At 34.5% G+C, this 72089-nt stretch overlaps 3 protein-coding genes and 1 non-coding gene across 5 annotated transcripts; 1 reads left to right on the forward strand and 3 right to left on the reverse strand.

The window, feature by feature from the left end:
* Positions 1-5060: 5060 nt before the first annotated feature.
* Smp_136170 (hypothetical protein) lies at positions 5061-22589 on the reverse strand (the record flags this gene model as incomplete). Its single annotated transcript, XM_018793937.1, has 6 exons — positions 5061-5965; positions 6749-7139; positions 8773-9054; positions 11440-11781; positions 15536-15784; positions 22569-22589. 6 exons carry the CDS (start codon positions 22587-22589, stop codon positions 5139-5141), a joined length of 2112 nt encoding a protein of 703 aa, XP_018648399.1. The 3' UTR covers positions 5061-5138.
* A 16081-nt stretch (positions 22590-38670) lies between these two features.
* Smp_025890 (putative tbc1 domain family member) lies at positions 38671-40983 on the forward strand (the record flags this gene model as incomplete). Its single annotated transcript, XM_018793938.1, has 1 exon — positions 38671-40983. One exon carries the CDS (start codon positions 38671-38673, stop codon positions 40981-40983), a length of 2313 nt encoding a protein of 770 aa, XP_018648400.1.
* A 5107-nt stretch (positions 40984-46090) lies between these two features.
* On the reverse strand, positions 46091-63949 carry Smp_136160.1 (hypothetical protein; the record flags this gene model as incomplete). 2 transcript variants are annotated; one of them, XM_018793939.1, is made up of 11 exons in its annotated part: positions 63874-63947; positions 63059-63162; positions 62964-63016; positions 62853-62934; positions 62664-62821; positions 62403-62628; positions 60488-60718; positions 58591-58713; positions 56189-56340; positions 52808-52901; positions 46091-46114 (listed from the first exon to the last, which is right to left on the reverse strand). In XM_018793939.1, the coding sequence occupies exons 2-11, from the start codon at positions 63146-63148 to the stop codon at positions 46091-46093; spliced, it is 1233 nt and encodes a 410-aa protein (XP_018648402.1). In that variant the 5' UTR covers positions 63149-63162; positions 63874-63947. The 2 variants fall into 2 exon arrangements, with proteins under 2 accessions (XP_018648402.1, XP_018648401.1); XM_018793940.1 differs by having other exon boundaries at positions 62853-63016; positions 63874-63949.
* On the reverse strand, positions 56997-57063 carry Smp_tRNA_02374_Gln_TTG.1.1. Its single transcript has one exon. It is a non-coding gene (tRNA).
* Positions 63950-72089: the final 8140 nt, after the last annotated feature.

Raw genomic sequence — 72089 nt, forward strand, 5'->3', positions numbered from 1 at the left:
GAAGAACAGGACCACTCTGGAAAAACTTTAGTAGACTTCGTAGGCACTACTCTTGTTCCTCACCCCAATAAAATGAGTCGGATGTCAATTGTTGAAATATACATCTTAATAAACGTCAACACTTTTAGATCACTGCATAATTATTCACCTCCTGAAATATGGCTGGTGAACTACTTAAACCAACTAAAAGGTAGTGGTATTTGAACAGGCCAAAAGGAGTATAAACCGTTGCCGAAGCAGATAAAGACTGACCCAAGGGAATTTGAAAATAAAAATCTTTTAAGTCAGACACCTAGATTACTAAAGAACCCTGAAACCAATTAAGTATATATTTGACTTCCACCATCGTGCATGTTTGCTTCGACGAAAGGGAGTTTGGTGTTAAACTGTGATCACCACATATCCTAGGGGTCTCTAGTGAGGGGCTCTATGTCAAGCCCACATAGGTTACTCTAGCTTCTGGAAAAATCAATTTAGCAACTCTTTGCAAACCGAATTTTGACCTTGTTGCTTATTCGCTTATCAAGCTTCACTGTTTTTATGTAACGTATGTGTGTGCATTTCCTATCTTACTCATCACATGCCTGTACTTTATTTTTGTCTGACTATAAATATCGATTCACGCTTGGTTAAATCAAGATGGCTCATTTGCCTTCCCCATTGAGCATCATTTTGTTTTGCTCCACCTTCCGACCAACGATTGTACGAAATATACGTATTCAAAAATTCATTCTTGTATTTTAAAAATTTAATGCCGTTGTTCACTAAAGCAATTTAAGTCGATAATTTTATACGAGGATTGGCGGCATGCACATTTCGATAACGAACACTAGTACGATCCAAATGAAGTCAGATTTAGGGTCATCAAAGGCCTTATCATTAGACTTGAAGGGCATAAAGATTAGAGTACCCACTTTGAAAACTGGATCAATTTAATGATTATTTTGAGCACAAATCATTAAATGTATTATTTTCTGCTTCCCGAAAACCATAAGGAATTATACGTCTTTTGAGAAGGACCAGATTACCCTGTACTTGAGGTCTTATAGGCTGAATTCGTATCCATCCACTGTACTTAAAACACAGAGCTATCAAACTTTATCTCAGTGTATCATAACCTCTTTTAAAAGCTTATAAAGCCAACTCCACTTTAAGCATTTTCGAAATCTCCGAACCCAGTATTGAAGGTCCAGTTTCGTTAATTAAAAGCTCACATGGCATGTATGAAGAACTATAATCTTTTATTAACAATTAATAGCATCCTCGTGTAGGCAGTTTGTATCCAGTAATCTCCAATACTAAGACTTCAGTGGGTCGAACTACAAAGTTAGAACCTACAGATTTTAAGTTTTTGGGCGAAATAATGGGCTCAATACTTCCTATGTCAACGGCAAAATCATGAAATGAACCGCGACAGGTATATAATCGCTTTCGAATATGGAAAATACTTTTCCAAATCGCGGATAGACATATATGATCATTGGAAACACCTAACTTAATAAAATAAGAACTAGAGAGTTTGTTGTCACAAGTGGAGAAGCGAACAGCATTCTTAAAAACAGGCTTCATGTATCCCATTTTACTACACTCGAAGCATTTAAAACGAAGAAATGCGCGTGATTTGCATGAATAAAGTTTACCACATGACAAACAATTACCGAATATGTGATCACATTTGTATACTGCCTTGCAATTCTTTGATGAATGTTATTACAAGAAGTAGAATTACACCAATTTAACGCCTACTTGCATGAGCTTAAGTGCGAGTCATTTTAAGACAAATAATTAATGGGGTTGAATCGTTTGTATCCTGGATGTCAGTTTCACACACTGTCTCATTAATAATACACGTAGTTCTAGCGTCTTGGGAGAAACACTTCAGCATTTGTATATGCTTTCTCTTCAGATTTAGTATGTTAATTTCTTCAATCAATCGGTCAAGCAACTGCACATGAAGTTGATAGCGAAAACTATACAAAGCAGCTTAATCTTGCAGTTTGAGGATATACTTATTAACCTTCTGGTTATTCCGACGAATCGTTTTATGAAATTATGCCCTTTCACTGGGTTCGAAGTTTATACACTTCACATGATTTAGTAGTATTTCTTTAAGAGCTTCATATGGAGATGAAATAGGTTTATCTGGAAATGCTGATTCTTTTAGTAAGCTGTAGACATCATTTTCAATGAATGAAAGGAAATGAACCACAGTTTCATTATCTTTAACATTTTTCCTGGCCATACTCCAGTTTTCAAGCCGTCCCATGTAATCCCTGAAAGCTTCAGAATTTGAATGTATATCCAACTGTCTGATAAAAGGTTACATCACAACGTTAATATGATAATTAAAAGCATACGAATTGGTTTGCTAAACAAGAATTCTTGGAACAGTGTAATTTAAGGCAAGTAAAACTAGATATGCACAACTGGACGTATAAAATGTGGAAGTCGTAATGAGCACGAAATCAGGTAGAAAGTAATCATCAGTTAGTACAAACAATACAGAATCTCTATAGATGCATTGAATAAAATTTGAGAATGGATTGACAAAGTAAAGTCAGCATTCTTACAGTTGAAGAACATTTGGAACTCAAAATAGCTGTTGGCCAACACGAAAGTTTCAATACAAACGTCAAGCTTGATTAAAACATGGTAGAACTACTACAACTATTATCAAACAGGTACAATTATTCATTAACAACTGTCTAAGCAGGATACTCCAAATCCGTTGACCAGATACCATCAATAACCTACTGTGCTCGGGGGAAAACCGGGTTCCAATTGAAAAAACTAGAAGAATGTGGAGGCGGATAGGACACACTTTACAGAAATCGTCGAACCGGATCACAAGACAAGCTGTAACTTGGGATTTCCAGAACACAAAGAAAAGGGACAAACTAACGAAAATATGGTGCCAGGAATTGGAGACAGACGTCAAGAGAATGAACATCACTTGACAAGAGCTTAAAAGGAAAGCCCAGGACATATTTGGTTAGGTATTCCTGGTCAGCAGTCAATGACACACAAGAAGTAACAGGCATAAGTGACCTATAAAACACACCCGTAAAAGTACTTATTTTTAAATTTCATATACTCCCCATCTCATTTGTTTGAAGGATATTATACCTATATTTCATATCAACAAATGCATTATGCGCTTACTTTTAGAGCATAAACGAATTTAAAAGAGAATTCAGCGAGGAAAATTTTCTTTTCGACGAAATCATTTACTTAAGCTGTACATTCGTATATATAGTGATATGGAATGTGTATTTATCGATGTGTATTTATAAATTTACTTGCTCATGTGGAGCACGTTATATAGGCCGCACAAAGCGATCGCTTTCCAAACGTATCTCTGAACACTATCCAGCTTGGCTCCTAAAAGGTGAATGTAAAAAGATAACCAGTTCGATACAAGAGCATTTGATCAATTGTGGACACATTGCTCCAAAAGACACGTCTTTTAAGATAATCTATAGAGTTAAAGGAACCGGATCAAAGGGAGGTCGAATCAATATTTTATGCACTGCTGAGGCATTGGCAATCCATGAATTCAAGCCTGAACTTTGCGTGCAGAAACGATTTGTCCAACCTCTTACCCTTCCTTGGCCCTAATTCCCTCATTGGGTACGTTTTTTTTGGTTGTTTTTTTTCTGTACTTTTATCTGATTATTATCGGTTTTTTGTTTTTTAAATTACTATTTTACATTTAAACTCTAATCAGTTATTATTATTATTATGACCTTTGTGTTTGTCGCTTTTCTTCATATCTGTCAATTGAACTATTATCTGACCCATAAATTATTTTCTTCCTTACCCCTTGATTAGTACGTCACCTCATTTGTTATTTATTGTGGAATCCATTTATAATGCAATCTTTTCTAGCCTCCTATAGACATATATTTTCCATATCACTATATATACGAATGTACAGCTTAAGTAAATGATTTCGTCGAAAAGAAAATTTTCTTCGCTGAATTCTCTTTTTCTTATTCAATAAACGAATTTGTTTAAGATCGGGAATCTGTCTAGACATTTCAGCTATAAATGATATTATTAGCCATTTAATTCGTATAGTACGTATTTTTCTTTGAAAACTAGACAACCAGTTTAATCATATACTTTCTATGAGCTACTCAACAACTTCATTAATTATATGAGTGATTTCATTTCTATATGCTTGCAGAGCTATATTCATGTACATAACGGTGGATTAGTTACCATCTAGTTTACCATTGATTCATTTCTTACTTACAACAGTTCATTTGTTTTGGTCGATTAATATTTCAAACAATGTGTGTTAAATATTTTGACTAAAATTATTGTAAATAGATTGTCTGATATTCATCCATAACAAGTTAGACTTTCAGTAGTTACAGAAATACAAGTTTTTAGTACGACTTCCTAACCAATGCTTTTGTGTAAACTAATTTCCATTCTTCGAATCACTAAAAGATGTTCACTTCATCAGAAGTCTATAAGAATAATTGTAGAAAATAACATAATTATACTAGTCCGATACTTGTTGGTGTTATTGTAATCTCTTTGAAGTTATTAAAGTACTCTTTTATTTACATTTCATATCATTTATCAAGCTGACTACTGGTTATTAGGACTTAGAATCATCACTGTCCTTTATAAGGATGAAACAGTTTTCAAAAATGAATTAATTTTGAAATTTTTAGTTTCACATAAGCTTTGCGAACTCAAGATCTGATTACACAAAGCATCTCTCCAACAAACTGACATCAGACACTTGAAAATACCTACCAGTAATAGATCAACCCGCACAAAAGATTTGAACATCAGATCTACAAAGTTAAGGATGATATTTCATTATCATAATTAGCCAAGAGATTACTTCATTACATACGAAGATTTTGATAAATAAGTTTCATGTCTAATTGCTTCCGAGTTCAATGAAGTAAAATATACCTATCATGATATATGGTACACACCGAATGTCCTGAATATAATAAACTCCAGAAAACTCTATTTGAAGCAAAATGTATTTATTTAGAAGAAATATTATAGATACATATATATGAACGTCCTGAAGAATATAAAACTGTACATTAATAAAATTTATAACAAATCGTAAGGGTATTAGAAAACGACAAATATTATAAGGAATATTACAAATACACTCGGTTGGATTTAAAGTATCCGAAAACCTGATCAGCAAAAGCAAGGATACCAGTTAGAACAATATAACAAAAGAACCATGAACAAAACATTAATGTCAACAGAAATGCACCAATTTGATGAAAACAAAGTAGATTAGAAAATAACATAGGAAGACCAGTTATTGCACTAGTCCATGCTGATCCACTAATAGCTGGACCTAAGGAATTAAGTACAATCAGCAAATTATTACGAGAACAAACAGATTGTTGACATCGCCAACCACCTGTATTGCATTTATCAGATACAGCATAAGCTAAATGTATACAAGGATCTATAGCAAGACCGGCGGCTAAACTAATCACTAATCCTTCAATTATACCTAATTTCCAATTATCTATACATGTTAATAGAGTGATAGATGATAACAGACAACAAGTTAAGCATATAAGTGATAATAAAGAAAGTAATATATTTTTACTAATCAAAAATATTAATAAACTAGCAATAATTACAGCAATCATTACACTTGGATATATATATTGTGTAATGTTTAAAGTAATTTCAAATTTTTCTAATTCATTTACAACAAGAAAACCATGATTTAATAAATTCGGTGCAGTTAATAATAAATTATTAAACCATATAGTTATTTTATTCATAAATTTTTCTATATCATAATGTGATGATGAAATTAATGAGATATTAGTTAATGCATTAATAATCAATCCTACAGGTTCATTAATATCAGATTTATGTATAAATCGAAATCCTGTCATATATCCATATTGATTTTCATATGATATATATTCATTTAAACAAGATATAAATGATAGAACTGAAGAATTATAAATTTGTAAAGGTTTCCCATGGTAACAACAAGTACTATTATCCATTGAACAATTTAATGAAAAGATATAATTATCTATAGAATTTATATAACGACCAAATGGACACCATACAGGTATATTTATCAATGGATTTAATAACGATAATTCTAATGAATTTAACGTTTGTTGATATTTTATAGGAAAAGATTGAAATAAAAATGGCATACGTTTTAATTCATTACAAAATTTTAATAACCATAAACGTGAATGAATTGAAGTGAAATTAATCATATTCGATGAATATAATAATAATTTTGAATGAATATATATATCATCATTATAATTGAATATATTACGTTCATCATATGGTTTAGGACCCCATATAAAATTAATTTTTAATAAATTTTGATAATAATGTAAATTAGATTCAGTCCAAAATGAATGATTGATATATTTATGAGTAAATTGTTCTAATGGATGATTTATAGGTAAAAATGTAGAACTATGATAATGATTAGATGGTATATTAAATTTACGTAACCATAATAATTGATAACAAGTAAATAATAATGTAATAATAATAATAAATGGAAAAATTAAATTAAATTTAATAATTAATTTATTAAATAATAAAATTAATTGATTAATTAATTTAATAAAAGATTGATAATATTTATAAAATAATAAATTCATAAAATTCTTATATAATGAGAAATAATTTAATTCAAATATAATTATCATTGGTATAATCATTAAAATTATAAATATATAATTAAATATAATAACAAAACTAGCAAATATAGTAAAACGTTTAATTGCAATAATTGAAGAAAATAAATTCACTAATAAACCACATATTGTTGAAATGGTAGTTAATGTCATTGATGGTATAGCATGTAATAATGTATAATATAAACATTCAGTAAGTTGTTGTTCATTGGTGAGTTGATCATTTTGTAAATGATTCATTGAAATTGAATGAATTTCATCTGTATTAAAACATTTATTTGATATAATATTTGTTCTATTATTTAATGAAGATGAAATGCTTAATAGATTATTCTGATCAGTTGATATTAGTTCTTGTGTTTTAAAATTAGGCGTTGTATTCAAATTATTATCATGATCAACATGTTCAATGACAGTTGTTTGGGCCAACATAAAACGTTTCTGTTTCCAAATCTTCACAAGAAAAATAACAGAAACCAATCATCAAATTATATTGAAAATTTTGACAAAATAATGAATGATTCAACGGTACATTGTTTAATTAATTTAATAAAAGAAAACAATGTACAGTTACTCAGAATTATATCACTTGTAAAATAAATTTATTACAGTAAACATTGACAACAATACTGTCAATGTTATATCCGAACGAAGAATAAACGAACGGTAGCTTCCAGGAACTATTTATAGACTGTTATATATATAGTATAACTGTTAAGTAACTAGATCATATATATTTATATTCTTTTTATCATAAGCTTTTATTTGACCTATGGACTACAATTATACGATTTACTATTCTTAAGTTATTTAAAATTTATTGGTTACAGTTTCTCACAATTACAGCCATCTTTATGACTTGATCTTGTTTAATAGTTACTTTTTATTTTATGATATGATGTGGTCTGGTTTGCTTGTAAATAAACCAAATATGCTTGAAATATATGATTCATACAGTGGAAGCGGATATTGGTTTTCTGGACTCAACAGGCGGGGCTAGACGAGAAGAGCCAATAAGGACCGTAGACTGCTCGCACTGGTTTGTACGTCATTGGTTTAGTAATATAAGTCGGTGTTTTGATTGATGATAATAACACGTGTTAATTAATGGGGCGAAAGTCATAACAATCAATCAAAACATACTTCCAATAAGTCACAAAATAATTATTTTAAAGAAGGAATCCTTTTCAGCAAGTTTATTTCGAAAAAAATAAAATCGGGTGTAATTATGTATATGTACCAAATAATAACGTCTATAAGCAAATTGCATATTTAATTGAAGTATTTTTATCAACATTAGTTTGATTTCCAGGTGTCATTGAAAACCAGGAGGTATTGGACGGTTGTTTCATCCTAGCACGGGACACCTTAGCAATGTGCATCCAGTAGTTCTAATGGTTAAATGTTCACTGAGACACCTCAAGTTCCTAGTTCCAACTTCTGGAGGAGTGAGTTATGGACGATCAATTTACAGGATTTCCACACTAGGACGGATTAGCCACTGAGTTCCCTCACGTATTTATTGATACCCTCAAATGAGATCTATCTATGATGAACAGAACCTACGAATTGCATACTTATCAAAATATTAATGTAGTGATGTATGATCACAAATAGACTACATAGTTCTAAGTAAATAGTTATAGGGAAGAAAATTTATGAAAAATAAGAAATATATGATCATCAAGACAGAGTAAACACATCATTAACCGAAAAGAATTCCCGGTAGAAATCTTTCGTAATAAAAATAAAGAAAACCATAATTTACTTAAATATTCCAAGAAAAACCCAGAAAGATACAAATAAACAAACGTTTTACTATATATAAAAATAAGTACCTTGTCGAAGATATGCATTAATCAAGCATCTCAATTCCTAAATTAATACATTAAAAGTTGGTTTGCTATTACAGAAAATTATAAAGCACTGCATATATATATTGAACCCATTTTCAATAGTTCTACAGTTGATCCCAACCAGTAATGAATAGTCTCAACAAATTGCCTACATTTTATTGACTGAACGCTGAAAAATAATCAAACTGACTGACTAGAAAATGAGTCTAAATGACAGGAAGATCGCTTACCTGATAAAATACTAATAGATCATCCGCACCAAGTCCAGTTACCAAAACAATAGCTAACAAATTAATAACTGGGAAATGTGGAATTTTTAATACTATTGTATATACCGTATAGGCAGTTAATAAAGACCAGATAATAGCCAATACAGTCAGAATTGGTATGAAGATCGTTCGAGTCCATATAGTTAATAAGATTAGTAAACATATTAAACTAATAAATAGCCAAGAAGTATCACGATAAAGCAACTGAGTAACAATTTCATCATATTCCTGTATATATATTCCCTGCAAAATATGAATTAAAAAGAACAAATATTCACATTAAAATATTCTGGATTCAACTTAGTAGCTTTGATTAATAAACAGAGATCATAATGAAAAACACTAATACAAATGTATTCATCATTGTCATGAGAAAACCATTATGAAATATGGAAAAGTTGAAATATATGCCTATAATATACATAGAACCAATATTTATGGAAACATATCAAGTTATTCTTATTGTGACTTTCATACATGTCACATCTAAGAATCTTAATATCATAGACACATAGGTAAACAGTTAAAATTAATAACATAATCATTTATATTACAGGTAACAAGCTTCTGATAATATCGCAGGACACAGTTCGATTATTTTTTTGTTTACTATTAACCCACTTTAGTTTGATCAAAATGTTAAAAATTGTAAACAAAAATACGCAAGAAAATAGACAGACATTATTAATTAGTTATAATCGCCTATCTTTCAACAAAGAGAATGAATGTATTACAGAGGCGAAAGATTTATTAAGTGAACAAACATATTTTAATGACTATTTAACAAGTTAAAATGTTTTAACAGGAAATTATGAAAATCCGTATTATAATACAGCAATTTAATAGCTCATCAACTAAATAATCACCTTACATGATTCTGATTGATTCAAATTGAGACAATAAGACTCAGAACCAAGCGCATATACTGCGAGTTTTATAAAGCTACACAGCAATCAAATACATTACTCTGTGACCGAATTTTTATTGGTTGTGTTATATCCTAGTAAAGATTAAATTACGGGTAACTTCTGAGAACTATTACTGCACTAATATTATATATATATTGTATAACTGTTCAGTAACTAGATTATATATATCTATATTCCTCATATTATAAGCTTCATTTTGACCTATAGATTATTATTATACGATTTACTGTTCTTAAGTTATGTTCAGTTTACTGATTACAGTCTCCCAAGTTCACATTCACTTCTTGGCTTGATCTTGTGTAAATGTGTTATATCCCCTGGTGAATCATGAATGGTAAATCTGAGGTATATTTATGGACAAAGGTAATATGCCTAATTCCTATTGTATAGTTGTTAAATAACTGACCTAATTGTATTCGTGTTCCTCTTACCATAACCTTTGTTTTGACCTTTGAACTATTGTTATTGATTACTTTCCCCCTATCCATAGCCACATTGGCCAATTATTGTACAAATGTTATTTATCTATTTTTTGGTACATGTGGTCTGTTTGGTTAGTATATAAACCCAGTATGCTTGTGAATAATGATTCATATTACCGAGGCTGTTATTTGTGTTCTGGACTCAACTGGCTGGGTTAGGCAGATCGCAGGATCGGTTAGCACTTTAGTCTGCTCGTACGGTTTCGAGTCACTGCTCCAGTCGATAATTCGCTGCTCTCTAATTGACGGTCTCATCACCTCACCCATCAACTAATAATCCACTCGGCCACAGATATAACAAAATGTTGTTTCCTATTTTATGGTGTGATGTGGTCTGTTTGGCTGGTATATAAACCAAGTATGTTTGAAATAAATGATTCGCATAGTGGGAGCTGCTATTAGCGTTCTCGATTCAACTGGACGGGCCAGGAGAACAAAGGACCAATAAGGACGCTAGGTTGCTCATACCAGTAGAAAGTCATTGATTTAGCACAGCATTAAGATTGAATAAGTCGTATTTCGATCGGCGAATGAATCACGTGATAACTAGCCGGGCTTAAAGTAACAACAGGTTGACCAGTAGAAGAATATATGTAATAGTAGACTACTGACAACTGAAATCTGAAGATTAACGGTTTAAATCCCCTCTCAACATAAATTATCTTTCAGTTCCACATATCATTTCCAATTACCGAAATGTTGTTTATTATTTACAGAGTAAATCTCACAAGAATGTGAAACCATTTATTAATAGATGCAAAAACCTAGCACAAACCAATCATTTAGTTCATAATATCATCATAACTGTTGGAAAAAATTTTAAAATTTCAAATGTTTAGTAGAATTTACATTCAATAAATTTATGAAAGTTGAATAGCCTTACAAAACACCAAGTATGGAAAAACCTATCTGTGAAATTTCATATCGAGTGATAAATAAACATTACGCTCTCAAAAAGATATCTTCAAATTCATCACTTCGTAATAAAGTTAGATAAACAGAATTCTCTGACTAAACTTTTTGTCATATTTCTTCATGATAAATAGACAGATAAACAGACTAATTACACATTAAAAACCACGGATTTAAATAGTTTCATCATAATAAGTGAAAGTAAGTAGTAAAATAAAGAATGGTTAAAATTTACTTGACATATAGCCTAAACATCATTATCAGAAACTTTAGTCATATTTTCCTATACTATAAATATAACTTACATCAAAATGAAATGGGATATGTAATCCTTCTGTAAGTCTACCTGATTTATATTCATTTTCTATTTCATTAAAGAACAAATGCGAACCAGTAGCGTGTATAGGCAAGACCATTAAGCTTTTTCCCCAATTATTAAAATTATTACTATCATTTGGCAAAAGAGCAGCCAAAATTATCGGCAATAAAGGTGAATATAAACATTGTGATGGATATACTAAAGGACATAATAAACCAGGATCTGTACCATAATTATCCCAACATGAACGACGTAGGTGACCAGAAAGAAAAGCTGGATAACATGTAGAAATTAACTCAGAAGCTTGTTTGGCATCAATATATTCCAGCTAAAAAATGAGTAGAACAAAAGAAAAATTGGAAATTAATGTAAGCATATGAGGCTAAAATTCAGTAGTATAAATTACTTCTTCAACCTGGAAAATTAAGCTACATGATGTAAAGTTAAACAATTTGCATAAGGAACACTTACTGAATTATAACTTAGTAAAATAACACATTAATTTCAGTCACTACACTTACAAGTGACACAGTAAAAATCAACAAAAAATATGAAATGTTAAAATGAACTAGTAGGTTATAGAAATAAGGAGAATTCAGCAAAAAAAATCATTCGTATTTATAGTTATTTGACAAATATATGTATCTGCAGAATAATAGAAAGAGATTATATTACAAAGTGATTAGAGATTTCAAATATTAAAACAAGGTTGAGTACCAACCAAGAATTTAGAGAAGAATGAAAGGGATTAAAATAATTTGTGGATAAGAAATACGACAGAGCAAATATAAAACAGAGATTAAAAACGTGAAGATCATAAGAACGGTTAAATAATAATTAAAGAAAATTGTTACAGGATAATAACTGATTACAGTCTAAAAATACTTCAAAATAATGATAAAGACAGAAATAAGACCAAAATATGAACAAATCTACAGCTTCAGTAAATGAATTTGTCGTAAAAAAAATTGTCTTTGCCTCATTTTCTTTATTTTTATTCGATGACATGACAGGTTACTTTAATAACAGAAAGTTACATTCAAATAAACTAATTAAATGTACCTCTAAGGTTAGGTACAAAGTTTCCGCATATCCTCCATCACTATAATCCCTAGATAATGTTACTTACAGTTATCAGAAAACAGTATCTCAGAAATACTAATTGAAAAATCAAAATGATTAAAAGCAGACAAAAGAAGTTGTTCTAGTCGCATTATAACTATTTATACACTACCGTAACTCTAAAAATCATGTCGAAGTTTCGACTTGATAGTTTAAAAAAATTAAGCATTGGGTGGAAAGTTAGCAATAAATATACTATTCGTGATATCTCAATGGGTAGAAAGTGTATTTTTGACGTTTTGTGACTTAATGTAAGCCACTTCTTCAGAGTAAATAAATCGAAGTTTGTGCGTGGTAACGAAATTTCAGTATGCAAAAATAAGAAACTAATATGGAATTTGTCGAATGCATATAGACATGCGAATCTCTCACCATTCTCGTTCCTTTCTCCCAGTCAGTCCATGTCGTCCCATGATATCTTCACATCCTGTGTTGTTCGCTCCGATCTTAGCATTTAGATCTCCCATCAGGATGGTGACGGCCTTTTTTGAGCACTTAGCTATGATTGATTGAAGTATCGAGTAGGACCGATCTGTGTCGTTGTTGTTGCTATCATTGGTGGGTGCATAACATTGGATAACATTCATTGTGATCCCCTCCTTCTTTGATTTGAATGATGCTTTGATTATTCTGGATCCATGAGATTCCCATGCTACAAGTGCATTTCGTGCTTCTTTGGACAGAATTAGAGCAACTCCATGAGTGTGTGGAGCATTTTATTCTTCGTGACCGGAGTATAGCAGCATCTCTACTGTATCTAGCCTTTGCTATCCAGCTTGTGTCCAATAGGTTTCGGTGATACCGAGTCCTACTAAGTTGTTTCTCCTAATTTCCGTTGCTTTTAGACTGGTCTTCCCGGTCTCTCACATTGTCCGGACGTTCCATGTACCTATTAAAATTGTTGCTCTGGTTGTTAGAACGGGCATCGGGCTCGTGACTTCCGAAGGAACTCGGCTTTCTTCATGAGGCATCATAATTCTTCCTTCAACTGCCAGGGCAGAGTTAAAATGGTTTGAATTATTTTTTCTAGCTAGCGTTTTTTTAGCGAGGTAGTTTTCTACGGAATGGGGTCGCTAACCGCATGCTCAACCCTCCTCCTTTACCCGGGCTTGGGACCGGCAGTAACTCTGGCAGAGCTACATGCAGAGTTGTACAAGCAGTACTCAGTCGAAAATAATTTTAAGTATAAAAAATCTCATTCAATATACGCGACTGATCGCAACTATTCAACCGTGTTCACTTTAAGCACATAAATTTAGTCAGAATGTTTCTTATTTACATACTGACTATTTTCCATATAACGTTTATCTATATATTGAAAGAAAATCTCTCAGTAAGATTTCATACTGAGCTTACCAATAGAAGTATCAATGTTGTATTGAAAAAAACTTGCAAACAAATTTTTCCACTAAAGAACTGATTTATGTTAAACATTCGACCTTTATTCAATGCGATGTCAGTTCAAACTTCACTCATAAGAAAACAGTTGTTAAGAGTAACCCACATATTTTAAGCATTACGATTATGTAAATAACTGAGAAAAGATTATTTGAACTACATTGAAAACTTACCTGTTCACAAGACTGTTTATTAAAAATTGACGCAATCATGCTTGGCAAACACCAAATTGAACAACAGCTATTGTGCTTAGTCCTGTCAATAATAATTTTATTATCCACAGTTAATAAGTGTGTATTATTGTATAACTTAGATGATTTCCTATAACATAATTCCTGATATGTAGATAAGTGAGTAATTCTCAACTTTAATTTACACAGATCAAATAAAATAATATACAATAATGATGGTTCACTGAAATATGTCAAATTCTTCTTTGAATTAGTTAAGTTTTTCATGAATAAAGATTTGTGAGGTATTTCGATAATTTGATTGTAATTTATAGAAAAAACTACCCGACTATATTTAGCATATATACTCCATAAACTGTTGACTGGTTTGGTCATTTCATTAGCTATAAAAAATAAAACCGAATGAAGTTATGAAGCAAGCAGTCAAATCAAAATATTCGTATTAATAGTTGATTATTTAACTAATACAGTAGAATGACCTGGTATTTCGCATGACAAAAATTCTTCAAAAAAAGCAAATCTAACTAACTGACAGACACTTAAAACCTAATAATCTCATAATTTAAAGGTAAAATTAAAATGAAAAACTAGATTTCGGTACCCAGAGCATGTGAAGAAAAACAATATGATATCGAGCTTGGCAGAAAATCCAAATATAAATCACAGGATAATAAAAGTGATGTTTTTTTAACATTATAAATTAATACTGAAAGTAACATGCTTTGAAATGAGGCTCCAATTTATTAACGTCGAGCTAAACATTACTGGTGATATTGGAATGTAGAAGGATCACATTAAGTCTCAGATGTGTGATAATAAACACTGGTATCCTGAAATAATTGCGAGACATATCTGCATCTCTGGGCTTTCAGACAAATAATTGACTTAAACAAAACGCATTAATAATAAACGACCAACTAATTGCTAAACGCTATATGATCACTAAGAATTTTTTCATAGTCTAGAATAGAGAATCGATATAAATAAGAAATTGTTCAGCATTCATATAAGTCTAATTTAAAACTTATCGCATTGTGAAAGACTAACTCTTTCCTAAACTTAAATCAAGACATATAAAGGTGACCATATAGTATTGACTGGTGGAGCAGTGGCTAAATGACCCAACTATTCAGTCTTAGACTAACAAGTCGAAGGTTTAAACCCCACCTTGCATAGATTGATGTAGACTGCCAAGTAGTAATAATTTGCTTCCATACCTGAATTGCAGCCTAAACTTCGGTATCAATTCACTTAATAGAAATTCGATGCCGAAATTTTTTTTAAATCTGACCAATTTTCAGTGTAATCAGTCCTGATTTATATAAAAAACTACCCTGAAACAATTAGCTTCTGAAAAGCACATATGCAAACATTACCGGTTTCCTGAAGGCAATATTCCCTTTCAAAATAGTCAACATTCTTGTTACGTCGAAATCGATCAATAGCCGTCTTATGAAAATTAAATGCATGATTCTCAACTTCAGCTGAATTTGAACCAAATTCTTTGTTCCATGTTAGATTGCTTTTGGTAAAATATTCAGGACTACTTGATGTTTCAGTTAGTAATGCCTGAAACTGCTGAGTACGAGCAGATAGACTAGTTCCAATCGCCACGAAATCCTAAGTACGAATTAATAGAAGAAAAAAATGTTCTATTATAAATCATAGCTTATATGATTAAGTAATCAGAAGTGCAGTCACAAGCGCAAACCTCAACCGGTATGATTATTGCTGTTTAAAAGCACCGAGATAGAACAGACTTCACAGTGTAGTCCATATAACATTTAAACACTAAATATCTTATATTAGTACCGAGGACTTCCTATAGTAATCATAAAACCCATATTAATAAATCATCAAAGATGAACAAAATGGAATCACCCGATCATAACAAAAGCTAGTCAAGAAGTTTCTATGAGCCAAGAAACGGAGCTCGCAACATTACACAGAACATACTGTCACACCACTCACTGATGCTTGAAAGTTAATAGTGACTGTGAGTCAGGGCAATTTCATTTCGAAACAAACGTATGTCTTATTACAAATTCCCGCTTTCTAATGAACTCCCGCAAAATTTCACAACGAAAACTGAATTCAAAACTTCCATCAACCTTTACCAGTGTCGGTAGTGATGTGTTTTCATAATGTTAAATTTGCGACTTATCGTATTTACATGAATAAAGTAGTAACAACTGTATCAAATATAAAATTATATAAGTCATGCATTGACGATTTGTATTTGTTACTTATGATGAAGATATACAAAAAACGGAAACTTACTTCCACATAGTTGTTATTATCCAAACAAACTAAAATACTTATATATCGCCTCGCTCAATACAAGACAATAATGTAACCTAACAGTCATATACTCGGTATCATACTGTAGTGTGGTTTACTTATATCCATATAAGTAGTATATGACGATGGTCAGACATAGAATGTATTTTGGCAGAAGACCGATAAGGAAAAGACTGAAATGAAGCGCAATTGGTAGGAAAATGCATGAACAATGGAATTAGAGAAGATGAACTGATATTTACAGAGGGAACAGTGAGGATTGAGACAATTGGTTGTTATTTTGCAAATTAACTGTTTGCTGTATGGTTATCAGAATTTAGTGAGATAGTCTGTAATATGTGCTTAAATACATTCGATTGTCCCCAGTCGTGTTTTGTTCACTACAATACTACAAATCACACCGTTAACTACTACTAATACGTACACTAACTCAAAGTGACTTTGACTCCATGACCAAAAATGTCTCTAATATGTGATATGCACCAAAGAAAACCCCATCTGTTGATATTTCTTAACCAAAATGTTACCTTATATTGACAGGAACCCTGGCAACCCACAACAAGACATCTATTAAAGAAAAAGAGTGGATCTAAAAACTCTTTTCAACGATTTATTTAATGTAAAGACATCCTCAAAACTGACAACTATACAGTTGGAAATGAAAAACACAATAAGTAGTGAAGTATATGGTTATCTACAATGCACGTTGAATAAAGAAATCTTACACACTGCATTCAAATGCGGATTGTTAAAGCTGTTCATACTACGTTTAACAATTTAATTTTTAAACAATTAAATATCACTCCTTGATCAAGAAAACTTTTCACTAGCCTTTCTTATGAAATGTTTTACACTTAAATGACGTGCTTACTTACTTACTTACTTACGCCTGTTACTCCCAATGGAGCATAGGCCGCCGACCAGCTTTCTCCAACCCACTCTGTCCTGGGCCTCCTTTTCTAGTTCCATCCAGTTCTTGTTCATTCTTCTCATGTCTGTCTCTATTTCTCGGCGTAATGTGTTCTTTGGTCTTCCTCTTCTCCTTCGACCTTCAGGATTCCATGTGAGGGCTTGTCTTGTGACACAATTGGGTGATTTCCTCAAAGTGTGCCCAATCCACTTCCAGCGCTTCTTCCTGATTTCTTCCTCCGCTGGAGTCTGGTTTGTTGTCTCCCACAGTAACTTGTTGCTGATAGTGTCTGGCCATCGGATCCGAAGTATCTTGCGTAGACAGCTGTTAATAAACACTTGTATCTTCTGGATAATGGCTTTCGTAGTTCTCCACGTCTCCGCCCCATACAGAAGAACTGTCTTGACATTTGTATTGAAAATTCTAACCTTGGTGTTGGTTGACAATTGTTTTGAGCTCCAGATGTTTTTCAGTTGTAGGTATGCTGCTCTTGCTTTGCCGATCCGCGCCCTCACATCTGCATCTGATCCACCGTGTTCATCAATGATGCTGCCCAGATATGTAAAGATTTCCACATCCTCCAAAGCTTCTCCGTCAAGTGTAATTGGATTGGTGCATATTGTATTGTATCGGAGAGTCTTGCTTTTCCCTTTGTTTATATTGAGACCTACTGCTGCTGAGGCTGCTGCTACACTGGTCGTTTTCTCCTGCATTTGTTGTTGCGTTTGTGATAGAAGAGCCAGATCATCCGCGAAGTCTAAATCGTCAAGCTGCATCCTGCCTGTCCACTGTATCCCGTGCATTCCTCCAGATGTTAAATGACGTGCACTCCATTCAAATCGTAAAATGCTATTCGAATGAAGCTATAGAAATGTTCATCACTAATGAAAACAAGTTTAAACGTTGAAATTAAACAACTAAAGTATTTTCTGTGCGTATTCATAGAGAATAATTTCAGCACAAAAAATAACCTGTGATTAATTAACTATTATCACAAATTAGTGCAACTTCAACAAAGTCACAATGAGTTCTAATGAACCTATGACTACTGTAATATCATAACTCCGTCTGTAACTCATCTAGAGTTACTGCCGGTCCTAAGGCCGTGTTATAGGCACATGAAATATCCGGAAAATGTGAGAGACCGGGAAGACCAGTCTAAAAGCAACGGAAATTAGGAGAAACAACTTAGTAGGACTCGGTATCACCGAAACCTATTGGACACAAGGTGGATAGCAAAGGCTAGATACAGTAGAGATGCTGCTATACTCCGGTCACGAAGAATAAAATGCTCCACACACTCATGGAGTTGCTCTAATTCTGTCCAAAGAAGCACGAAATGCACTTGTAGCATGGGAATCTCATGGATCCAGAATAATCAAAGCATCATTCAAATCAAAGAAGGAGGGGATCACAATGAATGTTATCCAATGTTATGCACCCACCAATGATAGCAACAACAACGACACAGATCGGTCCTACTCGATACTTCAATCAATCATAGCTAAGTGCTCAAAAAAGGCCGTCACCATCCTGATGGGAGATCTAAATGCTAAGATCGGAGCGAACAACACAGGATGTGAAGATATCATGGGACGACATGGACTGACTGGGAGAAAGGAACGAGAATGGTGAGAGATTCGCATGTCTATATGCATTCGACAAATTTTTTATAGGCGGCACAATATAACCACACAAACGCATACACAAATCTAAATGAGTCTCACCGGATCACACCATGGGGAACCAGATCGACCATATTTGCATTAGTTAAAAGTTCAAAAGGCCAATGGAAGACGTGAGAAACAGGAGAGGAGCTGACATAGCTCCAGATCACTACCTGGTTGTTGTCAAAATGAAACTGAAGCTAAAGAAGCATTGGACAACTGATGAAACACCATTACAAAGGTTCAACACAGCCTTCCTTCGAGATACTAACAAACTCAACAAATTAAAGATAGCTCTCAACAACAAGTTCCATGTTTTACATGATCTACTGGAAGAAGAAAATAGGATGGAGGACAACTGGAAAGGTATCAAAGAAGCATTAACTCCAACATGTCAAGAGGTTCTGGGTCGCAAGAAACATCATCATAAGGAATGGATCTCTATGGGAACTCTGGACAAGATTCAAGAAAGGAAGAAGAAGAAGAAGACCACAATTAACAACAGTCGAACACGAGTAGAGAAAGTCAAGGCACAAGCTGAGTACACAGAAGCAAACAAGCAAGTAAAGAAGGGCAATAATGCCGACAATCACAAATACGTGAAAGAACTAGTAAAAATGGCGGAAAATGCTGCAAGGGTAGGAAATATGAAACAACTATATGATACGACGAAGAAACTAGCAGGGAAATATAGTAAACCAGAGAGACCAGTCGAGGACAAAGGAAAGCCAATCACTGAGATTTAGGAGCAGAGAAACAGATGGGCAGAACACTTTGACAAACTTTTGAATAAACCAACACCTCTGAACCCACCGGATATCGAAGCAGCACACACAGACCTTCCTATAGATGTCACTCCACCAACGATCGAAGAAATCAGGATGGTTATCAGACAAATCAAGAGTGGGAAAGTAGAAGGAACTGACAACATACCGGCTGAAGTACTGAAATCAGACAAAGAAGTAACTGCAAACATGTTCAATGTTCTATTCAGGAAGATTAGGTAGGAAGATCATGTGCCGACAGACAGGAAAAAGTGATATCTCATCAAGATACGAAAGAAAGGAGATCTGAGCAAATGTGACAACTACAGAGACATCACACTACTGTCAGTACCAGGAAACGTTTTCAACAGTGTTGCTGAACCGGATGAAAGACGCAGTATGAAAATACGTTGAAAGTGTATAGGATATACATTTCGGAAATCATCAAACTTCATCACGGAGCAAGTTCTAACTTGAAATCCTTAAAGGAAACGGAAAAGAGGGAGACCAAAGAACACATTACGTCGGGAAATAGAAGCAGACATGAAAAGGATGAATAACAACTGGATAGAACTGGAAAGGATTGCCCAGGACAGGGTTGGATGGAGAATGTTGATGGGTAGCTCATGCTCCTCCACGAGAAGGAATAGACGTAAGTAAGCAAGTACTGAAATATATTAGAAAACATTCTCCAGACTGCAGAATCCGTATCACTCCTCGTTCAAAAAATTAAAGGCCACACTCTGTACTATAATTCAAACCAATCGTGAGACCTAACGATACTGTCGAGACATTTAAACTCAGATAACATGAAGTATGGATCCACAACTTCAATTCAAAGTCGATTAACTAAATAAATATGCTACCACAACAATCTCTTTTTAGAGCGTTGTTTGCTTAAAGTAATCTTAGTGAAAGCTGCAGATGAACTTCAAGATTTTCTGCATGATATGGTCAAAAGATCCCGTTGCATTACTTTACAATCACTATGTAAAATGACGAATTTCCTATTAAAGGCTTTAAAAGATATTTGATAATACACAAACATTTTTGTATAAATCTCAGAACAGAGTCGTGTTATATATTTGATGATTATCAACAAAACTTTCAAGTGTTTTAAAAGTAGGGATAGAATGAACTTACGACAAAAGGATTGCTAAGGTCGGGTACATGGAAAAAGACAATACAAATGATGGAAGTCGACAATATGAAGGAAAGGGATGAGGTAGCTACCAAATATTTCCAGTGAACAAGATGACGTGACAAACTGGAAAAAGAGGATACAAAGTATAGTAAAAGAAACACAAGTAGAAAATACTTAAATAACTTAATCCCCAGAAATTGCTTTAACCACTGACAGAAGACAGCTGAAAATCCATGATGTGCATCTTATCTTAAGGTATGGAGTATATAAATATATTTTTTTTATTTCAATTCCATTTTTATCTTAACTTTACTCTTGTTGCAAGTTTAAAAGCAACTTGAGATGAAGTAAACTAAATAAATATATAATGAATTACTAATAAAAGTATGGTTAAGAGTGCCATAGATATAAATTGAATTCGCATTAGTGTTAACTGGAAATTCTTTAGTTTCTGTTTGGGCACCTAGACAGTATCCCAGCCCTCACACAAATCTAATGTTTTATGGGGCGCATACCTATTTGGTGCTTCCTTGTACCAATGTTTATGCGCACAAATTGTGTATTCAAAGAAAGTCAACCAGTGGCCAGACAACCTTTTTATTTGTACGATCAATATGAGTCGAAATTCCAAAATTAGGAATCACTGCGAACCACCAGCTGTGGGAAAACTTTACGTCTTGGTCCCACCGGCAGCAGTATAAGCTGACAGAAGTTTAGGTGGTAATTCATAGGATTGTCTGGTGGGACCTGTGGTAAATATTGTCCAGTATCCTCTAAATAATACTTTTACAAGGCTGCAGATTTATAACTTTTTCCATGGTAGTCCTATTCAGTCTATTCACATAGCTGAGGTGTCCCCACAAAAAGTTTCATAACATTGGAAAATTAAGACAGGAGTGTCCTACTTCGCTACTTCTCCCTGATTTCTGCCACCTACGACATTTTGTCAACATATAACCTGTGTTTATACACTTTTTGTGGTAGGATATTAGAAATCCCCAAGTTTGTAGATCTATGCTACTAAGTTCTAAAGTGGAGGTGGTTAATAAAATCAGTCTAAGTGAAGTTAAAATCAAAGAAGTTGATCCTAACTTAGACCACTTTAGGAGCTAATTATAAAACTACTGGACATACAATGTACTGGTCCTCTCAGTTTTGCTCTATGATTGGAAAACCTGATCTTTTCAAGTGTTGACAGACTCGTGTTTTGTTATACCTATCTTCAATGAATTACTCAAATTTGGAGATAAGGCTGTGTAATCAATGCTGATGTGTATCAACATGTTTGGGTATAGTGGAAACAATAACTTAGCAAATGTTATCATCTAGTAATGCTAATATTCATGACTTGAACACATTTCGCGCATGTCATCCTCAATCAGTCAGGCACACACAATCCATGCCAATTCATTGTCTTGCACAACTAAAATTAACTGTCGACCCTTGATCTGAGTAGATAAATCGAAAGCAGCTAATTTATAACAGAGCAAGATGGAATGATGAATAATTGAGCCGGATATGTATTAATTAACTGTTCATTAATTCGTAAATGTTTTTGAAGGTCATTTGATTGTCACACATAGCCCGAAAAGAAAATTACTACGGGTCTCGCTCTTACTTTCCATTGCATTCCTCCCATTTTAACAAGATATGAATTATACTGATTGTTCTTCCTCAAAATTTATTGTATGCGCTCCCTTCATTTGATTTTTAATAACTTCTTTGTACTGAATTATTTTGATTTGCAACCTATTGTACTAAGTACCCTGAGTTCCATAGAGAATGTCAGAAGATTGAAGCTGTCTATATGCAGCCTGCATTCTAATTACTTGGGCTTTCAATAAATTTATACTGACAGTCATCATCAAAGTGAAGAACACTCCACTTTCCTGGATTGTTGAGTGACTAGAAAACGGCAAAGCGTTATTATAGGGTTAATCATAGGAGTAATAATGACCTGTATACGGAAATAAGATACACAGTAATGAAAAAAGAAAGAACTCAAGACTCCCAACAAGATTTCGATTTGTTGGTTTGGTGATTTAAGCAGTAGTAAATATCAATAAATAGACCATAACACATCGTGGGTGTTCACATGAGCATAATTTTTTAGTTACATAAGAATATCTGCTGTACATGGCCACAACGACGCGTGGGCTATGATAATACGAAATCTAGGGAACAAAAGACACTACCACATAATGGCTTCTACTTGCAACAAAATTCTTATATATAGGGTATTTAATACATCATTTGGTGTACTATTGTATAAACCTGTAAGACCTGCTATCATACAGATTTTGCCATTGTTTGAATATGGTATTAGAAACAGAAAAACGGTGTCAAGGAATTGAAGTGGTTATAAAAACCCATTCCTTCCAACATATAGGAAGACTGGAGACAACTCACTTAATATATTTCAATTTTTGGGGACCTGACGTTGTAGTTGTTCTTGCCATATAGGATAGAATATCAGTGACACCATGAAGAAATTCTTGAGGATTAGAAACTGACTACTTATTATCTAAAAACTACCTTTTATTTGTAGCACCTAGAGCTTATCATCACACCGCAGTAAAGACCCCTTCTATGAGTATAGACCGGAAAGGATTGTAATAATCCATCTCACACTGGTAAGAATAGTATGAGTTGTCTATCTTCCTTCAGTTCCAGAAAATATTTTTCCAAATAAAAATATATCATACAACACATGAAGCAACAAATAAGTCAAACGTAGCTTTCACACATCCATTATAAGTAGCAGGAATGACAGTTGTTAACAAAATCTTATTCAGTTTTGTTACCGAAACTCGGCTTTTTAAATTAGAATTAAGTGCTACTAACGTTTTTGAGGCCCTACTGACACATGTAAGGTTTTTATTCCTTATTCATATGGCTAATAATTGACTAGATCTTAAAGTAATACTATTATTAACAATCCCTACACACAGCGAAACATAAATTTTAGGAAGCCCACTCATTAATTAAAATTTTAGGCGGGCCTTACCTCCGGAGAGTGTGTAATTTCATAGAACAGCTACAAGAATCACATGGATGACCCATTCGTCTAATCTTATAAAAATGTTGAAAAGACTCTCAGCATATTCAGTGGTTAAAACAAATATCATTAAACGTTGAAGTGATTCGAACGGTTGTGGATGGGAAGGTAAGACCTTTCATTTGATGGCCTGCCGTGTTTAGTAGCAATGGACTATCAGTGCCTCTAGATTTCTAAAAAAACACAAACAAGTAATTATATCTGCTCCGGCAATCATTAGGTCAGAGTAGAACGGATTTTCTGGCCTGGTATGAGCGAAGAAGTGAGTAGGTGTGTACGTTCCCGTGCTAGCTGCCATAAATCTAAGGTGATCGGAAACAATAATGCCCCTTAAGCTCTTTCGCTACTCCCTACTTCCGTTTCGGTTGGATCCAATTTCATTTGATAGAATCCTAACCACACTCGAATGGATACTCTTATCTGTTAAAGTGCGTGGCCCTTTTTAAATAGTGAACAGAAGAAATGTCTGTCAAGTACACGAGGCTGTGAGTAGAGGACCTAGGCTCTCCTTCCACCACTACTAATCATGGGTGGCGGTTCGAACCTTGGCATTTACACTCTCTTAGTTAGTCTGTCTGTCAGAAATTAGAACCTGTAATTATGTACGTCGGTCCAAGCTGCCATACCTTATTAGTGCACAGATGAAGTTATCGGGCGAAATCTCAGAGTAGTAGATTTAATAATTGTATCAGTGGTAATATGAAAGATTATTCATCGAAGAATAAAATCTAAATAAAAATATAAATTAGTGAAGTCAAAACAAAAAGGACATAGGGACCTTAAAACCTCGGAGTTTGGGGAAGACTGAAGCGGTGGATGCACCTGCACTATTACATACGATTTTGAGCTATTTCATTCAAAGTCTCTTACCACTGGTCACGATGGTCATGCAAACCCCAACCAGAGTGAGTCTACTGGTAGAAGATCAATCCCTGGAAAATGTCAGACAATGTGAGTGTTACCTTTAAACCCTGACGAACACCTCTCAAAGTAACCAATCTCAAAGACAGTTCGCCATAAGCTCTGACTCCATCAGAAGTGTTCGAGTAGGGAGCCTGAACAAGGTTTATGAACTTATTTTGTATGTCTTTCAGTAGCAGACACTGCCATAGAACCTCACGATCACCTGGGTTGTATGTTGCTGTGAGATCATGAGATACGATGATTGCCAGATGTCAAAAAGTATGCTTATGCTACAAAATCTGCCGAAGGTGGAATATTTAGTTCACACATCCACATCCAGGTCTTAAACAAGCCTGATTTTTTCGTGTTTGTCCATCCAGAGCTATAGTTAAACGTCAAAGTATCGTTCAGGCTACTATTTTAAACACTATATTAGTTAAGCTGGCTTCTCTGTGATTGTCACGGGAAAACTCCTGTTCTTTCTCAAAAACTGGAACGATCAATAATTGGGACCAGTCAAGTGAGATCACTTTCAAATTTCAGATTTTAGCCAACATTTTAGTTAATCTAACTGCCAAAACTCGACCACCATCTTTCAGCATTTCATGGGCTTGTCCATCGAGTCCTTCTGCTCTCCCTCACTTTTGAGAGGATGGCTCCACTTACAGTCGAAAGCCTCACACTCCGCTACAAACGTGTCACAGCGGACAGACGCCCTCACTTGCCCCACCCTGAGTTTGCAATGCCGTGAAAGCCGACTTCAGACGCATCGCAGCCGAAGTCGTTTACAGCCAGGCATTTTGACTTCCAGCCTATTTCGTAGAACCTTCGTCTCATTCAGTGAATATGAATCTAATGTTCTACGCAAGCCGGCTTACAAATGCTTTGAGTCTAGTCAAACCTGCTCTCACCTGATATATTCGTCCAACCCGCCTAACCACCTATTATGTACGTTCTCGCACCTCTAGATGCATTAAGCTGTCTTCCTGACACTGAAGATGAGGGACCCTATAAAGTCCTTTGCTATTAACCCAAGCAGTATACCACTGGTAATGGCATAATCAACTGGCCGAAATCCCTATAATGTCGTCTTTCCACTGAACAGCCAATCGACAGAGTCCTACGACTACGATGCAATTTCTGATAGCTAATGACTACGACTAAAAGTAATGGTATCTGATAACCGTCTCAAGACGATGCCCTCTAGAAGAACCATGATGCTTCCAGAACACTTGAACAAATACTATGCGTAGGACGTTTTCCTAGCTCATTTCTGCGCATTGAATTGATTCAGGATTTCTATGGTATCCTTTTTTGTCCCAAATCCTGGGTTCTACAGATAGTTGGTTGAATTTCAAATTTTCATCATGTCAGAAACAGTAAGAGGAGAAAATCTTTTGATATCTTGTCTGCCCTCCACCTAGGGTCCTTAATACCACACTAGGAGAGGAGAAAGTTTTAGCAATAAGTAAATCCCCGAGGTGAATAGTTCAGTAAGCTTTCAACGTTGATGCTGACCTCATGAATTTAACTTGGCACCCTTAGCTGAACATACCCGGCCAAGCATCCACACTTGATTACGTGGAGGTATTCCGTGCTGCGCATCTCTTGCAACAGGTAATCAGCTTAGGTCAGATACCACTCTACGCATCGGCCGCCTTCCAAATATATCTTCATGTTCCCTCATTCATCACTTCCGTTTTGACTGGAGTTAAAATCGTCGGACAAAAAGATTTTGCGGGTAACAGCGTTCTCAAACATTGTATGCCAGCGATACTATTACATTTAAATGAGGTGACGTTCTGGGTCCCTAAGAACAGAAATCAAGTTTATTCTTGGATGGCTCCAGATAATTTTCTTTGACCAATTCGGATGTTAGATAATTTGGATAATCCTAAAACGTATTCCCACAGTTTACTCCACTGTATTGCACTTTCAACTTCCTACTGCTCCTTCTAGTCTCGGAGGGGGGGGATAAATTTGAATAAGTCTTCAAGAGGACATACAAAAATGTGCAGGACATTGTGGATCATTATGAATTCGTTCATGAGTCCCCTATATATCCTAATGAATGAAAGTTGTGTTTTCACGCTACTGCCGTAGGTTTTGAACTCAATAATGAGAATTCATCGCATGATCCGTCATCAAATATTTTTCAAGAAATTCTCAATCTCGGTAAAAAAGCAAACGGTTGGGGCCAGTGGAACCTAAATGGGCCTAAACAACGTCAGTGCTCGAGCTGAAATGTTAATAAACTGGATAATTGATCGCCAGAAGTTGATTTTTTTGCCAAATACTGGTAAGGCCAGGGGTGAGTAATGCAGATTGTTGAATTGGCATCACAAAACTAGGTCATGGAGCAGTTGGCCCTTGCCATAAACTTTCTTTCTCCTTTGATTTCGTATCTGAATGATTCATTTGGGTAGCAAATCTCTACTTTTTCTGTATGGATACAGTTAAAGCAGAATCAACTTGCCATCTCGTTAGTTAGTTGATAAACAAGTTTTGCGAATTTGACGTCAGTTAAGCGACGATAAAATTACTATGTTTCCATACTCTTACCTGGTCCGCAAGAGTTGTTGGAAGTCATGTAGAAAGCTGTACCATCAGGCTGACCGAAAATTGACTTTACAAACCAAGATTGGCTCTGATGCCCCTATGTCACAGTTAGGATAGGACTTGCCATCCAAGCCGCATGAACTTTCACACATTTGAAAGCGTTATTCGCATAGAATTGTTTAGGTTGCATATGTAGTTTGTGTGGTGTTTCGGATTGGTTATTTTATATTTTTCACAGCTGAAACACATCCCGTATTGTCTATCTAATTGAGAAGCCTGGTAAAACCTCAGAGAAGTATAGGCCAATAACACTGCTTTAGAATTTTTCTAGGGAACGTTTCACAACTAATTTGGTAATATTTCAGAAGATACATGCAACAGCTCATTTATGTAAGTTAAGAAGAGCTACTGTTCTAGAACAGGAACACAGGGAAGATATTGGTATTATCATCCACTATAGCCTGCAGATTTCCCATTGAAATTGGATCCTTTGTAGTAGCATTGGATCCTAACCACATAATCCCCAAAGCTAAACATGAGACAACTGGGAAAATAGAATTTCAAAATGTAACACCAAGAGAAGGTCAATAATGGTCGACGCGATAATATTTTGTTCAGAACTCAATTCATCGGATGGTATGGCTCAGTCTTGCAGGCTTGTTCATTCTGTGTAACAACACTTTTCTTTATCTTAGATATATTGTTCTATCTCCAGCCTTGAGGTATTCTCCATCACATATTGGTGGTGATTACGATAATACGAGTCAGTGTAAACGATGATGTGACTTCCACGTATGATCTTATAGACTAGGCAGTAATGGTATGACATCTACAATTTTGAGATTAGGTCTATTATTGGAGCCGTACTAATAACGAAGTAGACTATAAATATATACCTCCAGTAAACTATCCTGTTTAGGGGAAAGGGTTAGTTACATAGGCCGTCATGAATTACAGACTTCACAACCCTAGCACATTCTGTTAGAATAACTACAGGCTGCTGATGTACAGGTCATTCCATCTGTCTGCTGTAAAGATTGTAACCATGCACATCAGCTTCTAATGTTCTGAGATCATGCCTGGGCTTTAGGAAGTCACAAGCAGGATATAGGTGGGTGGTCTATTATACGACTATGCATTTGCTAAGTTCATTCCATAGATTCCGGTTGTGCTTAAGCTGAGACTGTCTTTGATGAGTTATGAATGTTCACAGGAACTTTGGGAAGCCTAACAATGTCACTGTCACTCGTGACTGCCCTATTGTGATCTGATGGATGTATGGTATCATTTTTTCCTTGTGGAGAAGATGTCATGTGATAAAGGTGAAAAGATGTACTCAATATAAGGGCTTATGACTGTATGGATAGACATAACAAAGGACACATCAGTAGGAATGAGTAGATGGCGAAACTTTTGACAAATTTCATTCCTGAGATGCTGCCAGTCATGTGAAGTCACAAGCTCCGTCGACCTTAAAATGAATAGTTTTCATATAGCCCGCTCTTGCCTGGTGATCCACCTCCTTGCAAGGAAGTAGTGTGTAGCAACACAACATTACGGTCCTCATATTGATGCAGAATCTACTGATGATGTGTGCAATTCGACAGTGTGTGACGCAGAAGTTTTATAACTAAAATATTACAAGTAGGACACAAATCAAGATAAAAGGGCTTCACTCCAAGCGAAACTACATTGTAAGAGTGAACGCGACATCAACTGAATGTAAACTCACAAAGCTTAATTTAATCTAAAGTATCATCTTGATAAGTCTTACATATTAGCAAATTTCCGAAAGTGTTTACGTTTTCCGGACGCTGGAAATTTCGAAAACAAACGCGATGACAGTGATAGATTGTTGTGCCAAGTGGAATTAGATAAAGTAGCCGACTTTTCAAGAGTCGGTTGATCTGACTAATCTCCAACACAATGTACCACCAAATAGCAATCACGATAATCCCCACTGTCAATGAGAAGAGGTTCGCAACTGCACTTTACATATTCCATGAGGAGAGATTATAATGATGAGATCCATTTTAGTCAATCTGTCATAGTACTTAAGGTAATCCCGTGTAAGTGACCCACTTTCCTAATAATCGCGTGGTTGCCAACATATTTTATCATTCACTTGCTTTTACGAATATAAGTCTTCAATCTCGACTCAAGAAGTATATATATCAAAATAGGACAAGCTTAAGACACGATTTCAGCTTTTAACCGAGTGATCAACGAAGAGAACACCGAATCTAAGCAATAAGTATGGATCTTGTCAGGAACCCTTTTCAATCATAAGTTCAATCTTTAGAGAAATATATACTGAAAAGTTTAAAACAAGTCATTCGGTCAACTATATTTATTGCTAGACTCCAATTAGGAGGAGAACCTGCCAATGGCTAGAAATAAAAGCATTGACAAGCAATTGCTCTTTAATGGAAAGTCACTTTCATGGTAAACACAATAACGTTAACACAACTGATCTTGAGGTAGTGTTATAAACAATCATCACAAGCGCTTATTACTAAATAACTACATATTTCCGCTAACATGTTTGTTCATAACTTTACAATGAATGGTGGGTCTTATGTTTTGCAGTAACATCGCGTTTTCTATCATTCTTTAAAAAATGAAACATTCTGTCACTTTTGTTATTAACAGATCAATGTAGCTTTATTTATTACGTCAACCATTTTTATTGCTTATTCCGTATGGAACAATCTTAAAGTTACTTGGCAGCAGTTTCTGGAATTGCTGATTTCGAACTGCGATTTTTTCTATGAAAAAGGTTTACTTCACCATTCTAAGATCCAATAGTATTTCAACGTTTTTCTTATGAAGTGTAAAGAGATACAATAACCCAATAACGACGTTTAGTAATCATAGAAAATCGGGTACAAGACTGAACTTGATAGTATAAGACATTAGCATACTTAATCAAATAGAAACGGTTGGTAGATATTCACTCAATCTAACCACCTATCACTAATTTGTATGACACGTAATTCGTTTACATTTGCTTAATATTAAGCAAAAACGTTGGTCCATTGTTCCTCTTCTCCTTCGGCCCTCAGGATTCAAGTGAGGGCTTGCCTTGTGACGCAGTTGGCTGCTTTCCCCAGTGTGTAACCTACTCACTTCCAGCACATCCTCCTGATTCCTTTCTTCTCTGGAATCTGGTTTGTTCTCTCCCACATAACTTGTTGCTGATAGTGTCTGGTCAACGAATCCGAAGTTTCTTGCGTAGACAACTGTTAATGAACATTTGTATCTTCTGGATGATAGCTTCCATAGTTCTCCACGTTTCCGACTCATAGAACTGTCTTGACACTTGTATTGAAAATTCTACTCTTGGTGTTGGTTGACAATTTTTTTGAGTTCCAGATGTTCTTCAGTTGTAAATATGCTGCTCTTGCTTTACCGATCGCGCCCTCACATCTGTATCAGATCCACCGTGTTCATCGATGATGCTTCTCAGATATGTAAAGGTTTTCACATTCCCAAAGCTTCCCCGTCAAGTGTAATTCGATTTGTGCATGATGTATTGTATCGGATAGTCTTGCTTTTCCCTTTGTTCATACTGAGACCTACTGCTACTGAGGCTGCTGCTGCACTGGTTGTCTTCTCCTGCACTTGTTGTTGTGTGTGTGACAAAAGAACCAGATCATCCACGGAGTCTAGATCGTCCGGATGCATCTTAGCTGTCCACAGTATTCCACGCTTTCCTCCAGATGTTGACGTCTTCATGATCCAGTCGACCACCAGGAGAAAGAGAAAGGGTGAGAGTAAGCAACCTTGCCCAACACCGGTCTTTACTTCGAACGAGTCATTGAGTTGCCCTCCATGAACGATCTTGCAGTTTAATCCATCATAGGAATTCCGTATGATATTGACTATCTTCTCAGTAACGTCGTAATGTCTGTTCATCGTATAGCTTTGATTCTAGCAATAAATATGAGATATTTCAGATTTGATTAGCTATTTGATGATAGAATAAGCTTTGAATTAGTTATCAGTTTAAAAGTGGTTTGATGGTGAAAACGAAGATCAAATCACCCTGAGGCAGTTACTTAGTTGATAAATGACTTGAAAATTTAAAATAACATAAAATCATGACTAATATTGCATTCAATCTTCCTAAAGACTTCAAGTCAGTATAAGTGTGAAAATAAGGTGGGAATCTTTTCCCAATTTAATCTTTACATTTACCTATTTACAATAGACGTTTTTTCTCAAACATCGTGCTAATATCCTATTGTCTTCGATGGAAGAAAAATAGTTTGTTGCTAAATTTTGCGCCCAACTGTCATTACCACTTGCCATCCTTTCATAAATTTGACTTACATTTCCGATACTTATAAATTCCAATGAAAGAACCTATCGCTACGTTCCAAATAAAAGTGACAATATATTGTATTCTGTTCAAAGATTCCATGTTCTTTACAAAACTGAGTTTAGCACAACAGCCATGAAATATAAATAGCGTTATCTGTCTTTTTATTTTTTATTGGTGTTATTAACTGTACGAAATCTTTGAAGCTATTGATTAGGACGTAGACTTAGTAAGTAGAGTGAACTTGAAAAATATTAGGTCATCCTGGTAACAAGAAATATATGCAACCATTTGTAATGGCTTTGACTAGTCATTTTTATATCAGTTGTACAAGTCAGTCGCTATATAGACTCAGCAGATAATGCGTTGGCGTTTAAAATGAACGGTACTGGGTCCAAGCCTCGGGGCGAACACTTAGTCCAAGATGCAGGAACATCCGGCTAACGAGTTCCGAATGGGACGAAAAGCACATGCTGGATTCTATGGCTAAACATATCCTTTTTTCCATCCATGCGACCATTGTTCAGTAACTTGCAATACAGATCAACTAATAGTGGGACCGTGTGTAAATGAGTAGTTGTGGTCATTTTAGAGCAATATCTTACAAATGCTTCAACTTCCAACTTCGTAATTTAATGTAATTAGAAATTTCGAATATCCATTTGAGATCTTCAGGTTATTTGACATCGATAATTTATCTTTATTAAGTTTTATTTTGTTTTTCAATAGTTAACAAATAAGTTAAGCCCTGCAATACACACATTTCAACGACGAATGAATTTTAAGACCCCATGATTAGAAACTGTGCTAAAATATATGAAGATCCACAGACTATAGTGATATTAATTTATGTCAGCCTTATATTTTAACCTTATATTGGGTTAAATATCGTCTCAAAAGTTTACAAAAAGCGTGTAAACAACGTTATAAACACCGGGTTATTGATTTATGTGATAATAAAATCTCCCGAATTATTAGAATGTTAGAGGAATTTTATTTTTTACAATAAAATTATCAGTATATCACCAAACTTTTTTAAGTAGTGCTACACATAATAATAAACTGGCTTCGGTTTTCACTTTTGTTGTTTATAAATGGAACTGTGCCTTAATTGTCTATCTTATAAAACAAAAGTATGAATATTCCACTCCTAAACGGACAAGAAATTTGCTCCCCTAAATATTAACTAGCCAACTAATTGCCTTACTTCTGTCAACTTTTACTTGTCATTTTTATTTCGCACTGATTCCTGTCATCCTAGCGAGTATCTACCACAACAATATCAAATTCTTTAAGCAAAGAACCTTCATTATGAACACTTGTCTTTCTGTTCATACGTGTCCGAGTTTTTACATTTAATATTTAGAAAAGTTATCAAGTAATTAGTTAACATCAGTAGTTGCATATTTATCAAGCATATAAATCCAATATATCATATCACCACAGTTTGCATGGGCTACCAATCAACAGTCTCCATCCAACCCTGTCCTGGGCAATCCTTTCCAGTTCTATCCAGTTGTTATTCATCCTTTTCATGTCTGCTTCTATTTCCCGACGTAATGTGATCTTTGGTTTCCCTCTTTTCCGTTTCCTTTAAGGATTTCAAGTTAGAACTTGCTCCGTGATGAAGTTTGATGATTTCCGAAATGTATATCCTATACACTTTCAACGTCTTTCCATAATTTCCTCTGTAAATGGAATCTCGTTTGTTCTCTCCCACAGTAGGCTGTTACTGATGGTATCCGGTCACGGAAATCAGTATCTTTGTAGACACTGTTTATGAATACTTGTACCTTATTGATGATGGATGTAGTAGTTCTCCACGTTTCAGCTCCGTACAGTAGAACTAACTGTCTTGACGTTCGTATTAAAGATTCTCACTTTGAAATTAGTTGAGAGTTGTTTCGAGTTCCATGTGTTCTTCAAATGTAGAAATGCGGTCCTTGCTTTGCCAATCCTCGCCTTTACATCTGCATCAGATCCTCCTTGTTCATCAATGATGCTTCCCAGGTGTGTGAATGTTTCTACTTCTTTCAGAGTTTCTCCATCAAGTGTGATTGACTTGGCGTTCTCCGTGTTGTATTTGAGAATCTTGCTCTTTCCTTTGTGTATGTTGAGGCCTAGTGATGCGGAGGCTGCTGCTACACTGGTTGTTTTGACCTGCATTTGTTGATGTGTATGGGATAGAAGAACTAGGTCATTTGCGTAGTCCAAATCGTCTAGTTACATCCGACATGTCCATTTTATTCCGTACTGACCACATGATGTTGAGGTTTTCATAACCCAGTAAACCACTAGGAGAAAGAGGAAGGAGGAACGTAGACAGCCTTGTCTGACTCCGGTCCCTACTGGAAATGCATCTGTCATCTGTCCTCCATACACGACTTTGCAGTGTAGACCGTCGTATAAATTCTGGACAATGTTGACTATCTTCTCAGGAACTCCTTAGTGTCGGGGAAGTTTCCATAATGTTCTCCTATCTATACTGTCAAACGCCTTATATTTAAGGAAGTTGATGTATAGTGAGAATTTTGTAGGTATGTCGAATTAATGTTACTTAAATCCTCAAATTTATACTCCATACTTATTCAATCTTAAGCAGAACAAAAAACTCATTAAATATATTCATTAAGTGTAAATGACGACTTGTAGACATTCGCTCTTTTAAACTTTATTTTATTTATCAGTTGCTTCAAATTCTATTACCTACTTTTGCACAATTAACATGATCATTATTATCACACAGAGATTTGTTTAAGGTTCATTTCTATTACATACGGCCATCATTAAAAAAATGTCATCTCAACTGTCTCATTAATTAAAAGTAGTAATCACTACAGCTTTATAGATATTGAATACGATTGTTTTATACATTAAGACCGATTAACTTGTTTAAAACAAATTATTCAGCTAATTTAGACTTAAACAATAGGTTACTGGACTGGTAAATAAAAAACCTTACGTATTTAATACGATATAGTATTTCCTTAGCATATAAAAGTTTTGCAGGATATCACTTTGAAAATGTAAATCGACATAAGAAGACGGTTTATACATTTTTAAGTGGTGATAATCTTCGTTGCAACGAAACTGAAAATCTTTCAGCGTTTAAACTATTTTAATCTGATGGAAAAAAAAATCATACTAATCAACATGAATGATGCTTCAATGCTCACATTCTTACAACAAAGCTATATGTTTCAATATGTAAACACAACATTTATCTAACAGCCAGATCTTACTATTTTGTAGCTGTAACTGATTTATCTTCAACAGATAATTTATCGAATTTTAAAAAGATGAAAGTGTATTTAAACCTATGAAAGTCATTTTATCAGTTTTCTGGAACTGTTCAATTTTTGGGATATTTTAAGTCGTGAAAATAAAAAAGGAAAAGTCATATGTACATAAGTCAAATTAGTTCACTCTATAGTGAAGAATACTATTAATTTATTGGCCTCAATCCTGATAATCTAAAATATTCAAATCTCTGTTATATTAGTATACAATATTAGCGAGTAAAACAGTAACCACATCTCATTATTGATATGAAATACAGACGCTTGACTAAAACCCTGTATATTTTTTTTACCTGTGTAAACATTTCTGTTGCACATAGATAGACATTCAGTACATAATATGACCAGTTAACAAGACTTATATTTTTACTAGACGAAATAAGTTACTAACTACCCTATGGACAAATAAGTATACAAGTTTACCCGAGAAAAATGGTGGAAATCCATAGGTTTTGCTTTTTTTTCAAAACCTTTATTTTAAAATAAATCATATTTTCACAGAAATGCTAAATTTAGAAAAAATTCAAGTCCCTTCTTACTTCCTCACTTCGTTTCACATGTAAGTAAACATGAACAGAATAAAAAAAACCACATGTTCTTTGCTAAGCAATAATCAATATTCTTAAAAAACAAAAACTACCACGATTTTTTAAATCAAATTAATTTTTAATAGAGAGATTATGTGTTTAACTCTTAATCATTTGGCTTAAATGCTGATGGTGAATATGGTGAATCAATATTCACATATTCAATAAGCATGGATATTAACTACACAGTTTGTATCAAATAAGTAAATATGCACTAAATTTCTCAAGTTGTCATCATACATGAATACATTAGTGAATTTGGGATAGACTCAATATACAATCTATTTTTGTAAGTGTATAACGACACTTTATAATAAGGCGTATGTCACATGTATCAATCAATTCAATCATACTAGTGATCATCAATTTAATCGATTTATTAAACAAAACTACACTAACCCTAAAATTGTAAAATGATGAAAGTGAAGTAGTAAATATTACTTGAATATATGTAAAATAGACAATATCTATACGACTATATATTCCATTTATAGTAATTATTGGTTATTGTGTAAATGGAAATATATATCGTTACAAGTTGAATTTTTTAAAAATGGAATTTTAACATTTATACCTGCCCAAAATACACTGTATATTAATTCTAACTGCTATCTGTTTGTATAATTGATTACTGATACCAGATGAACAGGCTGAAGAAAGTTGACTAAGGAAAAATTTGCTTAAGAAAAATAAATGAATGATGATATCGTTATAAATGAAACTAGTTATTTCATTGATCAACCAAATATAATCAAATTAGAAGCACGTATACCAAGCTTCGGACTCGGATTTTCCCAATTCTTAAAGAGAAATCAACAAATGAAAACGTAAAACAGACAGGTTCTAAAAATTCACAAAATGATAAGTTGTGGTGAATTGATAAATGTTTTGCTGCGCATCGATTAAGCTGTCCTTCAATCGGTTTGTGATTCTTTGGAAATCTCTGAAGAAAATTCAACTGTTCACATACATTCAAAAGTATTGATCTTACTCGTAAAATATGTCACCTTTTGAAAATTCAGACTAAAGTTATTTACAATCTACGATAAAAGTGACTTAACTTCTTTGGATATCAACATATTAAGGTATTACTAATAAACTAAACCAACCTAATTCTTACTTCCAATTTGTTGCAGCTGGTCAACCACGGCTGTTCGGATAATTACTGTTTCTAACCAGATCATCCCAATTACTTTCATGTGTGTTATGAACGTAGTTGCAAGTACACATATCTGAGCTAACTATCCTAGACTTTCTTTTAAGTTCAATTGTGGGTAACAGTCGATTCCAAAACGCGCTTTATGCCCTACCTAAGACTTGCCAGATGAATATCCCTGTATAAAAGTGTTAGTATCTATATCGAAACGCAAGCCTAATAACTATCGCTTCAAATGCCAAGTTATCCATTAAGTTACTAAGTCCAAACGGTCACTAACTTATTCATTGAATATGAAGTTATTTTCAATAATACCAGCTGAAAATACAAACCTTGAAAGTTACTCCTATCTAAAAAAAGTGACTTATACACAAAAAGCCTTATAATTGAATTTACTTTCCTTCATTTTCAACTGCTTCCTTTTTCCTCGTTATATCACAAATACAAACACCTACTCGATCTCATTCTTAGTAATAAATACATTTTATGATTTCTTAAATTTCTATATGCTCTGTTTTCCCTATCGTAGTGATGGGTTTATGTTTATTACTAAAATATTGCAATGCTTAAGTCCTCAGATTCACTGATCCACAGATCGTGGTATACTTTTATTAATTATTCACGTATTTTGCAACTGTAGTTTTACAATTAAACAAAATTTCCGAAGTACCATTAACTCATGAGTCCTGTCATAATTTTGAAAACACCATTTTCGGCAAACTCTGTTTATATATTCCTTCGTAAAAAGTTTCACCCCATTATAATGACCGAAATCAAAGTTATCACATTTTGTATTCACCAAGTATGAATGGTTAGAAACAAAAGTCAAATTAGGAATCGAACTACTTATTATTAAATAGTAGTATGACTCGAACCCTTATTGTTAGAAAAACATTCGCCTAAAAATTTGCAATACATCAAACTGTAGGATCACATGATTTCAAAACTTCTGTGTACATTCAATATACCATTACCTTTTGGTTTTAAAGACAATATATAATGTAGTACTACTCATATAGTAAATTGCTATTTGAATTCCAAAAGATATGAATAACAAATGAAAACCCGTTGATTATTTTAGCACATTATTATTTTGTCAAATCTTTTGAAATTCACGGCGATACTATAATTTGAAATGTGCCAGTAAATAAATGTACATGGAAAATAATAGTATGATGAAAAAACTTGCGATGAAGTTCAAAGTTTTCAGACTTGATGCTTTTTGTTGGGTAATTGTTATTTTAATCCTGAACATATTTATACCGGATTCTTATTTCATATAACTTCAAAGTACTGCTTGATATCTGAGCTCATTTTTATAATAACAATATATCAGTAAATCACAAAATAATAATTTTGGTGATATAATGTGCATTTTGTCAACGACCATAAAAATCTTTATATTTTAGAATTTACAAGCTTTCCTACGTAACCGAATCCAAGTGTAATGAGTATATTTCATGCGTACTACTTGGTGATATTTACTGGTAAAGTAGTATTGTAACCTTTTTTAAACTTGGTTAATTAGAATGCACTCTGTGGGCTGATAGTATTTAAATTTTTCGGGGTAAAGAAAGAAATCAATACTTAGTTGTGAGAGCCTGAATTATGCTTCATTCAAACTATCATTCAAGATCAATTATTTAACTAAGTAATAATTAATGCTTTATAGTAAGTAACAAATAGTTATACTTTACTCTGAGAATCTTCGAAAATTGGTACTTTCTTAGTAGATTTTATGTAATCTTATTGATGTTTATTGTACCTTAATTTATAGATATATCATTTATCTCAAACGATAAGTGAAAATATCTCTGCCTTCTAAAGTGGTGAAATGTCAGTATTAAATGAATTACAGAATGATGATAAGTTCGGGAACAGTGTTGAATTTTCATCATGCAAGCAAAAATACTCGTCTACTCTTTTATCAAGATCAAAAGTATCATCAGAAATAAATGAAGCATTATCATTATCATCATCACAAATGATCATAAGATCTGTCAAGAGAAATGTTAAAAAGCCTAATCAGATAAGTGGTAATACACTATCTGACTTAAATTGGACTCAAAGTTCAAGTTCTTACAGTAGAGAATTCTGTCGTTTATTCACACACACAATATCATCTAAAAGTGACATGAAAACGGAAATAGATTGCGTCAGAAACTTGATAAATTTACAACCTATTACTCCTATCACAAACATATCTAATTCAAGTACTTTATTTTCACGTTTAATCAACTATGCTATTCATGGGCATTTACGTGTATGCCATTTTCGAAGCATTTGTTGGCGTATATTTCTTAACATTCTACCCAATGATGTAAGTCAATGGTCGAAACAATTAAAAAAAGACAGAGAATATTTTACAATGTTAAATTGTCGAATTAATATTAATCCACATAATAATCACATAAAATCAGATGATCATCCATTATCTTATAGTAGAACAAGTTTGTGGAATAAATATTTCTACTCATTAAAAGTAAAACGTTTAATAGCAAAAGATGTTAATAGAACATTTCCAAAAGTGGAATATTTTCATAACCAAATTATACATAATATTATGATTGATTTATTGTATATTTATACGGAACATGAGAATATTTCTTATCAACAAGGTATGCATGAAATATTAGCACCTTTATTGTTTGTTTTACACTGTGATCTAACTGCATTTGAACATGTTGTAGAAATGAAAATTATACCATCTGATTTATGGAATGATTTAAATTATATTATGAATAAGGAATACTTTCAAGCTGATGTTTATATGATGTTTGCAAAAATTATGAATTCTGTCAAAAATTGGTATCCTCAAACAAAACTATCAACTTATGATCATGACAAAAGAATAAGAAGACGTACAGTTATAGGATTACCAACAGCAATAACACTTTTAAAATCAGAAGCAAATTCAACCTCCGATGACCCAGAACAAACTCGCATGGTTACTAATACAATACAAAACAGTATTGATAATAATAATTCTAAATATTTTAAAATTTACTATGACAACAATAACGACGAATTAGATGGAGAGGATCATGAAGAAATTAAAAATGACAGTGAGGGTGATGAAGTCATCGAAAAATATGAAAGGCAGAATGAAGATGAATTAAAACAACCTGACTGCGGAAATCAACACACGTTTCATTTTGATCAGCAAGAACATTCTAAACATAACTGTTCAGGAGATTGTTTTTTAGAACAAATACACAAACAATTATTATTGAGACACAACTCATTATTATACAACCATTTGAAAAAATTAGAGATATCACCAAAATTATTTGGCTTAAAATGGATACGTTTACTATTTGGTCATGAATTCCCCCTACAAGATTTATTATATATCTGGGACTGTATATTTGCCATAAACAATAATTTAGCATTTGTTCCTTATATGTATTTAAGTATGCTGTTACGTTTAGCGCCAACATTAATAAAATATGAGTTTACAGAATGCCTAACATTATTGATGAATTATCCAACCGGTATAGATGTAACTTATTTAGTCTATATGGCGTTACATTTGTATAAACCACATTCATATAACAAACCGTCGAATATCTACGATTACTATTCCATCTTCCATAGCATTACTTTTGGTGATGACGACAATAATAATAATAATAATAATAATAATAATAATAATAATAATAATGTTACAAACAGCAAAACCAATGATATACCCGATAACACCGGTTGTAGTAGTAATGACAACTATAATTATGATGTAAAGACTACGAATAATGACAAAAACGATAGTGATGTTGATAACATTGACAAAATAATCAACATTGAGAACAGCTATAGTGATAGTAATAACAACGTCAAAAATAATCCAATATCATCTCTTCCATCATTAAGTAATAAACTAAAATCTAAAATAAAGAATGCACGTTTTAGTAATATTTTCAACAGTTATCGAGAAAAAACCAATATAGATAATCCTATTACTAACACTGATATTATAAAACGAAGTAAAACATTTAAAAATAGGAAACAAGTAATGGATATACCAAAAAGGAGATCATTAGCTGATTTAGCAAGTTCAAAGAAATCAATACACATCAAGTCAAATGAAGAAAATATTCGACTTTCAGACATAATGATATCGACTGAAAGCACAAACAATAATAATTGAATGGTTCAATCAAGCTCTAACTCAATGTATTTAAATGTTGAAGATATTAAAGATGATGATGAGGCTGATGATGTCGATAAGGCTGACATCTTAACAAAATTAAAAGCTGATAGTAAGCAGCTTGCAAGTTATATACAAAAACATCTGTCTGTGACAAAACTAAGTTGTTAATCATAAAAGTTTTATGGAGTTGGACGAAATGGCTGTAACAAAGATTTTATCAACTGAACAGTGAATCGACTGGATTTACTGATTTGAAATCAAATTGTACAATGTATAACGAAGCAACAGGGAAGAAGGCTTGAATATTCATATAACTTGGACTGTTTATCCAAACAACCACATTTGATCTTATTTATTTTCCACAGGATCTACACACACAATTTCAACCCCACTACTTTATATTACAAATGCATAAATATTTCATACTCACATTCTGATGTAAAAATTCAGTATGAGCAACAATAATTTGAAATTGACATATTCAGACCTGTTATGATTTTGATTCTACAAAACATATTCTGCATTGTTTCCTCAGTACTATTCCAACGTGTGATAATTTAATTCGGTCATATATTCACCCTAAAGAAGTGTTTTACATTAAGTCACGAAAAATCAGAAATAAAAATTCCTACTTATTGGGATATAACAAAAAATATATTTGTTATTAGTTTTCTATCCAATGCTCAAACTATCAAGTCCAACCTTGGCATTGATACCTACAAGATTACATAGTTATCCAATATCACCACCATCAACCAATTAACTTTTTTTAGTCATCGACATCACGATACTGAAGAACTATGAGGATAACAATGCTGATAACAGCATAAATTCATTATCAATTATGGGGATAAACAATGCAGTCTAATCCAATGACTAATTTTCATACTTTCTTAATGAATTTACTTTTATTTTCTCTAGTAGCTGCAAATTTTAGCGAAAACCCTAATGGGAAGAACTTATCTCTTTATTGGAAACTCCATGTAAAAAACCTTGATTTATACACTCCATTCTTATTACATATTAACACAGTAACACCACCAATAATGATAATAATTATCATGATGATGAGATACTTTTATTTGATCTTTACTTCAATACCAACCTTTTAAGTTAAAACAGCTTAAACTATTTCATACCTTCCGCATGATATACTACGTTTTCCATTATATTACTCAATATTATCAATATAAATATTAACAACTAAATATTCAATGCATTTGTATGACCATTACTTATGTTTCTACAAGTTATGATCATTTCACATATGTATAAAATGAATTTAACATGATGTTCAATAATTTAATCAGATCTCATAATCGTATGGATGCACCTTCTGAAATAAAAGATTATGAACTTAGTAATAATAGAAAAATCAAGTGCTCGGTATTTAAGAATCTCGCTGAATTCGACAAATTCTCTCACACATAAGAAATATACATTGAAATCATAATGAATTGATGATATCTTGAGAACAAAAAAGAATATCCTTAAAAAATTCAAATATATGGAACACGAATGGTGAATTGATCAAAATGCTGAATCAAAATACTGTGCAAGCAAGGAATTAGGTATGAACAGATCCTACTTAGTTTTGTACGAAACCAGGTGTTTATTTCCACGTTAACATTTTTGTAAGTAATCGCCGTTACGGAAATATTTGCTTGTTCTTACTAGAATTTTTTCACATACGCATACTGTTACTTCGACAAACGAACAAACTGTTTATCAGCTGCATATAGTCTTGTATTCATCATTGCCATGCGTAGACTAGATTTTTTTCAATTTAAAAACATTAGGTGATTAAAAAGCCATTACTTTATTAATTTCACCTAAGGATAGAAGTATAAACTTATTATAAATATGAAGTGCATTAATCATTTAACATAGAAAGAAAATTCTTATTACCCCTTTCACAAATATTTCTCAAGGTGAGTAGCTTGAGGTGATTATTCGTGATAAATCTTCTATTTAAACTCTAGATTCGGTTTCCTAAGATCTCCTAGTAACCCCTAGGCTAATCTAAACGGTAACTTGAACACGAGAGAAAACGTGCGAAATATGGAAGAAACGTTTTACTCCAAGGTTCGTTTATGTACAGAAAATCTAAGGTATTTACGGCATTTTAGATGGCTTTGGGCTTCCAGAAAATTCTGGAACGCTACTAAGCGCGACATGTGCCTTTCCACTTTCTAGATTTTTCTGGTAAACCTTCTATTGAATGCTGATCGGATAACATGTTTCTCAGCATTTTCAGAGCCCCTTTTGGCTTTTTCCGAGGAACTTTCTGGATCTCCCTAGTTGATGTCAGCCAATGACTAAAAGATTGATGTCAAGTATTTCTTGTTATAAATCACAAACAAAATAAAAAATTGGGACTCTGTTGAGGAGTTCAATACTGGAACAAAACAGCTATCTATTGGTTCCCGGGTTTCAATGGTTGCTTAACTAAGACCACTGTGTTATGTTAGCTATAAAACTGTCACTCATTCATGAACTAACTTTATCGTCGCATTCTTTCACAAGCTGCTACGTCATTACGTTATGGGTGAGAGAACTACTGTAGTACCTGATACCGGCAACCACTACAATTTCCATTAAGCGAAAAACGAACACGGAAGCTGTTGGGGATGTTAGATCCCCAGAACTCACTTGAAAAAGGTCCTAATTTCGTAATTTTATTCTGAAAGTTTGAACTTTATGTTTTCGCACCAAGAAACGCTTAGTTAACTTACAACTTATATTTCCCACTCGAAATTCCTTGACTGTCATTGGTTGACGGATTTTTTTAGTACGCTATTTTGTGGCTACCCAAGGGCGTCTCTATCATTGTATAAATAAGCTTGATTTGTATGCTTAGTGACCTCGTATTTTGTGGGTGCTTGTAGAATACATTCATCAAAACTTCTTGGTCTAGTTAGCAGGGCCGGGTACAACGGATTAGAATTAGCCTATCGTGTTACTGTGTCATTGACCTTCGTTCCGTTTACCAAGTAAGGTGAACTCGTAATAGCATCAAGCATATCAGAAACTGTCTGCAGAACACTTGTTTCCGTATCCCAAACACACCGTATCTTTAACAAAAATAGACTTTTTCATATTGATTGTTACACAAGCTTCATGACACATTAATAAATATCACATATAGAGCAAATACAAAGAATTATTGAGAAACATATGATCCATATCATACGGAATGAAGCTTACACCAAATTAATGCAAAGAATATTATATTGAGTAAACTTCATACTTAAATAAAATCAATGTTATCCTAAACAGAATATCTCACTGAAAACAACCACACGTGCGAAATGTTTGATTTACTTATTGTTGAGAACAAGAAGTTAGAAGATTCAGGTTAGTTTTAATTGTACACCTACAAATAAGTATGTAGTGGAAAATTTCCATTCTTTGGACCAATTTTTGATATCAAATATAATTAATAAACTGTCTACCACCAGATGTAAAAGTGGCTACGTCGAAGTCTAATGCAGACGATCGTTAATCATTCTGCTGTGAAATAAAGGTTTATGAATACTAACATATCATGTGCTGTTATATAGAGTTGTAGCCTGAACAGATGTCCTCCGAAGGATATCCCACATACAAATATTCCCACCTATCTATTGGCGTGTCAACCATAATAATTAATACATAGGTTAAGTCTCCACGTAATAATAATAACACTCATTTACCTACTGACGTTAAATCTCAACAATAAACAGGTTTAGTGTCAGTATCTTCTGATAGTGGGGAGTACACCGGATGCATCAGATACACATTGAACCACATAGTTATATATAAAGCTCACATATATCTGCATCCACAATCATTTGTAAATCAATACTTCCTGACCAATGCTAAAAATAAGTAACCCTATTCAACTTATACTTTCGAAAGCTAAACCCCAAAATATGACTTATTTTAGCCTAAATATTTATTAATTTTAGACTAAATAAGAATTTAAACTGCGATTTATTACAGGCTTAGCTTACCAGCCCTACATGTATGTTAGTCAGCTTGGTAAATTTGTTAGAAAGTTTCATGCTCTCAAAAATACAAAGTAAATTAATTACGAAGAAACAGACAAAACGTATATTGATCCAATAGTAGTAACTAATGTCATGCTGTCAAGTATTTAGTGCTGAATGAATTATATCGATCAAAACACAGTGAGGCGATGAACGACATCCATTTTCTCAGGAATGTAAATGTTCTTTGGTGACGAACGCAAGCGAAATCGCAACATAGATTTAGGGATTATGTTGATCGTCGCTAACTAACACAAAAATTATTTTATCAAGGCCATAAGGTATTTTAGCCCAATATATTTTAAACGATCTGGTCACATATATATCTACACATCAACTCGTTACACTATATAAATTCATCAAAAAGCATCCTAGAAAAACATCATTAGAAATAACTGAGTTGAAGGCAACAAACAGTACAAGTTTAGGCCTTCGCCTAATAAACTAAAATCTTAACCTTTCCCTTCAGTACACAGACAACCCCATGCTAAGCTTATATGGTAAGATCCAATATATTTTCGCTGATTAACATCTACTAACAAAAAAGTTAACTGTCTAAGTGTCGCAATCGGTCAGATTATGTAACCATTTGATGGTAACTTGTAATATCTAAGCTTAAAAAATAGGTTGATATTCATGTCAAAACAAAGATCGAATCTAGAAAAAAACTTTTATTCAATCATAAATCCCACTCACTTTAAAGTAACAAAAATAATCAAGACAAAACTATTTCAAACGAATATCAGTAGTACCAAGCAAACAATATAACACAGATCACACTATGTTATTGAAATTTTATAAACTATTTTACAAAAGGCAGATGAATTTCGCCAACCCACAAATTTATTTTGTGGTAATTGTTATGCTACTGATAAATGTAATAATACTATTTCCAATAATAAAAAAATAGCACAAAGGACAAAATGAAATCAAAAGTCACCTATAAAAAATAAGTTGTAGGAAAAATAATGTGAAAAAATCGTGTGCAAGAATAATACTTGTTGTCATAGTTGTGGCAAGTAAGTCCTCACTGGATGAAAGATACAAATTTCACGCAGTATCATATATTCCACTTATGGGTTATCCGTACCAATACACTGCAAACAAGAAAAAAAAAGAAATATTATTGAAAGGAAATATTTTTAAAGTATGTGAAATTAAATATATGTTCCCCCCGGTATATACGCGAAATAAGCTACTACTTTATTGTTTTTTATTTAAACACATAAATATTGGTACAAGGAAGCACCAGATAAATATGCGCTTCATAAATCTCATTTGATTTGTGTGAGGGCTGTGATACTGCCCAGGTGCCCAGACTGAAGCAGGTGGTTTTCTTAAGGGGCCACACCCCGAGCCTTTGACCTGAAAGTCTAGTCCACAAGGCAGTGGAGCATCTTAAGGAGATGCAAATCCATGGTAGCCGGTGACCAACGATTGGTTCATACGCCATTTGTTCCTTCAGGATACTGGAGCCCATGTACACCATTGGTTTGGAGTCAGGGTTTTCCAACCCCCCTAGGTGAACTTTCCGTGTCAACCAACCCGGTTAGAGCGCCAGATATTCGCTTTTCGTCCTCTCAATTTCGTAAACAACACCGGTGCCACGAGAAGGCAGTGAGTAGGACTTCCCTAGCAGAGGCTATATATTCGCGTGGCCATGTGAGAGCATTTTGAGAGGGAGAGCGGACTCTCCCCACTCTCGGCCGTACCAGGGCATTTGGGGGCAAGTGCACACATCACAAAACCTCGCTGAGTGATGGTGGCCTCGTGGTGTAGCTGTGATAACTTCGGACTTTGAAGCTACTACAGTTACTATTATTCGATGACCATCGAATTCCTTTTTTAATGAACGTAATGTTTCATGCTTCCCGACCATCAATTTACTGTACGGACTACCGGTAAATTGAATTTTGTTGGTGCCTGTGTACAAGATTCTAACAAAAACATTTGGAGTAAAGAAACCTGTGTGCGGAAATCGTCCCGATGTTGCTGACACCTGATTGAACAAGAATTGAGTGGTGGTCTCACCAGTAAAACATCGAGATGATATTACGGAACAAAAAGTGAATGATGAACTATGAAACGACAATGCAAATGAAGAACTTCACTAAGGAAGAACTTTTGAGATAACGGAAACGAAGAAGGGACAAGTTTATTGCCGCTGATGGAGAGTATTTTGATGAGGATAAAATTGATTTACGCTGAACTTCTTAAAGTGGGTTAAAGACCTTAGCGTAAGTATTGATTAGATAGATTACGTATATAACAACTTATTATGAACCATGTAGTCGCCTACCAATTAAGTTCCACATTCCGTTACTGCATACATATTCAAATGTAAAATGCTCAGTTCTGCACATGGGCTTTAGGATCCTAAAGGAACAAATGGCGTGTGAAACAATCGTTGGTCACTGGCTACCATGGGACTGTATCTCCTAACGTTGCTCCACTGCCTTGTTGATCAGATTTTTAGGTCGAAGGCTCCGGATGTGGCTCCCTAAGGAAACCACCTTCTTCGATCTGGGCATCCGGACAGTATCAAAAACCACACACAAATCAAGTGACTTGTGTAGCATATATGTATTCGGTGCCTCTTTGTACCAATATGTGTTCGAACAAATAAATGGATATCTGAATACTCATAGTAAATATGGATCAAATTCACAAAGCAGTGACGTCAATTCAGCATATGTAGTAAAAATACTACATTATGAATTGCTAAATATCTAGTGGATTGAATGAAGCTACCAAAATTAAGCTAAAACCCGTTGAATACGCAGGTGACCCTATATATTCAAATCCAACGTCATAAAACTTTTCGTGAACTTAAACTTAGGTGGATGTACAAGATCACAAATCAGTCCGTTGTAACTCCAAACAACTGCACGGAAAAGATTATCAATCGTACATTGATTTCTACAGATAACTTAATAAACAAGATCTAACCCACCGCTAGATTCAGCCGCTAATTTCGATAATGTTTTGGGTTGTGCGAACGGATAGCTCAAGAAACATTTGTCTGACCTTACTCATGAACAGTCATTTTAGAAAAAAAAGTAACTGCAAACGAATGTCAGTTCTTTGAAGTACTCTGGGTGACATGATTGAGGATCGATCACAATGGCGTAGGCGCATACACTCTTTGTCTTTCCTTAAACCGTGAGATCAAAATTACTTTATACCCTTCTTTCTACGAACTAATCTTTTCTCTCTGTTCATATCTTTATATGCGACCTTGTTTTACATATTACTACCACTGAAGCAACTGTTTCCATGAATCAAGTGTTTATCTTGTTGTGCTAATGAGGTACGGCAACTTGGATCGATAAATATGTGCCTGGTCCTATGCTGTAGATGATTGACTCTGAAAGGTGGATCTAAATTTGCTAATACTTTTTGAAATATCATTATCAGTAGAAAATTATGAGGCGCTTGCATATTAACAAAATTAAATTAAATAATATGACATTTTGAATAGAATTACGCCAGAAAGGTTAATAAATATTAACCAAAGAAAGTTCTCGATTAAAAATGGCTACCCCTTGATGGTTGACATTTAAATATCATAATGATTCAGTAAAATCTAACTCGATAAAATGTTAGTTAATTATCTAACAGTAACTATCATTTCAATCTATTAATCAAAATCTATCACATGAATCTGTAGTATCTTCTTGACCCTAGAAAGTGGTTGTTTTTAATGGCCACTCTAGCATCCTCCACAGGCAGTCCATAAATTATAGCCCCGCCTGTATAACATACATACGAATAAAAAAAACAGATGAATAATATCGTCTAAATGTCTGATATGAATTGCCTATTATTAAAAAGTGATAGCACGATATAGTTGGGAATAGAATTATACATTTAGTTCCATTTTCCATACATTCATGTTAACCTTTAGCACTGAGGAATCGTAAGATTCAATCTGTCTGCTCAGTGTACTTTTATTTTCCAGACATTCCAGGCTCAAGGTCACGTGATCACAAAATAAGTATGAGTCACGCTTAATACTAACTGAATGTCATAATTATTTGAACCTTAGTCTTGGTGAAATACTATTGGTCAAGTTTCAATGTAGCCACCAGTGTAAGGGACTCGACAGAAGGTGCACAACGCGCAGATGTTAGTTAGAAGTAGTTGGCAGATTACCATGAAACTAGGTTCGTAGCACACGTCAGGAAAACGTGATCGCAGTCTTGAGAGCAAATCGATTGGGACCCGAATAGCTCATTGTAACGTATTAGACTGCGGAGCTGGTGACACTGGTTCTAATTCCATAGATGTATATTTCTCCAAGACTCTAAATACGTCTTGATGAGGAGTGGCAACTAGCACAAAGTCAAGGCTCACGGTTTCCAGTCGACTGCCTCCAACTAACACTAGTATTATTTATGGAATATGACATGAATTAAACAATTAGTTTACAAAATAAATTGAGTAGTCCATAATTAGGTGAATGGGGTGTATTATGTTCACCTGGATTCATTCGTTCTAGAGGATCTACTTACAAAGACAATAGATGGGTCATTAAGAAGGAAACTAAACAGGAAAAAGAGATTGAGCAGGACAATATGCAAACATCTTTTTTGGCTTTGCTTCTTTTCATAGTAAAATAACAGTCATATGCTCATCAGATAGATTTAAAGAGGAAAATACTTTATGTACGGGGGAGAGTCTGTAAGCAGATACTTAATCAGGAAAAGAAAGTGAAAGGAAGTCCGAAGGTTAAAAAAATCTTTTATTGTACCACCATTTAAGGAGACCGGTCAGCTCCTCTTGCACTCATCAGTCTAACTGCCACTGTGAAGCAAATATTCTAGAGATTCCGGATCTATATGTCGTAATTTTTTGAAAAATGTATATGTCCTAAGTTTGGTAATCTGTTTGCAGCCTTGATTTGATTTTTGAATATAAGACTTGATGAGAATTAATCGAAAAGAATGCTCTTTGTTTTAGGGAAATATAATCCCTCATACGCTACCCAACACCGGTAGAGTTTTTTTCTCTATTTCAGAACTGCGGACATTGATGTATGATTCAGACTAAGCAAGTGATCTAGAATATAAACTGATACATACTTGAATCCAACGATTGTGCTAATTAAAACATCAGCAGTAACCAATGTCATATTGTATAACAATTACTACAGATCAACTTTAATTAAAAACAACTTTTAGTCTATTTGACTGAACATTCCAGTTCACAAGAATGCTACGGAGTAAGGAACGACGGGTATGGTCGTAGATGTCAACCCTAAAGAGTCTCAATACTAAGATAAAACATCTCCCTATGGCCCTCAACAGTCGTTTAACTAAGCCTACATAAACTAGCATTAAGTATCTATCGTACATGAAACGATAACACATTTAACCGAAAAACTTGATTGACCTTAATTAGACGAAAATGAACTTTTATTCTCAAGAAAATATTAGCATCTGTTACGTAACCAACCTAATTTAGTGCAAATAAATAAGATATAAAAAGTGAAAAAACTGTGGAAACAACACTACAATAAGATAAATACAAAGCATAATGACTAAATTCCAATAGGAATGTACCGAAGTGATCTGAATAGAACACAAATACACATCAACAAAAATGATATTTTCCAATCAATCAATTCTGAACCTATTTAATCATAATAGGGAGGTGGTGTTACATATATCAAGGAATGCTATATTAGAATCTAGAATTATTTTTTAAAATAAGTTTACAAGTTGAAACCACAAATATTTGATATGTGAGAGATTGTGTGATGAATAGTCAGGATAAATATATAGGTGAGGGTGTGTGAAAAAAAAAATGTATAAAATCAGTCCTATTGTTAAATTCGATAGTGTAATAAGAAGACGAAGGTTATCACAATCATGTGATATATCCTCGTAATACATTTTGAACAATGTGATCATAAATATACTTGTTAAGACATTTTATATGAAAGTACTACTTTGTTAGTAATTATAATTTTATGACCTGTATTTTCAAAAGATAATTGACTATTTATTTTGATAATGAATCAAGACTTCAAACTGCAAAATCTGATTAGCTAAGATGTAATAATATATTGTTGAATAAGCTTCACCTTACTAACAAACATAGTTTCTGTATATGTGTGTAGTTCTAACAAGTTCTATTATCTATAATATGTGTCACTCCCTTTTCCACTATTTTCACTTGATATAGCCTTTGGCTTACACGAGTCACTAACACTGTTTTAACTCTACTTTTTTATTGCATTTCATCTGTCTGATGACTCGTTACTCTCTACCTTTTATGAATGACCAAGACGGTCATATGATCATTTGGCCATGGATATTCAGTAGTTTAGGTTCTGATCGTGGGGATTTTTCGCCCTAGATGTCTAATTCAGGCAAATGTTATATTGTCTATCTATTAGCCTTTTAATAATCTCTGGTTTGAGGGAATGTTCTAACAAACACTTTAATTGAAGTATGAGTCTTAGCAACATTTTGAACGTATTAGTAACACACTAAGGCTCCTGGGTTTGCATTTAAACTGGATAAGTAACGAAGCACTGGTTTGCATCTTGAATCATACCATCATTAATATTGGTTTAAATATTGTCAAACGTAATTAATATACATCAAGAAAGTGAATAATTGTATAACTATAGCAAAACTCCTACGATTAATTTTGTCAAGCCCTTCAATTAACTCATTTGACAGTTATCGAAACAGAAACAATTTGTCTTTTTCTTTGTATTACTATGATCACTATCATATCTGTATAAACGTGTACGCTTGATCACATATTTCTCTCTAGCTTAAATGCTAATCGCTTAAATATCGCTCGATGAATCATTGCCTTTCCCACATATAAATGTGCTTGAATCTTATTGATTGCTTTGCCTTGACTTGCTTCGCTTCGCCTCGATTTGATTTGACTGAATCCACCTCTGTATTCGCTTGCTCGCGCACATTAGCCTCTCTTCTCAAATTCGCTTGACGTACTTGTGACTTTGTTATCTGTGCTATCCAATAATAAACTGTAATAGCTGCTACGTATTGCCTTCCGAACTCATACACCGTTTGGATTTATTTAATAACGGTTATCAGAGTGATTTATAAAGGAAACCTAATAAATTATCTCGAAGCCTAGCCACTAAATACCTTAAACAATTCTAACTATATGACTAGACTTTCTAAAAATAAAACCTGAAAACTAGCAGCCTAATCAAACACAGAAGATTGCTTGAAAAGAACGATCTATGACAACATTATCTGACACTGTATAATGAAAAAAGCAATGCAAACTACTCTTTTTTATCCCTTTTCTACTATCATCAACCTATTTTACAATAAGAAAGTGTGGAATCTTGGTGAATGTCTGCAGTTCAATACGAATTTACAACATAGTTTACTAATCAATAAAACAGTTCAATTACCAATTATTCCAGTTATTTTTACCCAAGACATACGCTGAGAGAAAGTGTATGTATATTTATAACCTAGAAAATCAGCGCACATATTGAGAAGAAAAATCCCCTTCGATAAGTGTAAACACTAGTATTGTAGTGGACGCTACTCATAAAGATGTTTGTAAGTAGTATGTAACCGGACGTGGAGTCAAAGTTGTAGCAATTATCGGACAGAGTGAGAAGTTTCAGCGAATCGAATAACGGAGTTGGTAGAATACTTGGTGGCCAGTCTCGAAGACAGTTCAGATTGCAGAACTTTTCTGCTTATCGTCATGTTTTACAGTATGACTAAAACAAAAGTAACTAATCATAAGATCAAATTGTATTCTATACAACAATGACTAACCTTGTCAGCTGTAGATGAAGTTGAACTTGTACTCTCTTGAGATCCCTGAGATGGAATACAATCATTTCCTTTTCTAGATAACTCTTTAACGGTACTGTATTAACAACAATGAAAATACATTCAAAAGAATTAATTTATTATTTAGAATGTTTTTTCTTTGCATATCAATATTTACAACTAACTATTAGGGATTAACAATAATCATTTGCATATCTTGATTTGGTGAAGAATTATAACTCAAGTGGATGATTTCGATGAAGTTTTGTTCTCTCAGTTGACTACTCTGTTTATGAATATGGAATTTAAAGGAAACACGGCTGCTGAAATCCTAAATAAACGGATTTCAAAATCGTTCGATAAAAACATTTTACGCAGTTAAGCTCCGAATTGTTTTCTCTAGCCGGCCCACCATTCTGGGATGTGTTAAGGATGGACTTCCACTTTGGGTCACATCAATGTGTATCTATAAATTTACTTGCTCATGTGGGGCACACAAAACGATCACTTTCCGAACGCATCTCGGAACACTATCCGACTTGGCTCTTAAAAGGAGAATGTAAAACAATTACTACTTCGATACATCGCTCCAAAGGACTCTTCTTTCAAAGCAATCTACAGAGTCAAAGGAACTGGATTGAAGGGGGAGTTGAATCACTATTTTATGCACAATCAACGAACTCAAGCCTGAACATTGCGTGCAGAAACGATTTATCCAACCTCTCATCCTTCCTTGGCCCTAATTTCACTAATGGGTATGTTTCTGGGTTTTTTTTCTTTTTCTGCACTTTTGTTTGATTATTATCGAATTTCTTTAGATTACTGTTTTGTATTTTAAACTCTAATCAGTTATTGTTATTACCTTATACAAGTTTTCTTAATTATTATTCAATCTATTATTATGACCTTTGTGTTTGTCGCTTTTCTTCACATCTGTCAATTGGACTATTATCTGACCCATAAATTACTTTCTTCCTTACCCCTTGATTAGTACGTAACCTCATTTGTTATTTATTCTCGAATCAACTTATAATGCAATCATTTCTATCCTCCTATAGACATATATTTTACATATATACTATATGTACGAATGTACAGCTTAAGTAAATGATTTCGTCGAAAAGGAAATTTTCTTCGCTGAGTTCTTTTTTTTCTTATTCAATGAATTAATGCAATCTTTTTTGCTATACTATATCATCGAATACTTAACTGATGAAAACCGTTTTCCAAACATCTGCATATATCCCCGAATGCCTCACGAAGTTCCTGTATGGTGTCAGTATCAGTACTACAGGCAGACTATATTCACTTTCTGATTACAATTATTCTTTGCTGATTCAAAATTACTACTTCGTCGAGTCTGGGGAAATGTATTCGATTGAATAAATTAAAAATACGTTAAAAGTTGGATAGGTTTAAGTTATTTTAAGGAAAAAATACTTAAGTATTTGTGTTTTAAACGAAATCTTACCTGCTATTCAAGTAATTTAAAGAACGAAACTATGCTCATCCCATGATATTCAGCAGGAAAACGGTCTCATCAGAGTCCGATCACAAGTATAGTGGTCATTAGATTTTAGAGCGTTTGGAAAACAATCTAACAAACCTATAAACAGACAATAGTCTGAACCAACGCTTTATATACGTACAAATGACTGAATTCTATTTGTTATCGAGAGGATAATTTTCATAATCTGGAAACGTTTGCTAGCAAAGTGTTCAATTTTGCGGTCAATTTACATGTATAGACAAGTGGTTTTGAGTATGAACTTCATTAAGTCGAAATTCAAATCTTAACTAATAGGAGCGTTTCTGGGATTAATATTATAGTATGACGATAAGCAAAATCATGATCAGTTACAGCTTGTTAATTAGAAAACTGCATGGTTTCATTTGTGTAATTGGTAAAAGATGACGTTGCTAGCACTGACTGTTGCGTAAGTAAATGTTCGCTCAATTTTTTTTCTAACCAAGCTCCTCTTACAGAGAAAGTTTTCAGAGAATTAGCCCCCTTAAAGAACTGGAATGTCAGAGCAATATGAATGCACCGTATTTTATGGTTTGTTCTAGGCTGCTTACAACTGTATTTGCATAACATATGTCTTTTATTCAATATTATACCATCCAAATACTACTGTAAACAGATGAAGAGCAAGCCCGACAAAATAGACTCAGATAATTTTGCTTCCATTGCTGTTAAGAAAAACACTTGCCAATCTGTAATCCATTATACACGTTTTTTACTATAGACTTCTTCCAAATCACATGACGACATCTTAACACAAATGAAAAACGCAAACACTAACATCAATGTAAATTACTGTAACCAATGTGATTAATCAACTAAGGTGCAAAATAACTGTTTCCATAGGCTAGATTTGATGTGTCATGCGGGTACGAAGGTCATAGGACCATATGAGTCACGTTTTGCCTCATGCACATACAATTTATCAATTGACCACACCATAGTTGTCGATTTAGGATGACTCACCATGTGGAACTAGACATAATTAATGGACATATGTCTAATTTGGTCCCTTAGCTTAGAAAACAGAAGGAACTTATGTTGTGTCTTATCATGATTTATCAACAGTTGGTGCCATCCGTGACAAAAGCAATTTTTCTAATTAAATAAATATATGTACAATCTAGTCAAGTCAAAGAAATATCTCAGCGACTCTATGTTGATCGATATTTTAGGCTTTCAGTCACAAATAACGTAACCCCTGAATCAAAATATACATCAACTCAAGAGTTGTCACTACAACACACTGAGAGGAAACCACAAAGACAGGAAATAAAAATGTATAAATGGTCATATTAGTAGTAGTAACAGAGGAAAACTAAACACATGTAATACAATTCTAAAAGAACTTTATCTCGACAGGAATATAAGGACTGTCTTTATCCACTCCCTTGTAATTGATTGATTCCCAACCATTGTCAATCAACGGTATTTAATGCCAGATTAAGATTATCTTGTGAAATTCAACCAAGAAATTCACATTATCCAGCATAAATCAAATGAACTAAACACAATTCGGTCTAATATACCCCTTACAGAAGTCATCTATCATAGTAAGGAATTGATTTTTGCTATATGAATGATGGTCTCCAAATTCGTTTAACGTGAACGTTGTTTTATTTGGAAAAAAACAGTTATAATTTGACAAGACACTGGAAAAAATCTAAAAAGATTGAGGGTATTAATCGGTACTACATTAATGCACTTCTTTTTAGTTTCCTAGGTGAAATCAGATAATGAAAATTAGATTCAGCCTTCATATACCTGATTTCATACATCACTAATTAAAGCATACGATTTAGATTGCCATTAAATAATTATGAAAGTCAGAAAAATTATGATTTATGTAAAAAACTAACCAATCAACAACATAATTTTCCAAATTTCGATAAAGCCTTTTGATACGTTTCAGTGCACGATTTCGAGAACGAGAACATGTCCATCTTTCAGATGTTAAAGCTGATAAATCCCTCAAGGTGGTGTTTGCTGACTTTACTTCTGGATCATCAGTCTATAAAAGTATTTGAGAAAGAAGAAGGAAAATATTTCAGGGGGGAATTATTACTGAAAAAAACAACCTTTCTTAGACAAACTGCATGATTGTTTAACACAAATGAGATAGGACTGAAAACTGTTCGAAAAAAGACCTATAAAAACACCCACTACTACAACTTTGTATCAGTTAACAAAAATCTCTTCATGGTTATCTGTATCAATTAGTAAAAACGATGTTATATAAGGTGATATTTATGCTTTATCAAAGCAACTAATTGAATCTCACCAACAAATATCCACTACTTTAATGATGTCTGACTTATGTTTATTGTCCATCACTTTTCTGTGAACTTTTACTGACGATATATCATTATCAATCCGTCTACAAGAGTAATTTATTACTAAGACCTTGCATGTATATGATAGGTTTTAAATACAGGTTAGTAAAGATGGATAGTAGCTAGCAGTGGAATCCAGGACGCGCGTTTCGTCTTATTTGGGACTCGTCAGCTGGATGTACCTGCATCTCAGAGTTCATGTTCACTCTGGGACTCGAACGCAGTACCTTTCGCTTCAAATGCCACCGCGTTATCCACTCGGCCACTGAGTCCTGATAGCCACTTGCTTGTGCAATGGGGTGACCAGTTGCTTTCCTAAAAACACCAATGGGAAGATCCGAACAAACAATACTAAGTAGATTTCAACTTCACCCCATCTCACAGGCAAGTGGCGATTAGGAATCAGTGGCCGAGTGCTTAACGCGATGGCATTTGAAGCGAAAGGTACTGGGTTCGAGTCCCAGAGTGAACATGAGCTCTGAGATGCAGGTACATCCAGCTGACGAGTCCCAAATAAGACGAAACGCGCGTCCTGGATTCCACTGCTAGCCACTATACATCTCTACTTACCATGCTTGTGAATTAAGGCTATATCGAGGCAATACGCACAGTATGCACATATGCCAATAAGAGACTGACCAGTTGCAGTCCTAACAAATCGATGGGAAGATTCAAACAAACAATACTAAGTAAATTAAATACAGGTTGTTGACTTCATAATGACAAGAAAATAATGACGCTAATGAAACGTATGTACTATTTACTTTGTACACATTCTCCAAACAAACCACATTGATACAATGTAAATGATAAAAGTCAAACATGAATTGTATTCAAGATACGTAACATTTTAGACATGCGGATATAGAACGGCAGACAAGCAAACGAATGACGTGACAACTGTATAAAGCATTAGGAATCAGGAATACACTGACAAGGAATAACAACGTGACTTAGTTTCTGCAAGTCATATAAGAAATACAGGAGGTGGGTCGACACATACATACCATTATGCACACAAGTATAAAATGTGATCAGGGTTAAAGTTGAGTAATTGATAATGGCTAATAAAGTGACAGGACTGATGGGAAGATTAAAATAATTTGCCCGTCTAAAAGTTAGGATAAATCATGGTGTGTAATAATAAGCATTGCTACATGTTAAAAGTAATATTACTAGTCGTGAACGTGTTTTGCAAAGGATTTTAATTTAAGAATTGGTCTCTTACGAGTAGATCCACTTGTTGACTTAGAATACACGGATGATGTAGTTCTGTTTCGTGAAGATGCTGACAAAAAGTATTCTAGTGATAACCTTAAGCAATAATTTAGCGATGTTTAGAATGGATTTTCCTCCTGCATTTAAGTGCGAAATGCTGCTTCAGGCCTGTCCATATAAATGCCTGAACCAACAGAGAGTGAAATAGTTGAGTCCAATGACAGTTTCATTAATACCGAAAGTCTCATTAGCCCTAGTGAGTTGATGTTCATCAAAGTCTCGGTCGGCCTCTACCAACTCACTTCATTTGCGGCGTAGGTGAAATGTTTATCTGCCAACCAAGGGGGGAGTATACTGCCTAGCAGTTCACTTTGTATTACCTTATGATTCTGAGAAATGATCTATAGAAGTAAGAGAAATGACAGGTTTTTGATCATAAGCGCTTTAGAAGCATGACTTGCGTACCCGAGTACCCAATGCTGGTTGGATACAGGGTATTAAGCAGATATAGCAAGTCGATTGGTGAAGTTGTAGATCGTCAACGAATACGGTAGTTGAGAGACATGTGTTACGTATGTCTAACAACCTCCCACCTAGAAGTTCAACGCTATCTGGAGTAAGAGTAGACCGGAAGAGACGATCAAACCAAAACTTGGGATTACATAATGAAGTTACTGACCATAGAACTAAATAAATTCTACAAGACTAACCATGGTAATGAAATATTTTCTACCGTTAAGAATAACAGATGAATATGAATCTTGACAGTCTTCATTTTCAATTCTTTGTATTTTACTAGGACAACTATTTCGTGAACTTGAACTCCCAGTATTCTGAAAGCACAAAACAAGAGTATGAACAAGGTTAAACAACCTAGAACTGTTCGTGCTACCATGATACATAAAAGCCTGTTGACGAAAATGTGAAAATTTATAAAGGAAATATAATTTTAAGATGGTTCTCATGATGGATCAATACATCACTTAGAGAACTACCACAAACTTCAGAGTATTAGGGGTAGCTCTTTCGTTGTAGTTTCGAAATCATTAAAAGTACACACAACTTCAAACACAATGCCCAACTAACCAATCGCATAGGATAATAAGAATTGATTGAACATGGACTGTATAAAATTGACTTGCGACAGACTGATTCACTGAGAGGTTTGAAGTCATTGTGTTTAATTTTGTGTGAAGTCATGTACATACACAGTGGTTGAGAAATATTAAACTATGACAAAATAGTGAGTAACGAAAGGATTATTTTCAGTTGATCTTCAACTTTGACAAAAACTATATTCAAAATAAAGATCTCTAGGTGATATATGACAGTTTTATGTTTTATAGTTGAAATCATAAGTCAATTAAAGCTGGACCACCATGGAAAACCTGGAAGCACTGGACGGCCGTTTCGTCCTAATGTGGGACTCCTCAACAGTGCACATCCACGATTCCGCCTCGCGAGCGCTTAAACCCCTTCTGAGTTTTATATTTTTCATACACAAATCATTTTTGTAAGTGTATTGAACATAGAAATATAACGTGATTTGCTATCTTTAGAAATAGGGTTCAAAAGTCCTACATGTATTTCAGTACAAAAAACTGAATACGAGAACTCCGAATTATTTATACACGGTAAATGTATTATATGAAACAGAAAAAAGTGGTTGTGAACTGAAACGATGATCAGCTTGGAAATTAAAGTGTTTGCTTGTATCTGAAGTAAATATGAATACGTAAAGTGAGCTCGATCAATAATAAATAAAATGAGCTAGATTTTTAAGAAAATGCATACTGATAAGCAGTAAAACAAATGGAATGTACCATAAAAAATCGAGCGTTTAGTATCTTACACGCTAATTGGTGACCGCTGATCCCTATGGTCGTTTAACATAAACGAATGTATCTCCCGAACAAACTAAACAATTGTTGAAAACTTTGTAAATACGATTGTAAAGTTAGGTTACAATACGGTAAACGCCATCCGTCTGTGAAGTCACTGACTTTTGGGATGAGCTGTGTGGGGAGATATGATTTTCATGGTTGTTGTCGACGCAATTGCCGCGAGCAGTGACTGGAAAGTTTGGGTGGTATGGCTTAGAACAGGTCACAGGCATTCAGCTGCATTTACTTTATTGAGACACCAAATTATTTTATACTTTTTATTCCTTAAATTTTATCCTCCTCTTTGAAACATATTTTTCAGTGTTTAATTGTCTTTACGATCACAGATACTGCTATCATTTTGACCCACTTGTTATTCACGTTAATTTCATCCTACTCTGTTTATATAGTATGGCAACCTAGGTTAATGAAAGTTTGTGACAGGCTTTATTTTGATGATGAATATAATAAATTAGCATACTTTTCAAAGGTATATTACATTATGAAAGGCTTTCGACTGAAAAAACCCAGGAAGTACTGAATAGCTATGCCGTTCTGGTTCATGACTCGTTAGTAGTACGCGCTGACATTCCCACTAGTGAGTCTGATTATGTTGAAGCCAATTTTCATTATGAACACCCCTTGTAAAACCATGTTTAAAATTTGAGAAATTCAACCGAGGTCTAATTCATCAAATATAATATGACTCTGGTAAACAACTTACTATTCGAATATTCGAATGATCAGATAAACTAAGTGACAACCTTCTAGAACTTATTCCAGTGGAACTTGCTCCAAAAGTATTGGCTGAAAGCTTGTGATCAGACTTTGCATCTCTTGTCGGACAAGAGCAACAACGAACACGTATTTTGTCAAGGCCAAAGATTGTGAAATTCTCTTGATTAACTGATTCACTAGAGCAATCAGAATATTTATCATGAATTAAAAATAAAGACTATATGACTTGACGAAGTTATAAAGTTGCCTTGATAAAAATTAACTGTAAGTAAACTAAATAAAACATTTTATAACGTGACGTTGTGGTATGAACGATAGCTGTACAGGACTAGCACTGGCCAGTCCATCACGACTCTGATGGAGTTCCATATAGTATGTAACTTGGCGGGTCTATATGCCATCAGTTATGATTCAAAATTGATTCCAGTAGCGATCCTTTCGCCGTTTCCTATTACACTCTCCGTAAAAGCGAAACGAGTTTATCCAACTGAGTCTTCTTTTTGGCTGTATTTTTAACTGAACTGTGTCTCTCGGTAAATATCATTTTCATACATTTCTTTATTGGCTGTACGAGCTATTTCTTCTTGTATTTATTTGTAAATGATCGCTTCATTTCTGCAGCCTATTTTTGGTCCCCTATTGTAACTGGGTTTACATGCTTAAATAAATAAAAGCACTAAATTTGAGTACAAATTTGAAGAAAGACTATCAGGATGATTTGATCTGACCTTTAATGAGAACTTCTGGTATGGTAGTGTATCAAACTCTATGTTTCAATGACATCGATACTCTTTGTACACAGATATTTTGACAATAGCCGTAACTGCAGTTTAGCGAATGAGATTGACATTTTGTTTACCATCACCTACACGAATGGTCGTTTTGTAGAACCATACGGCTCTAAATGATGGGTTTGCGTTTTGTGAATATAACAGTCTATAAGTAAATCACTTTCGACAATATATTTCTGAGCTAATCAGTAATAAAGTTGATCTAGTAACGACCGTGAATTTGACATAATTAACCACACCAATAGTTTAGCAAACAGCAGTAAGATTTGGAAAGTAGAGAAAAACGTTATTCTCTAGAAAAGTCAATGGTGTTAAGAGTTATGTATCACCACACATTATAACTTGAACAAAAGTTACGAATGATATTTTGATGAACAAAAAGTTACTAGAGAACAATTAAAAAGGCCTTGCAACTCAAGTTAATGAGGGATACCTAGATCTCCACTATTCTTAGTGTTTTGAAGACGTTTTAATCATACTTTAGGATAAAACTGGTTTTTATCCACACAACTCATTTTAAGAACAGATGTTCAGAAAATCGTCAGAGTTCCTAGATATTTGTTGATCTATACACTATATTTGACATTATTTCAGCATACCTCATTCTGAAGATAAGCGCTAAACAGATTCAATAGTTCTGTTGGTCTCCAGTTAACAGACCGTTTTCATATACCAGGAAACTTCCACACGCACATTTAGAATGACTCACCAGGAAAGCATTGATGTCATCTTGCAAATCCGAGATCGTACCTTAATAGGAAATAAACTGCCGATAACATAACTCTATTACTAAATATATATTAGTTGATATGTATAATGTGAACGTCTGAAATAGATTTCCTATTTAAGGCAGCACATTAAGTTGAAACTATCTTTGTGGTTCGACCCACGAGAATAGCAGACTACACATTTAACAGAAAGCTGAAAAAACAAGGACGAACTTTTAGCGTGTAGAACAAAAAAACGAATTGCAATTCATAAAAACCATAAAAACAAAATAACTCACTCATTCTTTGCTTCGAGAGTTACAACTAACTCAATCTCACCTCGAGCTGTTAAACCAAAGCAACTGTTGTAGCAGCTAAGTCTACAATACAAAACTCCTCTCACCTCTGGTAGTAATGATATATCCGAATCGGCAGTGCTAGGTGGAGCTTCTGACTTGGAGTGAAGGAGATGGAGCACATCAATAGGTGTGCGGACAGTGATTTGGTCACGCGGGCAATTCGACAGGGTGCTGCCCAACACATACTCAGAACTTTCTCCAAGAATTTCAATAAATGATTTCCCCTTTGATATGTAGCTACCAGATGTCTGAATCTCGTGCTTTTTGCATCTATAGTATAGAATCAAAAGGAGAAATTTTCAAACCTTTGGACAACTTCACCACATTTTTCTGCATACGAAAACAGTGGTGTAATTCGAATCCAAAAATCCATAGGAGTTACTGGTGGTCGGAAAGAAAATGTAATCGGCCAAACACGCATAGTAGTGACATAAACTTTTTGTATTGAGTTTGTTGTGATAACCTAAAGAAAATGTTTACCAAGCTTCACCTACTTGATACGAGTAATGACGAGATCTATTTGGTGGTTCCTCAGACACCCAAACCTTATAACAGTAAATGCCAGAAAATGGTGCTCTGTTATAAAAGAATGAGTGGATACTTACAGACTACTATAAGATCTGTTTAGAAATTGCACAATTGGAGCTTTGGACATAATCTAAGAAAGTGAGGAGTATCAAACATTTACAACTCATCTTACCGAACTGGTACGAATAGCCTGTTCGACGTCCAGTGATAGCTCATCGTTATTCTCTTTATCATCATCTATTAATTTGAATTTCGTATCCATTAGGTCTGATTACTCTACGAATGTTAACAAATAAGGTTTACTCAATATTTGCGGTAGTTAGTGAACATAAATATAGAGTCATGAGTCAGAACATTCCACAAAAGTATGTAAAATTATCAGCAAGGACTGTGTAAAAAAGAACTCATTTTCAAGACTTTATAAAGCTTCGTTCAAAACGCTTTGTTCGAAATATGGAGCGAGTATTATAATCACTATTGCTATTGATGGATTTATTTATTATATTTTTGGTAAAACATAGACTTAGCCTAAGGTATTTCGACTAGTTTCTTTTACAAAAGATAAAGTGATATTGATAACTGCGTAGATATATACATAAGTTAAAAAACAAAACGACCCAAAATTAGATAAACTGTTTTTCCAAGCATATTTAAGTTTGTAAAATCTTTTTATTTAAAAATATCCTCAAGAATACGAGTTACTGATTAGATCAATTCCATCAAGCCTTACATAGGGCGATGTACATCGCAAAGTTATGAGTAAAACCCTAATCAAACCACTGATAACCATAAAAGGTACATTTCCAAAACTCTACATGTTAATTGAGCATACGCTAATTAAAGCAATGCGATACTCAATCGTCTTTTTGGATGTATACCAATATCTAGACAGCTGAAGTTAATGCAATTTATAGGAAGTTCAAATATTATTATCCACTGAGCTTTAGGAATACATGAAAAATTACTAATCAGTCATGAAGTAAATACATTTAGCATAACCTATAATTGTCACTGGCCATAACGAGGAAATACAATACAAAATACACCCATCGCTTTTATGCACCCACTTAGAAACAGACCTTGAAGTATTAGTATGGTGGCCTAATAAAACAACAAGACATGGGATACAGTACGTCGATTACGTCGCTTCTAATGCTATTAAACCGTGTATTGTAAGACAGAAGACTCGGATTCGTAGGGCAACACCTTTAATTAGTTTCTTACAGATGCATAAGGAATGAAAACATAGAAAACATTAAAACTAGTCTTCAGTCTTCAGTAATAAGGACAGGAGGTCTCTTCATCTATATTATTACTTGCAGTTTGTTACACTGTGGAGGTCCAATCTCGTTTTGAATGTACCAACAGAAGGTGCTGATATTACATGCTCTGGTACAGAGTTCCAGTAATTCACTACTCGGTGAGAGAAACGAAATTCCAGACATAGACGATATGATCTCAGTTTTCGAAATTTCTTCGAATGTCTTCCCAAATGATAATTCCTAGACGGAAGGAGTTGATAGGGCATATTAGTACCAAGGTTATCGTTCAGGATGCGATAAGCCAATATTAAATCACCCCGTATTCTGCGGTAGGATAACGGAAATAGGTTGAGGTATCTCAGTCTGTCTCCATAAGATAGACCAGATATGCCTTTTACCATTTTAGTCCCTCGACTTTGGACTCGTTTCAGCATATCCGCTTCATATTTGAAACAAGGACCCCTTGCTTTAATCCCATATTCCAAATGTGGTCGCAATAAAGCCGGGTATAATAATCTAAACATTTCCTCATCCAAATAGACCATAATGCCCTATGGCATTTTGCAGCAGCAGCCTTACGGTGACTGTCTGTTTTAAGATCATTGCTTAGTATGACTCCTAAATCTTTACAGTTTCTTATTTTAGGTAGCACAAATCCACATATTGTGTAGTAATACGAATCATCGTAGTTATCTAGTTGCATCATCACATTCTTGTTAGGATTCACTTCCAGTGATCACCCGTCCATCCATGCCACTAATGAGTTAGGATCATCCTGTAATACTATTTTATCTGATATGCTGTATATGGGTCTCCAAATCTTTATGTCATTGGCGAAGAGTAGGATGGACGACTTATCTACAGTTGATAATTCACTTACATAAAGCAAAAAGAGAAGAGGATCGAGCACAGTGTGTATTGGGGAACTCCACTTTTTACAGGTTCTCACGATGAGAAAGCTCCATTAACTCTTACCTTTTGTCTCCTGTAATGAAGAAAGTCACTTATCCAGTCTTCTCTTGCAATGAGAAGATTTGTCAAACATGGTATGCCTTTCCGAAAACCATGTTGTTCCCCGGATAAAAGATTATGTCCTTCCACATAGTTTATAACAGCCATCCGAATAATTTTTTCCATCATTTTTACAAATGCGCTAGTTAAGCTAACGGATCGATAGATACTAACTAAATCTCTACTCCCAGCCTTATACACCAGACTAATTATCGCGTCTTTCCTGTCTCTGGGCAATCTGGACTGCCTCGCTAAAGGTTCAGCAATCACATCTGTTGGGGCTTTCATAATCCTAGGATGAATATCATCATGACCACTGTACTCATTAAGTTTGGGGTGCTAAAGTTGTATTAAGACAGCACCTCTTCAATAACTACAGAGTTCATCAACAAGCCGCCACAATCACAATGAACTCCTTTAGAGTTATCTGGTAAGATGCTACAGATATATTCTCCGAGCTTCTCTAAATCATGCACGTGTCTAATTTTGGGATTGGGATCGTTTAACGCCAGCGAATTACCCACAATAATATTCGATGCGATTAAATTCTTCTTACTCACGCTAGGATGGAGTTCTGCCTTAATATAAGAGTTTAGTAGTGTATTATGTAACTCAGAATGCGAGTTCACCAATGACTTACCAACCGAGTGCGTATTACTTTTAGCTTTTTTTCTCTTCTTTTTCTCCATACTGCTGTCCATTTTTCATCGCTCATGACAGGCACACTGGGACTACTTGGGACGGTGACAGTTTGATCCGGGTCTTCAATTTCCACTAGAGATTCATGACTACCTGTTATGACTGTTTTATATACTCCTCATTACGACCCAGCTACATGTATTGCTTAGTATTCTTGGACACCAAAACACTCGACCAGTCCCCAAATCGGAACATGGTTGAACATGGATGAAATTATATTCCGAATAACAAGGATAGATGAAATTAAGCGCGATAAGAAATACGTTAGTATATTTATAGATTTTACATGAGAAGATCCTAGAGTCTTCTCCAAGCATCGACTAGAGCTGATTGAATAAGAATTAGCTAATCAGCGTGCGGCAACACAACCGTGCATGAAACATTCTTTTATTCAATCTATGTCCCGCTAACACTACCCATGTCAATATCAAGTGGCGCTCCACTCCTCGCTAGAGTTAACGGAAATTTCACTTTTCCGTCAGTCACAGTAGGGCGTTTAACGTGCCATTTAACAGCACGTACAACACTGACATATTCTTCACTGTCAGTACTTGTGTTACCAGCGCAACCACTATCTTTCTTTTTGCAGGACGATGCTAATAAGCTCATAGCCTCCTGGATTAGTAACGTTCTATTTGTACAGCAAAACATGCAAAGCCAATGCGAACTGGGCTTAGAGCATCTTTTGTATGCAGCCGGACTAAGACGGGCATACATCTTATGGAACCACTTTTTACATTCATCACACTGCATCCCTTCATCCACTAGGGAATAAACAATCCGCCTATACACAACAATAAGTACTGCCAACCACTGTAATCAGATTATGATTTAAAACACAATATGATCACAATAGGAACACAAGTATCAGAGTCGAAGAGAAAGAATGTACCGCAAGACAGAGTTTAGCAAAACTTCAAACCTTAACCGAAATACTTCGAGTGAAAGTAGACCCAGAGTGTTTTTTGATGCAACAAGTACACAAAAGCAACGATAACCACAACAAGTACGGAATCGCTGCCGTTTTTGAAACACTCAGTAAACTATGTAGAAACTGGGTTATTCGAAGTTTGGCAATGCCTTAACCAGTAACACGTTTTTGATCGATGTATGCCAACCTGATCAAATTGGAAGCCGAAAATGGAAGGGTTTGAATATATATTTGGAAGGCCGTCGGTTATGTCGAGGAACGTTTGATCTAAGCTGGATAATTGTTGAAAGGGATGCGTAGCACGGCACACCCACTTGTGATCTGGTGTGGATGCGTGACCTAGCGTCTTCAGCTAGGTGTGTCCGTTAAGATTAATGTAGTCACTATCAAATGTTGAAGAATAACATAAGAATTGATTTTGGGGGTTTATTTGCCACTACAAACATGTTGATATATGGTGCTCATGACATGCACTGAGCTCTGGAGTTCCACTGGATGAAAATTCAATAAAAAATCAACTTTATCACGTCCTATGAAGCTGTTGAGTGTCTCTCTTATTTAAGATATAATATTGATGAATGATTTTATGCATGAAGTTAGTTTTACTTGATTTGAAACCTTTGATTAATTTACCTCTGCCTCTTCTATGTTAAAAGAACGATACATGTAGTTTGACCCGTCTCTCGTTATACGGCAGCTTTGTGCTTGTGAGAGTCGACTTATTCAGGATTGTTTGAAAATCATTTAACAACTCTTTTTTAGTCTGAGCCTGACCGTCTGTCCACAATATTAAGGTGTAGGTCTGACAAATAATAATATTTACGTAGCCAAGAGCCCTGCGGTTAGGCAAGGGGGGTTCTAACCTTTTTATGGCACTTGCCTGTCAATATGCAGTGGCCTTTAATTACTGGCCGGTAACAGCTTTCATAACAACATGTTAGGATAACGGGTCGCTCGGTATTTAAATAAAGACAGAACAAATATTGATGCAGAATAGTATGAATTCATTATATTTCGTGGTTTCTCATCAGCTGCTTACAACCAAATATGTATTAGAGTTTTAGCATTGAGGTAATAAATAGTATGGAACAATGGACATAGTTGAACTATTTATTTATTCATTATTAGCTTCACCTAATATTGTATTATTGGTACAACAAATAATTCTCAGCACAAAATATTTCAGCGAGTTTACATTTTCTATTTCTTGGTCGATATTGACGACAAATACTGAGTGATCCTCAGTTAGATATTAGCATTTCAAAGGTCCAAATCTGAATAATATTCATTCTTTTTTAATGCACATTGCCAGGCATCACGAGATCTCCAATTGTAACTTGCACAGCGAAAAGGGTGCATAAAAGGCACTATTTTTCCGTCAATTAGTTGTGACGGTTGATTTGTTTACATACATCTTTGTGTGCATTCTCTAAGAGTATCGACACACCTATTCTATAAAAATTAATAACAAATGATCTCTATTCGTCCTATAAACCTATAGTTTGCCACTGAACTAATGGAGATTGAGACAGTGAATTCATAGTGATACAGGAATATTAAAAGAGGGCAGGGAATTGTGATTAAGAATAAGGGTTGCTGTTTCTCTAAATTATGTTGGCTTTCATGTTAAAATCCCCAAGTTTATATGTCAACTCCAAGTCCTGTCATAACATGTCGTTCATTTGAAACTTCTGTCCTCCTGTTGGTAATGATAAGCTAAGGACTGACTGTTGTTCAGTGAAACACTAGTGTATTGGTTGTGAAGATTGTTGAACTTTTAAAAGCCTGATGCAGACGTAAAGGCGAGGATTGGCGAAGCGACAATAGCATTCCTACAACTGAAGAACATATGGAACTCAAAACAACTGTTAACCAATATCAAAGTCATAATCTTCAATACGAACGTCAAGATAGTTCTACTGTATGGATCTGAAACCATCCGCAAGAACGTACGAGTATTTTTAAACACTTTTGTACACCAGGTACTCAACATCGAATGGTCGGATACTATCAGCAATAGCCCTCTGTGAGAGAGAACAAACCAGCTTCCATCTGGAGAGGGAATTAGGAAAAGACGTTTGAAGTGGGTGGGACCCACGTAACGTAAATTACCAAACGGCATCACGAAGCGAGAGCTAACCTGGAATCCCGAAAGGAAACGGAGAAGAGGAAGATCAAAGAACTCACTGTGTAGAGAATTGGGGGCAGACATCAAATGGATGAATAGCAGCTGGGAAGGATTGCGTGAACCTAAGTACTGTAACACCGATAAGAAGCGTATTAACAATGGCACCAGCATCAATCGTCTTGAAGCCGCATACTCAGAAGGATACTCAAATATTGTTGACACGTAAACGATAACTACACGTGAAATACCACGTAACTCTTCGTTTCGTCTCGATTCTTTCTTTGTATTGCTGTATCAAAAAAGACGAAAACACACCTCTATAATACACTAATATATATATATATATTACAAGAGAATACAAAAATATTTCTTGATTATCAATATGCTTATACGTGTGTGGGGTGTTTATGTGGTCCAATGATTTCTTTGTATTGAGGACTGTTTTGATTTTGAATTCCGAATACTGTACATTTGTTCGTGCTCAACTAATACTACTTGATTAAATTACTTATTCCTGGGATTACTAGTTCATACTATAATTCAAATACTTTCAAATATCACATTGGCATCGCAGTAGGGCCTGTGATGAAACGGTTGGATGTAAATTCAGATTTTAATACTTTTGAGGATTACATGGAGAGGTTCGAAACCTGGGCTATGACCAAGGAAGATGATGATTTTATTATTGTGGCCCTTTTCTTTATGTTCATCGGAAAAGAAGCATACAGCTTAATAAAGACTCCGGCAATTTCAGACAAGCCGATTTCACTCCCTTATGAAAATCTCAAGCAAATACTGCTGGACCATGTAAAGTATACAAAGCTCGAAAACCACAAATGAGAAAAGTTCAATGATATGGCTCGCCAGAACATCAGGAATTCCACTACTTTACTACGTCGTCGCAGTCCGATATATGATGAAGGTTATTCAGATAACAGTTCACTAAATTGGGAAACAGTTCTCCAAGATGAGCTCAAGTTTGGTAAATGCTTGTTCTGTGGCAAGTTCCACGTATGTGATCGATGTGTATCTCGTAATTCTGAATGCTTTAAATGTGGAAAATCTGGCAACATTCAGTCAGTTTGTAATACCATGGTTCAATTCGCTGAAGTTATTGCTAAAATTGTGATCCTAATAGGTTGGATGTTCCCAATGATCACTCACCTTAATCCAAGAACTCTAGAAGCGCTATAACGTCACAAAACAATCCAGAGTTGAATGAAACTGATGTGTGGGCGAGAATGACAATGATTGGTTGTCTCGATGAGTCAGACATCAGATAGGATGACAGGTGTTATGTGTTATGTATATATTCCCCTATCCTTATTATGTATTGACTGTTCCTTGTTGATGGACACTTATTGATTGACTGTTCTTTGTGTCGGATTTTGGTGTGGAAATATATTGACGTTGTAGTCAGGCTAATCTCGTGTTCTTGATCTGAGTTGTGTTGAAGTCCTGTAGAATAGACACTGGGTGGGAATCTAGTGTAGATATTCGTCTAAGGTAAATTAACGTCCCATATACGTGTAAGAAGTGAAAGGACTGTCATAACAGAAACCCCTAGAGTTATAATCTGCATCCTACGTTTATAACAATTGGCGACGGCATCCTTAAGTTTATAACAATTGGCGACGGTGATTAAAACGGATCTACGCTTACATATTTAGTTAAAGTGAATTTTGTATCAAGAAAATGGATGATCTGAAAACCTTGTTGCAACAGCAAAATTCTCTAATCGAATTATCAGTCAAAAGTATGTCAATATCCTCAAAAACAAATGTGTCTAATTCCACTATGACTCCGGATTCTATTGCTAATTCAATAGCTGAATTCAGATTTGATCCAGAAAGTGGAGTTACTTTTGAGGCGTGGTTTAGACGCCATGAGGATTTATTTAATAATGAATGTAAAGAGTGGGACGAAAGTTCAAAATTGAGATTATTATTGAGAAAGCTCGGAGTGTCCGAACATGAAAAATTCTGTAATTTTATCCTCCCAAAAAAGCCAACCGACATAACGTTCAAAGAAACAGTTGAATGCCTGACACGTATATTTGGAGAACGGTCATCAATTTTTCACACTAGATACCAGTGTCTTCAACTTGTAAAGAAAGTACAGGACGATTACGTAACGTATGCAAGCATCGTGAACCGGGAATGTGAACGGTTCCGTTTGCAGGAAATGTCCTCAGATCAGTTCAAATGCCTTATTTTTGTATGTGGATTACAATCTTCAATAGATGCAGATATTAGAACACGGATTCTAACGAGAATCGAACAAGATCCTAATATCGGTCTACAATCAGTATCTGAAGAGTGTCAAAGAATGGTTAATTTGAAGCATGACACAAATCTCGTAGAAAGGAACAGTGAACACGTTGGAGTTAAAGTTTTGCGTAAATCTTTTAACGAAAATAAAGATTCGAACTCCCAGAAAATCCCAAACCAAGTGAAACCTAAAACGTCATGTTGGCGATGTGGTAAGTGTCATTCTGCCAATGTTTGCTACTTTAAAAAACGAGTATGCTTTCAATGTGGTAAATATGGTCATGCTCAAGTATGTTGTAAAAGTAAACCAAAGGTTTCTGACCGTGAGCATAAGTTCCGTAAACGAAATAAGATGCAGACTTCAAAATCAATACCGCATAACTCAAATGTTCTGGCCACAAAAAGTGACCAATTCTTATCCAAAAGGAAGTATGTAACCATCTTTTTCGATGGCAAACCGGTCAAACTGCAAGTCGATACTGGGTCTGACATAACATTAATTTCTAGAGAAACTTGGATTAAAATTGGTCGACCCCGATATCAACCTACATGTTATAATGCCAAGAGTGCATCAGGAACTAATATTACTCTTCTTGGAGTAATACAGCTACCTCTCACACTAGGTGAAAAGACTATGACCGGGAAATGTTATGTATCTGGGAACTGTCATACCAACCTATTGGGTATTGATTGGATTGATAGATTTGGTTTATGGGACTTGCCGTTGAGCACTGTCTGCAATATGACTACTTCACCAGTACCGTGATCGCTGTCAAGTGACTTTAGTCGTTTGTGTGTTAAAGAATTGCGTGATAAGTTTTCAGATATTTTTGAGGATAAATTGGGACTATGCGTAAAAGTAAAGGCTCGTATGTATGTTCAACAGGAAGCAAAACCTGTGT

This window comes from Schistosoma mansoni, chromosome 1 (assembly GCF_000237925.1).
Source record: "Schistosoma mansoni strain Puerto Rico chromosome 1, complete genome".
NCBI lineage: Eukaryota > Metazoa > Platyhelminthes > Trematoda > Strigeidida > Schistosomatidae > Schistosoma > Schistosoma mansoni.